At 42.0% G+C, this 72,089-nt stretch overlaps 2 protein-coding genes across 3 annotated transcripts; both read right to left on the minus strand.

The window, feature by feature from the left end:
• Positions 1-24,028: 24,028 nt before the first annotated feature.
• Positions 24,029-25,006, minus strand: LOC137046038 (putative nuclease HARBI1). The gene is made up of 2 exons (XM_067423091.1): positions 24,457-25,006; positions 24,029-24,381 (listed from the first exon to the last, which is right to left on the minus strand). The coding sequence occupies exons 1-2, from the start codon at positions 25,004-25,006 to the stop codon at positions 24,029-24,031; spliced, it is 903 nt and encodes a 300-aa protein (XP_067279192.1).
• Positions 25,007-52,059: 27,053 nt separating this feature from the next.
• Positions 52,060-59,611, minus strand: LOC137046194 (olfactory receptor 10H1-like). 2 transcript variants are annotated; one of them, XM_067423304.1, is made up of 2 exons: positions 58,699-59,611; positions 52,060-52,460 (listed from the first exon to the last, which is right to left on the minus strand). In XM_067423304.1, exons 1-2 carry the CDS (start codon positions 59,609-59,611, stop codon positions 52,357-52,359), a joined length of 1,017 nt encoding a protein of 338 aa, XP_067279405.1. In that variant the 3' UTR covers positions 52,060-52,356. The 2 variants fall into 2 exon arrangements, with proteins under 2 accessions (XP_067279405.1, XP_067279406.1); XM_067423305.1 differs by lacking the exon at positions 52,060-52,460 and having other exon boundaries at positions 58,673-59,611.
• Positions 59,612-72,089: the final 12,478 nt, after the last annotated feature.

The following is a 72,089-nucleotide window of genomic DNA, read 5'->3' on the forward strand; positions in this document are numbered from 1 at the left end:
TCCAGCACACCAGCGCAATGTTTGCCATTAAGTTTAGCAAAAGCATATTTGTGATATTTGAGGCTCGATGTGCTGCGGTGATACGCAAATTCCTTGTTGTATAGCTTGCACACAACCATGTTCTTGACGACGCTTCCATTCTTTCGTTTTTTATAACAAAATTTCCCATCCACGGGGCCAAGCAAAGCGGTCTCATCAGCTTCTTCGTTCATGTTCACTCATGGTTTGTTATTGTGGTTGTCGTGACTCCGGAGCTCCGGAGCGCTAGTTGGTGTTCCAGTATAATCGGTCCGTCGAAACTCATTCATTGAAAAACGTTCCGCGGTGCAAAAATAAGTGTGGTTAAATTATTTTTTTTTATTTTTTTTTTGCATAATTAATTAACGCGTTAAAGTCACATAATTAATTAATCTTAATTAACGCGTTAAAGTCCCGGCCCTATATAAAATATTATTTTATTTACTGACAACAATAGGAAACATGAATAAATGAGTAAAATAATTAATAAAAATAAACATCACAATAAATTAATAAAAGTCAACACATGAAACGTCTCGGTTATGTATGTAAACCTCGTTCCCTGAAGGAATTGGGATCTGACTTTAGAGATCAATCCTACTTCGAGTGTATAAAAACAAGCCAATGAAATCTGGCATGTGATCAACGCATTCCACCTCCGCAGCGCGGGTATAAATAGGAAGTGAAATGGTAGATCAGCGCTTTTTCTGCTGAGGAGCCGACTAGTGACTCGGACTCCTAGCGGAAGCATAGCGCCTGGCGACGGGACGTACGTCTCCATTCCCTCCTTCAGGGAACGAGGGTTACATACGTAACCGAGACATTCCCTTTCAGTCGGTCACATTCGACGTACGTCGGACTTAGACCGACGAATTGGGATCCCTATTGAAAATGCCAGGATGCTGGCCCTTCCAGCATCCTGCTTGAGCAAACTGTACCGTCTAGTATGGTATGGAAGTCAGGGCTCCAAGCAGGGAGAACAGTCACTGCTGTTTCTGCAAGACCCACTCAGTATGACTACTGGATAACGCTGGGAAAGGGTGCCCGTCTCGGGAGATGGAACGCTGCAGAGCCACGGCCCTTTGAGGGCATGGTGGTGGAGTACACATTAGGACTAACCTGCAGGGTAGTATAACCTATGGCAGTCTCTGAGGTGGTTCCAGCCTAATTGTAGGGGGGAAAGAACACGCTCAGAGACGACAGAGCGGGCTCTGTCCAGGGAAAGACACGGGGCTAGCCAGAATGGTAGCTGGTACCGTGGAGAAATACACATATGGGTAGGAACCCCTACATATGGAACCTAGCCTACAACCACATTTCAAAAGCATACGTGTGCAGGCCTGGCGTCAGACGGTCCGCAACGTCTGACACCACAGGGGTGACGGAGGAGCTCACAGGGTTAGCCGTTTCCGGGGAACACAACTGGAGACAATAGACGCATGTATCCGGCCCAGAGGGCGGGAGTGGTGTTTGCAAGCCGACACTTAGAACGGGCACTTAGGGCTGGGTCTGCCTCCTCCGAAGGCAGCGCTTGCAGGTTCAGTACCTGATCTCGGAAGGGAGTGTTAGGGAACCTTGGGCACATATCCGGGCCGGGGTCTCAGGACAACGTGAGAGTTACCGGGCCCGAACTCTAGGCACGATTCATTGACCGAAAGTGCATGCAGGTCCCCTACCCTCTTGATAGAGGCCAATGCAGTCAGGAGCACTGTCTTCATTGACAAGATTTTAAGCTTGCATAATGCCAAAGGCTTGAAGGGAGGGCTCTGAAGTGCTCTGAGCACTAGAGCTAAATCCCAAGAGGGTATCGAGTTTGGGTGAGGAGGATTTAGTCTCCTCACACCTCTGAGGAACCTGATGACTAGGTTGTGCTTCCCTACGGACTTACCTTCTACTGCATTGTGGTATGCTGCTATTGCGGCGGCCTATACTTTGAGGGTGGAGGGAGACAGCCTTCGCTCCAAACCATCTTGCAGAAAGGAAAGCACGACACCAATCGAACACCTTCGGGGGTCTTCCCGGCGGGAAACGCACCACTCAATGAACAGGTTCCCCTTCAGTGCATAGAGGCGCCTTGCAGAGGGGGCTCTAGCTAAAGAGATGGTATCAACGACTGCTTGTGTTAGTCCATCTAGAACCTCCATGTCCCGTCCAGGGACCAGACATGAAGATTCCAGAGGTCTGGACGTGGGTGACAGTGCCCCGTCCCTGATAAAGAAGGTCCTTCCTCAGGGGAATGGGCCAAGGAGGGGCTGTCGTGAGGAGAGTTAGTTCTGGGAACCAGGTCCGGTTGAAATAAAATGAAATTGAAATAAAATACAGCTTAAGATTTAAATAGATGTTGTATTATTTTCTGTAGTATACTTAATCAAATCCTCAGATGACAGCATTCCCTTATCAGCCGCTCTCCACCAGATAAACACGCACACACACACACCCTCTTCTGTCACTGTAACATCAGTCAAGATTAATATTACTTCTGTAATTTATGTTACATTTAAATGTTGAGGTAGTTGCTGATGTGTTAATGTTCCTCAGTTTATCGACAGTACTAATGGACAAATTGAATTGATTACTTATGTTTAGTTACTTTATGTAGATTTGAAAACACCCGCATCACTTTCCTCCGCCTGACGTATCCTTTTCCAGTGGCCTTATGGGAAGGCAGGGATAGAAAAGTATCCGAAGATGAGTGCTTCAAAATCTGGGCGGAACGCAGTAGGCCATCTGGGGATTTCTCGCCTACTCTTTTATGATTACCGAGGTTTCCAACATTCTACTCCTTTCACGCACTGTTTTCTCCTATTATATTGTAGGTTAGTAGGCATATTCGGACGCAACTTAAGTACACGCACGTCCGAATCTCGCGAGAGATAGTCCAAACCCCCGGTAGTTCTCGCCTACTCTTTTATGAAAACTAAGGATTCTGACATACTTTTCGCTCGCCTACTGCTTTTTCCATACTATATAGTAGGGAAGTATGCGGTTCGGAACGCAACCACAGTCTTTTGAAGACTGTAATTGGTTGGTTGTTGAAAAAGGGGAAAAAAGGAGCGCTTTTAAGTATAGGGTCTATTCTAAGCCTTCATTTTGAAATTACAAGCGCAAATTGTTCTAATTTACCATTCTCTCTCATTCATACACACACACACACACACACACACACACACACACACACACACACACACACACACACACACACACACACACATTATATATATATATATATATATATATATATATATATATATATATATATATATATATATATATATATATATATATATATATATACAGTATTGTTCAAAATAATAGCAGTACAATGTGACTAACCAGAATAATCAAGGTTTTTCGTATATTTTTTTATTGCTACGTGGCAAACAAGTTACCAGTAGGTTCAGTAGATTCTCAGAAAACAAATGAGACCCAGCATTCATGATATGCACGCTCTTAAGGCTGTGCAATTGGGCAATTAGTTGAATTAGTTGAAAGGGGTGTGTTAAAAAAATAGCAGTGTGGCATTCAATCACTGAGGTCATCAATTTTGTGAAGAAACAGGTGTGAATCAGGTGGCCCCTATTTAAGGATGAAGCCAACACTTGTTGAACATGCATTTGAAAGCTGAGGAAAATGGGTCGTTCAAGACATTGTTCAGAAGAACAGCGTACTTTGATTAAAAAGTTGATTAGAGAGGGGAAAACCTATAAAGAGGTGCAAAAAATGATAGGCTGTTCAGCTAAAATGATCTCCAATGCCTTAAAATGGAGAGCAAAACCAGAGAGACGTGGAAGAAAACGGAAGACAACCATCAAAATGGATAGAAGAATAACCAGAATGGCAAAGGCTCAGCCAATGATCACCTCCAGGACGATCAAAGACAGTCTGGAGTTACCTGTAAGTACTGTGACAGTTAGAAGACGTCTGTGTGAAGCTAATCTATTTTCAAGAATCCGCCGCAAAGTCCCTCTGTTAAAAAGAAAGGCATGTGCAGAAGAGGTTACAATTTGCCAAAGAACACATCAACTGGCCTAAAGAGAAATGGAGGAACATTTTGTGGACTGATGAGAGTAAAATTGTTCTTTTTGGGTCCAAGGGCCACAGGCAGTTTGTGAGACGACCCCCAAACTCTGAATTCAAGCCACAGTACACAGTGAAGACAGTGAAGCATGGAGGTGCAAGCATTATGATATGGGCATGTTTCTCCTACTATGGTGTTGGGCCTATTTATCGCATACCAGGGATCATGGATCAGTTTGCATATGTTAAAATACTTGAAGAGGTCATGTTGCCCTATGCTGAAGAGGACATGCCCTTGAAATGGTTGTTTCAACAAGACAATGACCCAAAACACACTAGTAAACGGGCAAAGTCTTGGTTCCAAACCAACAAAATTAATGTTATGGAGTGGCCAGCCCAATCTCCAGACCTTAATCCAATTGAGAACTTGAAGGGTGATATCAAAAATGCTGTCTCTGAAGCAAAACCAAGAAATGTGAATGAATTGTGGAATGTTGTTAAAGAATCATGGAGTGGAATAACAGCTGAGAGGTGCCACAAGTTGGTTGACTCCATGCCACACAGATGTCAAGCAGTTTTAAAAAACTGTGGTCATACAACTAAATATTAGTTTAGTGATTCACAGGATTGCTAAATGCTAAATTGCACAAAAAAATGTTTGTACAAAATAGTTTTGAGTTTGTACAGTCAAAGGTAGACACTGCTATTTTTTTGAACACACCCCTTTCAACTAATTGCCCAATTGCACAGCCTTAAGAGCGTGCATATCATGAATGCTGGGTCTTGTTTGTTTTCTGACAATCTACTGAACCTACTGGTAACTTGTTTGCCACGTAGCAATAAAAAATATACTAAAAACCTTGATTATTCTGGTTAGTCACATTGTACTGCTATTATTTTGAACAATACTGTATATATATATATATATATATATATATATATATATATATATATATATATATATATATATATATATATATATATATATACTTTTATTATTTACCATGCTGTTAATTTACAGTTTTTGCCTGTTGCTTGAATACTATAGACCCATGCTTAGACTAAAGTAACACAACTTGAAGCTTTTGTTACCATACCCCAAACACTTGAACCCATTCCTTAAACAAAAGCGATGCTTTGCACTCAAGTTGCAATTCTGCAACACACTTGGTCCTGCATACTACACTCTATTTCATACATAAGACACTTAATTCAAAAATGAAATCTCAGGCTGCCATTTGGAAAACACATGTATCCAAAATACAATACACATTGTGCAATTGCAACTACTCAAATACAGACTTTTAAACACACCTTTATTTATATTTACACTATAAGACATTCCTCATAAGAAAAACTTTTGTTTCATTAGGTACATTGGTAAATACATACATATATCCATTCTGAGAAACCATACAATCACATAGTCAAAAGTAAAAATTACAAATTCTCATTTTTTTTTTTTTTTTTTTTAAATACACAGTCACATAACCTCATAGATTTAAAACCAGCTCATTTTCATAATCCACAGAGCACAAAACATCATTCAAAGCCCAAATTTCAATAAATATGTCCACATTATTCATTAGTTTAAAATATGCAAACTCTGCCTTGATTCTGGTTGCTACAAGAGCCTTTAAGACCACCTCAGGACCTATCTCCCCCTCTCCTTTAATTTTTCTCTTCCGGGTTAACCAGATTGCCATCTTTGCTCCTCCAATCACAAAATTAATTAACGAGATCTTTTTTTCTGTCTGATGCAACATATTTTGGTCCAAAAATAAAAAAATTCGTTATTAAAACCTACATCCCAATCTCTAAACCACCTATCTAAGACCTGAAACAATTCTCTTAACCTTAAACAATATAAAAAACAAATTATCTACGATTCTTCATCGTCACAAAAAAGACATTCTTTCCCTACAGTGGGGTCAATGTGTGCCACGTGTCTGTTTGTTGCTACCGCCCAGTGTACAACCCTCCATTGGAGATCCACAGTGCGTTTCTCTATAGGAGGTTTGTACAGGGACCTCCAGCATCCCCTAGGGGACGAGTCTGGCCCAAACACATCTGACCACTTAGTCTCTTTGCAGTCTTTGAGCACGTTATAATGGGACACCTTCATGCAAATATTATACAGGGCCTTTTTTGAAACAGTCTCAAAACCTTCCAGCAAAGGAGTCCTGAAATATAGGAGAGAACCTTCCTTTGGCTCTCCATCCATCGCCGCTGAAACTTCCACTTGGGGAAAAAGACTCGCTCTGTTCTTTTCAGGAACCTCATTTTCTTCTGAGCTTTGTCTGAAAACAGAGGGTAATTGAAACAGTTCCATCCATTATTCTCTTTATTATCCTTGCAGACTTGATTCCTGTCTCGTTGCACATCTCCTCTGGACTTTTCCAGTTTTCACCAGTCTTTAGGTCAGCAATTCTTGTACACCCCACTCTTGCCATTACATTCTAAATGCTTCTGGACTCCAGTGCCGGTGCTGGTATCAGCGTGTTGTTAAAAAGAGGTTCATTCTCTGTCCAGAGTCCAATGTTTGTGAGAACCCTCTTGACCTTAAAAACTGATGTCCATGCTTTGAAAACTGCCTTGTAAAAAGGGGAAACATTCCTCAAGTCCATGTTGGCCAAATTGATCAAAAACAATTGTACATCATACTTGAAGATATTCATTTTCCTCAACACAGCACACGCTGTATCAGCACGGCTCCGCATACAGCAATCTTTGTGCTGCTTGAAGTCGGAAAGTCTTTATTCTGTTTTTGACGTCCATCAGGCTTTGTCCTCCCTCCTGAGTGGGTAGAAAAAGTACAGCAAATTTTTTCCAATGCTGCCCATCCCAGAAAAAGTCAACTAGCTTTCTTTGTAGCTCTTCAACCACACATTCCGCGGGATCCAGCACATTCATTTTGTGCCATAATGCTGCTGCAGCCAGATTATTTGTGACCAATACCCTGCCCCTATACGATAGCTATATTTCTCCACCATACCCTCCCAGTTCTTCTGCCTGTATTGATCTGTTCCTAAGAATACTCCCAAAAACTTCAAACCCTCTCTTCCCCATTTAACTCCACCTGGAAGCACTGGAGGGGTCCTTCCTTGCCAAACTCCTAACAAATATCCTTCGCTTTTACCTCAATTAACTTTGGCTGATGAGGCCTTTTCGTAAATATTTAAAGCATTTGTTAGATTCATGATATCTGTATCACTTCTTATAAAAACAGTGATGTCATCGGCATAAGCCGAAAAGATAATTGGCCTGTTTTCACAACCTTTCACTATAAACCCTTGCAACTTCTCCCTAAGTTTATATAGTAGCGGTTCAATTGCTAGAGAGTACAGCTGTCCTGACAAAGGACAGCCTTGTCTTATGCCCCTATGTACAAAAGCTGGACAACTTAGCCCACCTCCAACCTTTAACAATGCAGAAGCTCCAGTATATAAAAGTTTGATCCAAGAGATAAAAATCTCACCAAAACCAAAACCTTTAAGAGTTTTAAATAAATACAGATGATCAACTTTATCAAAAGCTTTCTCCTGGTCAATTGACAGAAAACCCACATCCTCGTTATCAGCATTTGCTAGATTCATAACATCACGCACAAGAAAAAGATTGTCCATTATTGTTCTTTTCGGCACACAATATGTTTGAAAATCATTAATAACATACTCTAAAAAAAGTTTTAATCTATTTGCAAGACATTTTGCTAGAATTTTGTAATCCGTGCACAGCAAAGCCACTGGTCTCCAGTTCTTCAACAGTCCAAGGTCACCTTTTTTTGGCAATAACGAAAGAACCGCTCTTCTACAACTAGTTGGAAGTTCATTTTTTTTTTTATAAGAAACTCTAAAAACATCAAGTATATCATCTTTCAAAAGAGTCCAGAATTGCTTATAAAACTCAAAAGGAAGTCCATCAATGCCAGGGGACCGGCCATTAGAAAGTTTCTTTACCGCCTCTGATAGTTCATCCAATTGAACATCCGCATCAAGCCATTGTCTCTGATCATCGGTAAGCTTTGGCTCTTAGTAGGTCATCCATGCAATGAATGTCACAGTCTTTTGCTTCAAATAAATCAGTATAAAAGTTCTTTGCATGGTTTCTCATTTCTTTCGGGTTAGTTGTTAGAGTCCCATCTGGTAATTTCAAATGTAACATGAGTTTTCTTTCTCCTTCTTTTCGCTCCAAGTTAAAGAAGTATGAGCTCTGAGCATCTATTTCTCTTATTGCGGAAAAACGGGCTCTGATCAGAGCACCTTTTGCTCTTCATTGAACAGGGATGCTAAAACAGTCCTTTTTTCTATTAATTGATCCCCTTCTTCTAAGTTTCCTTCAATAATTCCTTCTTCAATTTCAGTTATTTCTCTCTCAAGTGTTTTAATAGTATTCTTTACAAGTCTGTTTGAGTGGACTGTGTAGTTCTGGCAAAAAAATATTATTTGTGCTTTTCCAACTTCCCACCATTGTACTAAATCTTCATAATCACTTTTTTGCTCTTGTCATTTAGACCAAAATAGCCCAAACTTTTCACAAAATATAGATTAATGTAATAATTTCAAATTAAAATGCCAATAGTAACTAGAAGGCTGTGACTTTTTTAAACTCATTTCAATCATGCAGAAGTGATGATCAGTAAAACCATTTGGAAAAATGTTGGCTTTTAAAACTCTATTAGAATTATTTTTACTTACATAAAACCTATCTAACCTTGTAGCACTAATATAATCATGAGAAGCTTTAACCCATGTATACTGTTTTACTGTTGGGTGTTTTTCCCTCCAAACATCAGATACGTCATATTTCCTTATTAAACTGCTTAATGAATTAGCAGACTGGAGATACGGTTCTTCGCCATTTCGGTCTAGTGTGAAATCTAAGGTGCAATTCCAGTCACCCCTAAGAACCATACATGCATTATCATAATTTTTTAATTCACTACATAATTTTAAAAAAAAAATCTACTCTTTCTGCTCCATTATTAGGGGAGTAAACATTTATAAAACGAAAGGGAAATCCCATTAACTCCACCTGTACAATCAATATTCTGCCCTTGTCTATCTCATAGGAAGATATATTAGTTAAATTAAGCTTCTTTGAAAATAGAATCACAACACCTCCACTTAGATTTGAGCCGTGACTTAGAAAGATTTTACCCTCCCACCACATTTTCCATTCTACTTCATTACCCAAGTCGCTATGGGTTTCTTGCAAAAAAATTATATCTATGTGTTTGTTTTGAATAAATTCATACTTGCGGCTCTTTTACTATAATTCCTTCCTCCATTGATATTTATTGTCCCTATTTTTATACTCTCCATGAAAAGAGAAAAAAGAGAAAGACAAGCAATTAGAAGAAAACAGACAGAAAGAGAAAAAAGTAACCTTTGTGACTTAACCATTATGTATACTGCTTTTTAACCCTATCTTTCCTTTTTTTGAATTTCGTCACAATTTTTTTCAGTCTAAATCTTTTCCTCCGACTCAATTCTTCTAATCCAACAGTCTTCTGTATTTTAACTGCTGATCTCACAAATCTATCAACATCAGGAAAAAAACTCTTGACATCAAAAGTCTTTCCAAAAGTTTTATCCAAGAAGTCATTAATTTCATTCACTGTGTATAACTGATCATCACCACTCTGAGAAATGATATCAGACATTTCTGAAAGACTGTCGTCCTCAGCTATCTCCTCCATTTCATCATCCCTATTATCGACCTCACTTGCACCTGTATAATTATTCCTGTGTCCAGTTTCATCTTCACATTGAGAAACAGTTACCTCCTCGCTTACCTCAACTCTCTCACCACCAGTATCACGATTTTTTTACAATTCTTACTTCACAACTTACATCCTGATTATTCTGTGTTTCGTTCATTTCTAATTCATCGCCCTTTTTTTTCTGTTTCATCTAAGCTCCTTGCTACACTATCCTTCTCTTTTGAACCACTCGGTCCTGCTATTTCATTTAACCCACTCGGTCCTGCTTTTTCATTTGACCCACTCGGTCCTGCTTTTTCATTTGACCCAATCGGTCCTGCTTTTTCATTTAACCCACTCGGTCCTGTTTTTTCATTTAACCCACTCGGTCCTGCTTTTTCATTATCCACCTCATTATTTTTAGTGTTCGTTTTATGAGGGCACACATCTTTTTTGTGTCATAACATTTTAAACTCCCGGTACTTGCATAAAGCATGAAGGACTTGCCTTCATACAAAACTCGAAAGGAAATGTCAAGAGCTGTTGAATCTAAAAACATGAACACTTGCCGTCTAAAGGACATGACATGTTTCAGTGACTCATTTTTACATCCTAGTGGAACCATTTTAATTCCACTAGCTATTTTTCCATATCTCAACAATTCCTTCTCAATGTCATGATTTGGTATAAAAAGGGGGACAGTTCGAGATCGTTATACGGCTCGATTGAGACACCAGCGGAGAAATGACAGTATAAACGCCACTCACCCAAATGCCGCTCTCAACCAGCCGATTGGTTAAGTTCTGTTCCTTCAGAAAGACCACAATGGCCCTATTCATCCGTGAGGCCGACACAACATTGTCATACCCCACCTGTTCGCCTATCGCCACGAGCACTTCTTCCACCGAGATGCCGGTCTCAGGTACACATCTAACTCCATGGCGGAGTGAGAGAGAGGAGTCACACCCTGCCGAGTGAGTCTCCATCACAAACACCCGCCGAAAAACTAACAATTCACCAAATACTAACTTTGTGAAAAGAGGAAAAAAAGGAAACGTAAAGAAACAAACTTCACAGTCGCTCTCACAGCCACGCTTCTGTCACTCCACAAACGCCCACGCATGCGCACGAGAGAGAGAGAGAGAGAGAGAGAGAGAGAGAGAGAGAGAGAGAGAGAGAGAGAGTTTGAGTTTTCAACACACTTTATTATATCATTACAACATTCAGTAAAACATCCAATTACACATTATCAGAAAAACAAAAAAAACAAAAAAAAAAACAAGAAAACTGTGCAACAACCCGGACTTATTGTAACATGGGAGTAAAGACCAACATTTCTTCTTCAACTGTACAAATAGCACCATTAAAACACCATTTATGCAAAAAACTTTGTAAATCACTCATCAGTTTATAGAATTTGAAATCAAACATAACGTCCCCGGTTACGTATGTAACCTTAGTTCCCTGAGAACAGGGAACGAGACGCTGCGTCAGATGACGCTACGGGGAACGCCTTCAGCGTGACAGGTGTCTGAAATCGCTATCAAATCACAATCCTACTGACCGTCGGCAGCTGGTGATGTCATCACTGTGCGACCAGGAAGTATAAAAAGGCACCGTGCCAACATGACAACATCCGCTTCGTCTGAAGGGACTGTGGGCAGGCACACCTTGAAGCATGGCCATGTGACACAGCGTCTCATTCCCTGTTCTCAGGGAACTAAGGTTACATACGTAACCGGGGACGTTCCCTTTCGAAAGGGAACTCGCGCTGCGTCAGCTGACGCTACGGGGAACGATATACCCATGCCGCCATGCTGAGGGGAGTGCACGCCCCTTACTGGCAGTGAGAACTGCCTGGACGAGTGTTCGCGGAAAGTCTGAACCACTCCCCCTCTAGCCACACAGGCTGCCAGTGACATCATTCCCTACGGTCATAGCCCAAGCTATATGCTTAAGAGAGAACCTAACCAAGTTTTAACTGAGGTTTCCTACTCTCGGCTTGCTCGAGGGCCTGGGACTTACTACTTTCGAAGGAAGGAGTCCCTTAAGGGAATGTGGCTAGGGGACCCGAGGGCGCCACCAGCCGTCACTAATTCGGGAAAAACCTTCACCAAATGCCACCAGGGAGGCCTCACCTGGCATCACTTCTGTGGGACACCCCAGCTTGGCCAACCCTGTCTGTCAAAACAGAGCCTCCGGACATCGCTCTACTTATGAGCATCCAGACTGAGGGACTGCAAAGTGGCAGTGTCCTCCTCAGACCGGAACTCGGAGACGGGAATCCTGGAGAGCAGTACTCAGCTTAGTGCTTCTTACCCTTGCCATCGAGGGGAGTCTCTTCTACTCGATCCCAGGATCTACTGAGCACATTTATTACAGGGGTGCTCAGGAGGCCTAAAAAAGGCCTATGGACTGATCTACCCGGGAGGCCCCGAGGGGGGCCTGCCCGTCTGATCAGGCTCAAGCGGCCGTAAGCTCGCAGATGACCCTCAATGAGGGGAGCTCTTAAGCCAGCTTGGTAGGTAACCCATGCTGTAGGCTAGCCAGTCCCTGTCCTGAAGGGACTGCGCAGCAGAAACGGAGTCTCGTTGTGCTAGGGCATAAGCCCGCCCTTGAGTTATACCGGCGCAGGCCGGGACCCACCGGCGGGCAGCCGCTAGCTGTCAGCCCAAAGCCAGTTATACATTCCTGTTCCAAGGAACCGTTTCCCCTCCAGGGAGGCCATGAGGTTCCTCCAACCAGCACCGTTAGTGTTAGCTGTTTGCTGTTAAAAGCCGCAGGAAGGTGGCTTTACTGGTTCCTCAGGGGGCTCTTGAGGCTATAGCGCCAGAAGCCACCCATGCTAATAGCTAGCTTGTCACCGAGACCTGGTCCGGGAATCCCTCCCAAAAAGGCCAAAAGAGGCCTGACAGCATAACACACTGGCCTACCGAGCGTCCCAGCTCGGGGGCTCACCCTCAGGCGGCCTAGAGCGGCCTACTTCCTGTCAGCCAACGTGCAAACTGTTGGGAGCTGTTGTGTTCCCGGGGCTCGCCTCCAGGGAGGCCTGTTTGATGCCTACGTACAGTCCGGTCTTTTTAGGGCGGCCCGGAGAGGCCTATTGCCGAATGGCAGTTCCCTATTAGATTGGTGACATACGGTGCTTATCCGATGGCAAATCCCACCGGAAACCCCGCAGGGCCGGGAAACGACCATAGGACGGCCTGAAGCGGCCCGTCCCTGATAGCAGACTATGCTAGCCGCCTGGCTAGCACCCGCACACACTGTTGCAAGACCTGGGAACTGGGGCTCACCCTACAGGCGGCCTCAAGCGGCCTAGATCCTGTCAACCAATGGTCGGAACCCTAGGTCACCCCCTCAGGGGACGCCATGTGAGGCGTGCTGAAACTCAGCGAGCCCTTAAAGTCGGGCTGACAGTGGCTGTCTGCTGGCTGATGAGGACTGGGTATCCAGTCACTACCTGGGGACTCATCCCCAGGGAGGCCGTTAGGGGCCTACTTATGACGAGGTTTCTACTGCAACCGACATCGTTGGGGAGAACCCTCCCCGCTCACATGGGCCACGACGTCGGAACTCACCCGCAGGGAGGCCTACTGAGGCCTACCACCTGACCCAGAGTAAACTGCCCGGACTGCCTCGGCTGGCGTCTCCCGCCAGCCAGCCTTCTATAGTCGGTCCGCCCCAGCGGCCCATAGTAGCCTTCTGCGACGGCGCAGTCTCTCAGGCAGCGCCTACCAGCGTGGACCTAAAACACAATGCCCACAGCAGTGCACTCAGCATAAAGCGCCTTGAACCCTCTAAAGCGAGGGGAGTACAACTTACGCCACCTGCCACCAGGGCGGCCGTCTGGTCGTCCAGCGGTCCGCCGTCCGCGCAAGGGCATCAGCCGTGACAGTGTTTCGACTCCAGGGGAGCATCCTACCAACCGATGCTTTCAGATGGTTGCGAAGTACAGCTCGACCCGAGCCTAAAAGGTGAAGCAGAAGACACAGACAAAAAGTGAAAGATATTGAACACACACACACCTAACCGGCCATTTCCTGAACCAAGCCGGGGGGCCGCCCAGAAGTGGCGGCCGCACTAGCTCTGGGGGGCGGGGCTAGCAAAACCAGTCTAACTGCGCACCGCGAAGAGACGCCTACCCCGTCCCCACGACCACTGGCTGAGTCCCGATTCATTCTGCTAAACACCTTTATGCATTAATAATAACCCCCAAATGCAGAAGGGGGGGGCATTGGCCGGACTACCCTACTGCGGTGAGGCCGGGTAGGGATATAAAGCTCCTGCGGGACTACCGACAGGAGCCCGGGGCAACTGCCAGGGCGATATGCCACCGCGAGATGCCACCGTCATCCCATCAACAGCCTAGGCCAACTTGATGCACTAGCATCGGTCTGATAATCCCACACACAACGGCCCTAAACAGGGCTGGGACAGACCTTACTGTAGTTCATGCGCTAGCCTAACCTCACAAATTCATCTAGATATTTCACTAGCAGAGGTGCCAACGCTACCCAGAGGTGGCTACAGCTAAAAAACGTTCGCCAGGAGAACATACGTCAGTTTATATCGCCGCTACATGCCCGCGGCATGTGCGGTGGCCTCAACTGCTCATATTACACATATCCAGAAGAGAAACAGCCTTATAAACTACTGTTGCTACACTAGCAAACGTACAGCCTACATAAACACACTGTGTTTATACAAAACATCGTTCTAACCACCTTTACCGGGGAACTACAGGCCCACTGTTACACTTTTCTTCATCTTTTGTAGACAAAATATCCCTCAGGGAAGCATAGAGTCCAAACATACGGCATTAAAAAGAAGAATGTTTGCCCTAAAAGGGGACTCACCCGCTGTCTTCCGTGCCTCATCGCTTCATGTAACATGCATGCTTCGGCGCACTAACCTGAGGGTGGGGCGCTTCATTCTCAAGCAAGGCCGATTTTGGAGGCGGCCGCGAAATCCCGCTATTCCCAGAGACGATGCACTGTGTGCGGGCAGAGCACACACCGGCCTGGCAGGCCATCAGAGTCTCACATCCGCTCATCATCGGCCCGCGCGGCCTGGTGTGAAGCGCGCCCGGGGAAAGAAAAGAAACACAACAGAAAAACAAAGGAGAGGACACATTCACATCACTTCCGCGCCCTCGGGGGCGGAGACTCACCACCCCGCTTCCGGCGCTGGAAGCGGCTCTTCTCCCCGATGTCCCTCCTCCTGTTGCGGGTGTCCCGCCTCTTCTGCGTCCTACTCCTCCACGGAGGGGGCGCCCGAGAGGCTACGCTGCTGCGTTGGCCCAATCGATGATCCTCGGACCTCGAAGGGACAGGGACACCCTCCTGCCTGGGCGCCGCCCCGGACCTCAGCGGAATACACGTTCTATATGCCGCTGAGCGCGCCCTCGCCTCTCTGAACCTTCCCACCACCGCCTCGACGGAGGTGCCGAAAAGCTCAGAGGGCGAGACCGGGGCATCAAGGAGAAAAGCCTTTTCTTTCCCCCCGATGTCCGCCAGGTTCAGCCACAGACGCCTCTCCGTGGCGACCATAGCCGCCATCGACCGTCCGATGGCGACTGCTGTGTGTTTGGCCGCCCGGAGAGAGAGATCCGTGGTGCGGCGCAACTCAGCCATCGCATCAGGGGGTAGGCCCTCCCCCTGATCGAGGTCCCTCAGCAGATCGGCCTGATAGGCCTGCAACACTGCCATTGTGTGCAAGGCCGCCGCCGCCTGACCCGCCGACGTGTATGCCCTGCCGTTAAGACGCGAGGTCGTCTTTAATGGTCTAGACGGCAGGGCAGGAGCTCTTAGTGTCGATGGCCGCCCAGACGCGAGATAGTTCGCGAACGTCTCGTCGATGGGCGGCATCGACACATACCCTGCCTCGGCCAATCCCTCGACATCAGCGAAGTTAAACCGCTGATGCCGATGGATTCGCGCCGAGTAGGGTTTCTTCCATGCCCCCACGACCTGCTCGTGAAGGTCGGGGAGGAATGGAAGGCTCCCGGGAGCTGGGCGGCTATGGTCGGGGAGAAACCGATCGCCCAATCTGTCTGGGCGGGCGGCCTCTTCCCTGGCTCTCTGCCACGGCAGCTGAAGTCTCAGCGCCGCGCGCCCCATTACATCATACAGCTCCCCATACACGGGGCAGGATGGCTGGGAGGATTCAGCCTCAGCTTCATTTTCCCCCTCATCCACAGCCATCCTCTGATCGACCGGAAGAGCATGGGCTGACGACGAGGAGGAGTCTCCATCCGACTCCTCCTCCGTCAGCCTGCTCTCGCGACCTCGCTGATCATCCGCGAGAACTGTACTCTCCAGACGATGAGCCAGGTCCATCTGGGAGCCCCAGGACAGACGGCGCCGCTCAGCCTCGGCTTGAGCGGGACCGCTCCCAGATGCTGGCTCTTCTTCCCTCGAGAAGAAGGCCAGGCGAGAGCGGAGCGTCCTCAACGGAAAACGCTCGCAGTTCGCGCAGGAGGCCCCCTCGAGAACCTCCCGCGCGTGCTCTTCCCCCAGGCAGAGCACACAAAGGATGTGTGTGTCCTCAGGCGTAAGAAACCTGGGACACGGATCAGCGCACTTCCTGTACGCTCCCTTAACCTTGCGTGTGCACTTCATTTTACGACTTTCCAGCGAACCAGACAAAACAGTCGCTGAAAACGAAAGGATGTTGTCATGTTGGCACGGTGCCTTTTTATACTTCCTGGTCGCACGGTGATGACATCACCAGCTGCCGACGGTCAGTAGGATTGTGATTTGATAGCGATTTCAGACACCTGTCACGCTGAAGGTGTTCCCCGTAGCGTCAGCTGACGCAGCGCGAGTTCCCTTTCGAAAGGGAACCCTTGCTTTCACCATATTCTTAAAAACAATAACCACACGTTGTCCTTCTCTACCTTCCATTTTATTTTTCCTGGTCATGTAAACCGATAGTTTAGCTTGGCCAATTAAAAAATTTAACAACTGACTTTTCATTCTTTGCGCCACACTATACTTGGGACCAAGAATAAAAATCTTAGAAGAAAAAATCTCCCCAAAATTCACGAAAAGAGCCTCAAGAAACCAAAACAAATCATTCAGTCTTGAATATTCTAAAAAACAATGAAAAATAGTCTCCCTCATTTTACAAAACGGACAATCACTTGAAACATTAGGATTAATTACGCTCACAAATGCGTTTACAGCAACTGCGCCGTGCAGAACTCTCCATTGAATGTCACCTGTGCGTTTCTCAATTGGTGGTTTATATAGAACTCTCCAAACAGGTTTTGTTTCATCATCTAGTCCCAATTTCTCCCTCCACAGTGTATCACTGCGTTCTTTTAATTTTGCTTTATTTAAAACTTTTACAAGACATTTATACAAAACTTTACTCTGAACATTCTGCAAACTTAACTCTTGTAGCTCCGTCAGGTTCAGAAAGGGTCCTGACAGTCCTTTGAGATTGGGGCTAAGAGAAATACTTGGAAAAGGATCCGTAATATCAGGAACCAGTTTCTCATTACCAAATTCAGTTAACAGATTATTTTCTTCCAATGTGAGTTTCTGTTTAAAAGAGTCCAGAATCTTTCCAACACGCCGTACCGACTGCACTCCTAGATGTGCGGCCACAGACTGAGCTTTATTTAAAGCAGAACCAGCAATGTCCAACAAATGGTGCAGTTTCAGTGTCTTGGTGGTCACTAAGCGATGAAGCAGTCCAGGTGTACCTTCGCACGTAACATCAAACTGAGCTCCATGTACAAGAGGCTCCTCCAAAAGCCAGTACAATGAGGAAGTCGCCTCCAACCTCCGTTTTTCAAATAAGTCCCAAACTTTAAAAAGTCCCTTATAGAAAGGAGTCAGTCCGTTACACTGGAGCTTACTCGAGTCCATCAAAAATAAAGCAGAGTTCAATCCCAGTCTGCCAGCTTGGTTAAAAATAACATCAGCCACTTTCCTCCAGACTAGATCCTTAGGTCCTGTAAGGTACCTTTGAATAAAAAGGAGACGAAAAGCTGCCCCCCTGCTGGGCAAATGGATAAGTCCTTGTCCTCCTTCATCTCTGGGTAGAAAAAGTATGCTCTGTGGTATCCAGTGATAAGTGCTCCAAAAAAAGTCCACTATGTTTGCTTGAATTTTACTCAAGAGTCCATTTGGAGGATCAATGCAGGCCAAATGATGCCACAACATGGAAGCTACCAAATTATTGATTATTATAACCCTCCCTCTAAAAGACATTTTTGGCAAAAGCCATTTCCATTTTTCCAATCGCCCCTTTACTTTTTCTAAAACTCCTTCCCAATTTTTGCTTACCATTGATTCATTTCCAACATATACTCCTAAATATTTTAACCCATCCCTTTTCCAGGACAAACCACCTGGTAATTTGGGAAGACCATGGGACCATTTACCGCTTACTATGGCCTCACTTTTGGACCAATTAATTTTGGCAGAGGAAATTATACCAAAATTGTCAAAAATGTCTTTAAGAAGATCAACATCTTTTTGCCCCTTCACCAAAACAATAATATCATCTGCATATGCAGACACCTTAAAATTTGCTCCAGAGCTAGGTATAGTCCAACCTTCAATACTTTCTCTAACCTTAACCAATAAAGGTTCAATGGCAAGGGCATACAACATTCCCGAAAGTGCACAACCTTGTCTAATACCCCTGTTAATTTTAAAAAGAGCACTAAGACCACCATTAATCTTCAGTACACTCTCAACATCCTGGTACAAGACCCTAATCATGGCAATAAAACCAGAGCTGAACCCGAACTCCTCTAGCGTGCGCCAGAGATAGTTGTGCTCAACCCGGTCAAATGCCTTTTCCTGATCTAGAGAAATGAGACCAGTGTCTATGTCCAATAGCCTAGAGACGTCCAAAATGTCCCGAATTAAACAAACATTATCAAAAATAGACCTGTTAGGCACACAGTAAGTTTGATCATGATGAATGACATGCCCAACTGCCTCCCTCAACCTAATGGCCAAGGCTTTAGAAAAGAGCTTTAAATCTGAGCACAAAAGTGAGACTGGGCGCCAGTTCTTTATTTCTTTTAAATCACCTTTTTTGGGTAACAGGGTAATAACTGCCCTCCTGCAGCTCAAAGGTAGCAACCCTCCGGCCAGACTATCATTGAGCACAGATAGCAAGTAGCCCCCCATCACTGATCAAAACGTTTTATAAAAGTCAATTGGTAGACCATCAATTCCCGGGGCCTTACCGCAATCCATGCTCCGCAGAGCAACATGCAGTTCAGATGCTGAAAGCGGCCTCTCAAGCAAAGAGTTAGTCTCATCTGGAACTTTAGGCAAACCCATATAAAAAGAGCTATCCAGCTCATCATCCTCTGTATGTTCACTTTTGTACAGCTCAGAATAAAACGATACAGCTCTTTTTCTAATGTCCTTAGGCTCCACCAATTTCCTACCCTCCAATGAGTATAAAGAATGTATAAGTCTGCTTTGACCATTCTTCTTCTCCAAACCAAAGAAGAATTTAGTTGGACCATCCATCTCTACTGCACTTTGAAAACGTGAGCGGATCAAAGCTCCCTGTGCTCTGATGCCCAACAGGTCATCCAAAGACCTTTTTTTTAACTTTGAGGAGCTCAATATGTCCTCGATTTCCTGTGGACTCTACTAAATTCTGAAGTTCCACTATTTCAATCTCTAAGGTTTTCATTGATTGGGAAATGTCCTTGGATACATTGAGAGTGTACTGACGGCACAGTTGCTGTATTTCTTTTTTCCCATGGTCCCACCATTGTGGTAGGGAAGAAAAATCTTTTTTTCCTGGAACTAAACTGTTTCTAAAAATAAACAAAAACTTCTTTAAAAAATGTATCTTGTAGCAAAGAAGTATTAAAGTGCCAATAGGCACTCTTAGACTTTATATTGTTAATGAACACACTACAGATTACTAGACTGTGATCAGAAAATCCACAAGGCAAAATCTCACATTTCTTAACAACATTAAGATGTTGTTTAAAACAATAGAACCTATCCAGTCTAGCCATAGAAATATAATTTTCTCTTGCTTGCGCCCATGTATATTGTCTTTGTTCTTTATATAAAGTCCTCCATATATCACACAAATCATGCTCTTCTATAAGCTTTCTCATAGCATATTGAGAAGCTAAATGTGGCTCTCTATGATTCCTATCCATACCATCATTTGCTGTACAATTAAAATCCCCTCCAACAAATATGAACTCTTCCGCTGTACTGTTTGACAAAATATTACTTAATTTATCAAAAAGAACAACCCTTTCAGGACCAACAACAGGAGCATACACATTTATAAAAACTAAAACCATTTTTTTCAAATTTTGCTGTTATTTTCATTAGATGTCCCTCAACAACATGTTCTACCTCATATGAAATTGGTTTAAAGTTTTTCATAAAAAGCACAGCTAAGCCACCACTACAGTGATTTTTGTGGCTTAAAATAATTAACCCATCCCATTCCATTTGCCAGTCATTCTCATTAGAAACATCACTATGTGTTTCCTGGACCAGCATTACATCAATTTTCTTTTGTTTAGTCAGTTCATAAAGCATGGCTCTTTTCTTGCTATCTCGTGCACCATTTAAATTGTAAGTGCCCAATCTTATTCTACTCATAAAAATGTAAAATGAGCACATAAGCAACAAACACTTCAAGAAAAAGGAAAAAAAACTAGACTGATTCAAATTCATCATTCAATAAATTTAGTTTTAACTTCTGGACAATTTTCTTCAGCCTAAAGACCTCTTGTTCAGTAAAAGCTCCTGCCTCCTTCATTAAAGCCCTTGTTGAATCTATAAACAGCTCACGATCTGGAAAGTAATCCTCTACATTTACACCTTTCATACCTTTCGTTACCTGGAGAAACTTTTTAATTTTGTCTGATGTGTAATCGCTGCGAAAAGATCGCTTCTGTGAAACTGAGCTCACAGATTCTGACGATTCACCACCATCACTATCAATAGCAGAGTCCTCAATATTACTCAACTCTGAGTCCACCTCCCTTGCACTACCAACAACTATTCCAGTAGCTTTTTTACTCGCCCTTTTTCCTTTTCCTTTGGACTTAGTTTTCCTTTAATGTCGGTGTTTTAAAAAAACTCTGATCTTCTGTCATGTCAACATCCTCTTCTAAAATGCCCTGCTCACTGACCTTAGAAACTACTTTCATGCACATTTTCGTTTATGGCCACCCTCTCACTTTTATTACTTTCACAATCGTCAGTTCCATTTTTTTCACCACGAGATACTGTATCACTCGTTTCTACGTGATCTGCATTACTAGGCGTTTCATCTGTGTTATGATTCTGAACGGCGCTCTTCTCGGGGCATACGCGTATCACGTGACCCTCTTGTCCACAACCAAAACACTTCATCGAATCTGAAGTAGCAAAAATAACATACTGAAAGTCCTCAATCTTAAACTTCATGGCTAAATTAAGCTCTTCATTCTGGTTATTTAGGATCATGTGCACTTGCCTCCTAAATGAAACAACGTGCTTCAACTGTGGCGATTTGCAACCAAGTGATATCTTTTTCATTTTTGACACCAACTTTCCATGTCTGGACAATTCTCTTTCAATCACATCATTTTTAATAAACGGCGGGACATTTGACAATATTACTCTCTTCGCTGGTTGTACTAAAGGCATGACTGGAGTAAGAGAATCATTCACAACAATCCCGGTTTCTACAACATCATTCACTTTGTCAACATTGTTCAAAAACATCACTATTGCGCTATTCATTCTTGACGCGGAAAGAATGCACTCATGACCAACAACAGCGGCAACAGCGAGAGCACAATCCTCCACCGAACAACGCTCGGCAGGTACGACCTTAATGCCGTGCCGCCGCGTTAAACTTTCCAAACTCGCGTGCTGAGATGCCGCCATCACAATCAGTGACCGACGACGCTCCTCACAAACACCTTAAACTGTCCTCTGTTTACCTAACAACACCACAAGAGATAGATAAAAGATAGAAAACTCACTCACACTGTAGAGCTCACTCCAACCCACACTCACGCACCGTCCACAAACTCCCAGCATGCACTCAGAGAGAGAGAGAGAGAGAGAGAGAGAGAGAGAGAGAGAGAGAGAGAGAGAGAGAGAGAGAGAGAAGAAAAAAACTAAACCTGACCTGAAAGAAGACACAGGGAAAAATAGAAAAATAGAATCCGAAATATATTCTTATAGAAAAAAGGAAAATAACTAAATAAAGAGGCTAAAAGAGGTCAAAGAGGCTATGCACAGAACAATATTTCAGATGATATTAGAGCATCTGATATGGTGGTTCATATGGTAAGTCATGGCCTGACAGTGAGGGAAACTGGGCAGAGAGTCCTCCACATCTAAGCCGTTTCACAGATTAATCCTTCATAAAGACATTCAGACTGGAAAACAGCAACTCTCCATTCCAGACTGTATCTATCTACATACTGTACCGTATCACATTACTGTATTGCAGGTTGGCTAGTGCTCCTTTAGTAACAAAAAGTTGTATTTTTGTGTAACATATAGTACAGCACATAGCACTCTACCATTGAGATTGTACTGTAGTGTGAAGTATAGTACTGTGATTTACAGTTATATGTCATTTGTAACATTTCAGTACTTTCATTTTTGGTTGTTGTGAAAACCTTTGTTGTAAAAAAAAAGAACAGAAACTGTAAGTGTTGCATTGCTTCACAGAATGCTAACTGATGAACTGAATAAAAACAGTTAAAATGAGACTAGTGTGTTCCCCCTGATCTGAATGTGTATTCATATGATGCAAGTGTGTATCATTTTGCCATCAGAGTTACATTTTGACAAAGGAATGTTAGGTTTTGATAGCAGAGTTAAGGTTTTGATAGAAGAGTTTCAATCTGACACAGATGTGAATGGTATATTTCCCAGTGTTGTGTCATGTTTACTTGTGTGTAGAGTTCTGGCACAATGAGGGAAGTTTTGCAAAATGTGTTCAAGCAATGGGCAAAAACTGTAATGTAAGCTATTTGATTGGCTTCGAATTATAAACATTGTTTCACTCTTTCTATTAACATAAACGTCCTCGTCTTCCGACGGTGCAATAATTAGGATGTGGGTTCCATCGATTCCTCCGACAACACCAGGGAAGCCTGCTATATTCATAAATGCAGTTTTTCGAGCCTGCAAGGTGGAAATGTCCAGTGGAAATGAAATGAACTGTGACACAGTGGCCCTCATTTATCAATCTTGCGTGGAAATGGGCGTATATGTTGGCGTAAGATTATGCTTACACTCCTCTCACCGCCTGATTTATGAAACTGTGCGCACCTCTGCAATTCAGGTGTACGCAATACTTGCCCTTGATAAATGCGGCGGCTGAAAACGATCGTCATTAGAATAACACGCCCCTATATATTCAAGTCTCCGCCTCCCCCACGCCCTCATTTTACGCCATCGACACACGGAAGACGGCAAAGAAGTGAAACTTCTCCGATGTGGAGACTGAGACCATCACCAGGGAAGTGAAAAACAAAACAAAATCGTTTTATTTGGGAGTTTAAAGAGTGGGATTAAAGGCGCCCACAAAAATAAAATATGGACCCAAATTATGAGTACTGTTAATAGTGTGGGGGTTGAAAAGCGCACTCCAGCAGAGGTAAACAATGTTTTATTGCTTAATATAGACCAGTAGTGATCAAGTTAAGTATGAGTGTTCATGTTTATTGTAGGTGAAAAAAGTGGTCAGATATAAAGATCGCTACAAAGAGTCGTGTCTCAGCACTGAAGAGGAGCCAGAGTCAGACTGGGGAGGCCCACCGAATCCAAGCCTCCAGCTGACACCGAACGAGGAGCGGGTGGCAGCCCTCATCGGAACGGCGTCTTTAGAAGGTATCACCGGTGGTGGAGATACTGACGACATTCATGGTAAGTAAACTTTAATTTGATAGGCCAATAAAAAAAAAGACACGTCCATAGTTAACCAATTTTATTTAAATATTGTTTTGCAGATGATGGCACTGCAGGCCCAAGCGCCTTCGAGGCATCTCCCCCTCAGCCCATCCAGGAGCCTGAGCACATCCTTGCGCCCCACCCAGAGCCTGAGCAGGTGCAAGCGGGGGAAGCCGAGGCCCGTCCACCAGCCTCTCGTGCGCCACGGCCAAGGGTCCTGACGGATGAGATCTTGGAGGGACAGACAGAAATTTGTAGACTACTGGTTGAAATTAACCATTCATTAGTATCAATAAATACGACATTAAATAAAATAAATGAAAACTTAAAAAAATAAAAACGAAGTCTGTGTTATTTTAACTTACCCTTAAAACTGCTGAACAAGGTCCCGTCTGAGCTGAACAGCTCCTAAAGCCGGTGGTGCTGCCCACTGCTCCGCTGGCACTTCTGGGTCTGGGGCCAGCGCGTCAAATGGCACACGGTTTTGCTGAGCAATGTTGTGCAAGACGGCACATGCCAAAATTATGTTGCACACCTTCTGTGGCGAATAGAGCAAGGTTCCCCCCGCGTGTGCCAGGCAGAGCCATCTACCTTTTAGGAGCCCCACACAGCGCTCCACAAAGCGCTCCACAGTGGCTCGTGTTCGTGTATGCGCGTGGTTGAAGTTGCGCTCCTGAAGCGTCACAGGGGTGATCAAAAAAGTCCAAAAGAGGATAACCCCTGTCACCTAAATGGGGAAAAGAGAAGTTATGAAACGAATATATTTTGCAAAAGAAATGTACTCTTATTACTCACCTAAAAGATAACCATGACCCCTCAATGCGCCGTCTTGCAGCCGTCTGCGCACGCTGCTGTGCTCGAAAATGAAGGCATCATGGGTGCCTCCAGGCCATCGTGCCCCAACATTTAATAGGCAGAGTGTGGCATCACAAATAATTTGCACATTTACTGAATGATAATTTTTGCGGTTGATGTATGGGTAATCATTAACCAATGGTGGTTTCAGACGCACGTGGGTAAAGTCAATAGCACCAATGACATTTGGAATCCCAGCAATCTCATAAAACCCCCTTTTAATCATTGCTTGCTGGGCATTGTCGTATGGGAATTGGATATAGTGTGGGATGAGAGTCCTGATGGCAGCCAGCACGGATGGCAGAATGCGGCTCATGGTGGGTTGGGATATGCCAGACCTGTCAACAATCTCCCGTTGAAAGGTTCCAGTGGCCAAGAACCCCAGTGTGGAGAAAACCTGGACTGGAACAGGTAAGGCCCTTGACCGCCGGGTCTCACGTTGGAGGTAGGGCTCCAGGTGAAGATGCCTTGGAAGACGGAATCTGCTCATCAGCCATTCATCTGATTCATTCAGAAGATCTCACCTATCTTGAAACACTCTTTCCCTTCTCAAGGGCGCATATGCGTCTTCTAAAAGCGCCAGGTCAGCCATCATTGACAATTTGTATACGGTGGAAATCCAGTTTAAATAGCTGTTTGGATGAGAAATTACCTATCACAATGCATTATTTTACAGCACCTGTTTTCAAACAATTAGCATTTAATTTCGTATCACGGCACATGTATTAGGGTGTACAATTAGGGATGATGATGTGATGTGGAGTACCATTCATTCACATTAATAATTGCATGACAATTTGTAAGATTCATATTATTATTATAACTTTTATTAGTAATGACGCGTATTGTTATTTAGAAGAAGAATGTCGTTATTATTTATTCTATTATTATTTTTTATTTAAAAGAAGAAGAATGTCATTTTTATTATTTTGTCAGTCTGAATTATTTTCAGTCCCAGTCCGTGCGCAGCTGCCGGGCCAGGCGGGCATGAACCGTAAGGTAAAGCGCACAGGCTCGCGACTGGAGGAATACATGCCTAATCAAATGCTTTGGTATAGTCACACAAATTAAGCATTGAAGTCCATGTTGCACAAAAATAAACACTAAAGTTTATAATTACTATGTTGTTGTTGTTGTTGTTGTTTTTACAGTGGGTCATAATATAGCATATATTTGTCAGTGCGTTTTGTGGTGTTAGGAATTGTTTTTCTGCGCATTTTCGCACTAACTCCAAACGTGCGTACACCACCTCCTGAGCTGGCGTAGGATTTGAGCGTGCCGTACGCCAAAGCCATATTGATAAATCTCAAAGTCACCGTGGGTTTGGGTGTACGCAAGGTGTACGCTGGAAATTTGGTGTACGCACTTTTGATAAATGAGGGCCATTATGAGGTTCTGAAAGTGCTGTAATTGTTTGTGTGATCACTCAGCTTACAGAAGGTTGTGACAGACCTAAATCATCAATGCTGCATTGTACATTTTCCCAGTTGCCAAATATCGTAATGTAGCGATTACTTTATCTTCTGGCGCTATGGCATTCCTGCCCTGTGTCGGAGATGTTAGCGTGTGTCTAATAAGATCCGTCACAAACATGATCCCTGCACGATCTAATCTATAGCGTCTTACTATATTTCTCTTCTCAATACATATTTCTTCTCCCTCTTTGTCTTTCTGCAATTTTCTCCTCTGCTAAAGAAACTCTTAAGCCTCTAAAAAGTCCTCGTCCGTGCTCCTAACAAATTTGACCTTAAGACCTATTTTAAGGGTTAAGATGCTTTCTGAATAACTTTTTTCTTTATTAGGATGTTTTAGTTAATTTTGTGAGTAAATGCCCACATTTCTAAGAAATTTCTTAGAATTTTGTCACTAGGAGCTACTCTTTGCATTAAGATTATTTATGAATACGGGCCCAGGTGGCTCAAATTAACAGTGGCAAACTGGACAAATCAGCAAGCATAGATATCCATAATAAAGGCTAGATGTCTCGTGCGCGCTGTTGACCAATGGAGGTCGCCGTTCGCAACTTGCGTCCATCTTGTCACAGGCAGCTCACTCACTCGTAACAGTGTGTTTTAATGGTGCATGTACTTTTAAGTAACCATAACTTGCTCAAATTTCAACCTATTCTAAAACTGTTTCTTTTGTTATAAACGTCAGAGATGTAGTTATGTCACTACATACTTATGAATAGTTATAACCATGGACTTCAATATGAAAGTAACATTGAACCGAACAGATAGGTACAATGAATACACACACACAAGGTATTTATGTTAAATATATAGGCTACTAAAACTGTGCACAAATATATATATATATCCTTCTCAAAAAATTAACATATTGTGATAAAGTTCATTATTTTTCATAACGTAATGATAAAAAAATAAACGTTCATATATTTTAGATTCATTGCACACCAACTGAAAAATTTCAGGTCTTTTATTGTTTTAATACTGATGATTTTGGCATACAGCTCATGAAAACCCAAAATTCCTCTCTCAAAAAATTAGCATATTTCAATCCAGAGTGTTGGGTCTTGCGTCTCTCAACTTTCTCTTCACAATATCCCACAGGTTCTCTATGGGGTTCAGGTCAGGAGAGTTGGCAGGCCAATTGAGCACAGTAATACCATGATCAGTAAACCAATTACCAGTGGTTTTGGCACTGTGAACAGGTGCCAGGTCATGCTGAAAAAACAAATCTTCATCTCCATAAAGCTTTTCAGCAGATGAAAGCATGAAGTGCTCCAAAATCTCCTGATAGCTAGCTGCATTGACCCTGCCCTTGATAAAACACAGTGAAACAACATCAGCAGCTGACATGGCACCCCAGACCATCACTGACTGTGGGTACTTGACACTGGACTTCAGGCATTTTGGCATTTCCTTCTCCCCAGTCTTCCTCCAGACCCTGGCACCTTGATTTCCGAATGACATGCAAAATTTGAGCAACAGTCCAGTGCTGCTTCTCTGTAGCCCAGGTCAGGCGCTTCTGCCGCTGTTTCTAGTTCAAAAGTGACTTGACCTGGGGAATGCGGCATCTGTAGCCCATTTCCTGCACACGCCTGTGCACGGTGGCTCTGGATGTTTCTACTCCAGACTCAGTCCACTGCTTCCGCAGGTCCCCCAAGGTATGGAATCGGTCCTTCTCCACAATCTTCCTCAGGGTCCAGTCACCTCTTCTCGTTGTGCAGCGTTTTTGCCACACTTTTTCCTTCACACAGACTTCCAACTGAGTTGCCTTGATACAGCACTCTGGGAACAGCCTATTCATTCAGAAATTTATTTCTGTGTCTTACCCTCTCGCTTGAGGGTGTCAGTAGGCGCGTTTCCATTACCCTTCAAATTGCGCATATTGAAATTGCGAATTGAAAACACGCCTAATGGAAACGCAGCAATTTCGCAAAAACTCCCATATATCGCAAAAAAGTTTTTACGCTCTCATGAGGTGGTTTTTCAGGCAATTCGAAAAAGGACATTTTCGCAAAACTGCAATGGAAACGTTTTTTTCGCATAAATATATATTATATTTTCCACTCAATTGTGTCGTAATAACAAGATAATGTAGTTAAAAGGACATATATTTTCTCCTAATAAGGACTACAGGCTATATATACTGTAATTAAGACATCTATTCAAGAAATGTATAAAGAGCTAGTCTGTATTTTCAGCCTTACTCAAAGGCAGAGGAAACAGGCCAGTTACGCACGTCAATCCATTCCAGACGATCTTAGTTTGCTTCTTATTTAATAAACAGGCAATTAATTGATGAAACATCGATAAAAATAAAAATACAATTTATACAAAACGGAAAAAAAAAATTTAAGAAAGACTTTCTAGAAAATAAAACTCGAAGTGATCAAAATCATGTGACTCCCCAGGTCTCAAACATATTGCGATTCTTACTCATGCTGCTCACTTTTCATAATCAACATATAAATTAAAATAATAATATTACAGGCTAATGTTTAGGCCTAAACGTAGCCTATTTAGTTTCGTAGTTAGGCTGTTTTATTTAACCCACGGCCGATAAAAGCGCAGACGTTTTCTCATTTTTTTCCTTCTTCCTTTAAGAGAGATGAAACTATTCACAATACTCTGTCATTTTTAGCTATACAGATGAGTTCAAGACATAATTATAAACTATAAACTGTCTATTTTTATTTGTGGACTCAGGGAACTAATTATTGTGCATGCACTCACTCCAAACGCGGTCTTCATTTAAAAAAAAAAAAAATTGTTTATTAAATGCCATTTTTTTCTTTTCCAAAGCATTTCTAAATTCAATTCACATGCCCATCAAACGAAATATCTAGCCAAAATAACGAAAGTGGTAAAAAAAAAAAAAACAACATTTGAGTTTCCATGCAAATTCAAACATTTCGCTCTACTCTATATGCGTCAACCTGGCGCGCGTAAAAGTCGATCATTGTTTACAGATGATGGTTCGGTTTGTTTGGAGAGAAGACGAGACGGAGTTTTTTTTTATTAAACTCATAAAAGACAATAGGATTACAGTAATACTGGATGCTAAACACAGAAATGCAACATTATCATGAAGACCTTGAAGCAGATCTGACACACACACACACACACACACACACACACACCCCCCTCATATCCGTGCCGCTTAAGTAGCCTAAGGGGCTTTCCTTGTCATTAATGCTTGGATAACACGTATGTCTCCTTCCAATATATAATAATGGCTAGTGTGGTGGATGGTATATACAAACCTACCAAGTGCCATCATTTTGGAATGACCTATTGCGAGAGGAAAGTAATATGTTTTAGTCGCATAACTGCAGCTATGGAAACGCTGTCATTTCGCAACAGTTTTTTATCAACATTTAAGAAATATCGCAAAAGTTTTCCGCAAATCTGTCATGGAAACGCAGCTAATGATGGCCTTCTGGACAGCAGTCAGGTCGGCAGGCTTACCCATGATTGCGGTTTTGAGTAATGAACCAGGCTGGGAGTTTTTAAAAGCCTCAGGAATCTTTTGCAGGTGTTTAGAGTTATTAGTTGATTCAGATGATTAGGTTAATAGCTCGTTTAGAGAAGATATGCTAATTTTCATGATATGCTAATTTTTTGAGATAGGAATTTTGGGTTTTCATGAACTGTATGCCAAAATCATCAGTATTAAAATAATAAAAGACCTGAAATATTTCAGTTGGTGTGCAATGAATCTAAAATATATGAAAGTTTAATTTATATCATTGCATTATGGAAAATAATGAACTTTATCACAATATGCAAATTTTTGAGAAGGACCTGTGTGTGTGTGTATATATATATATATATATATATATATATATATATATATATATATATATATATATATATATATATATATACATACACACACACACATATACACACACACTTTATAATAAGAATATCACTATTATAATAAAATAATTTGTATTTAAAAAAATAAACAAAAAAAAACATGCAAACTAAGTTTATTTTCACTTCAAAAATGCAATTTACTAGGATTTCCCCCCATACATTTCACTGTGCCTACTTCAGAGATCACTTTTCCCACCTAATTTTGCCTACCATCAAATGCCTTACCTCTTTAAAAAGCCGAGACCCTGTAGTTTCTTAGAAAACAAGCAGAATAATTGTGTGAAGTAGTGGCACAGAATTATAGCGGCTAGAATATTGTTTTTTTTTTTACACAAGCTGCACGATTAAGTCGTTTATCGAAGCGAAAAGCTGCAATTTCAACGTGTTAAAGCATCCAGATTTGTAGCCATGTCAATAATGTTTGTAAGAAACCAAACCATTTGTAAATCCGTCACGATTTCAGCGAGATAACAGTATTTATGTTCGTATAGATCACTCATCTTACATCAGGTTCCACAGAGCCCGACAGAAAGCTTGCCTGTGACAAGATGGCCGCCGGTGATGATGATGGTGACTCCACCGTAAGACATCTAGCCTTTATTATTGATATCTATGTCAGCAAGGGCATGAAATAACACCCTACAAAAAAAAAAAAAAAAAAAAAAAAAAGTACTTGAAGAGTTTTGGAAGTATGGCCGTAGACACTATTGTATATTGCAGATCAGTAAGTAAGACTGCTATGCCACCATGGTTATTCTGTTTTCCAAAAGTAAATATCAAAACAAAAGAAATTGTAAAATCTAGAGCCATACATCAAAATAACCACCAGCATATGGAAATCAGGTATGATGACTGAATACAAATATATACAGATTCACCCAAAGATCCAATAACTGGCTAAACAGGTGCATCCCCAGACAGCATGGTAACACTGACACAATGTTGAGTTTTGATCCAAACCATCCTTTTGGTTGAGATTGAAATTTCAATGTTTAAAATATGTTGGATCAGCATTGAAACTTTGATGAAAGTCAACAGCACACATGGGTGGAGTCAGTGACATTGAACTAACAGTAGGTGTGTTCGACATCGGCTGGATGCATGCAATTGGCGAGAGTAGCCGAGTGCAGGTGGGGAAGAGCTGCAAACGGAGACGTGAAGTCGGACACTTTCTACCTCCCGCAGTGACGCTTGCGCTGTGTTTGCAAACTTTATCACAGCTGAGGTTAAATAAATGCAATATGTCTCAAATACAGAGGTTTCAAATTACATTTGCATTCAGTACTTTATGTACTGCTTAAAAAAGCATCTATTTGGACAAGATTAATGTTCAACATATAAACCTACACTATCAATGAAGTGTTGTCAACGATTTTTATCAGTCTTAGTTTGATAAACATGACGATATAACATCGCGATTACATGAAACAAGGTTTTACTGTTATAAAAAAGTGATTTGTGAGCATTACCATAACATAAGGTTTTAGAATAAACACGTCGCTGTCATGCGATGAATCCGGCCAATCGTGGATCAGCTGTGTCTTGTAACGTCTACCAGAGGGCTTCGGCGTCTGCCCAGGTGGAAAACAGAAGAAAACAGGAGGCAAGAAGAAAATCACGGGTCAAATGAATTGGTAGTCCCATGAGTCTTTATAGGAGTTCGAACAAAAGCACACACTCTTCCCATACATGTAAAAGAGTGAGAGGGGAAAAGGAAAAGAAAACACTTATAAACGTTACAAATAAAAGGGGAAAAGTAACAACGTTAAGCTGAAACATCAGTCAGCCGAAGAGCAGTCATCTCTCGTCACACTTACACTCAAAATGCGTGCGCGCTCACATGAGAACAGCGTGCACCATAGAAGACGCTAGCTATCTTAAAGACATAGCAACATCAACATCATGAACAGTATTCAACATACTTTAGATGGCCGTTAGTCTTCATCAGAGCTCTTGCATCCTCCTGCAGTCCCCCTTGAGAATCTGCACCGGCTGCATCAGTTGGCTGCTCTCTAATCACTCTTGCGGTACTTTGTTGACAATACGTCACAGTCAAGTGCAGTTAGCGCTGTCTCAAGTCTGACAAAATTTTCTAACCAGCATGCACTGCTTTAAGTCTGCCGCCGATCGGTCTGCACATCGCTGGGTGAAGTCGAACAAGCCTAAAGATGTGTAGTTGATGAGCACATGATCATCCAGGTGTGTGTCTCTGCAAAACACTAGTGGGTGTTTCCCAATCAGTGGGCGTTTTCAAACCACAATCAGCATTTGAATCGCTTTCCCTGATTTGCTCTAATCTAATGGGGGCTTGGTTTATGGATGGGCCTTCATGAATTTAGGAAGTCTGTTGAAAAATGGTTGAAAAACATCTATTGTAGTTTGAAATTGGCCACTGATTGGTAAACGGTTTAGCATGTGTACTTCTCAGTAGTTCATTGATGCTTCTTCATTAGAGAAAACACAGGTGCATCCTATACTGTCTAGTGTGTTGAATCACTTGACATACATTACTTCTCTTGTGCAATTTCAAACAATGCTGCATCTACTTTATAATTTCTGTTCCTTTATTTTATGTGATTTGTTATTTGCATTTGATATATTACCGATTGTAATTAGAAATACTGTATTTGTCTAAATTCTTAAAAAATGCATCATGCTTTAGTAATGTTCATTGGGGAATTCCTGAAAGAAGTTCTAACATCATTTAACAGAAGTGTAAGAGACACGAACATGAGCAGAAATGTCACTGCACACACAGCTTGCAGAGCACATTTCTCTTTTAGTAAGAGAGAAGGAAGATGAAGATGGACAATAAAAAAATGAGAAGCACCCTCATGATAATGCTGACATTGATTATACATTGAGTTATTGTCTACAGCCTCATCTTATCGCCTGCTCCCTTAAGCCTAGTTCACACTGCCCGATTTTTGCCCCGATTTTGAGTCGCCGACAGGTTTTGTGAAATCACCGACAAATGCCCGAGATCATAGGCAAATCGGTGCTCGTGCACGCGAGTGACAGTCATGCAGTGTGAATAATCAAAGACGCGATCAGAGAGAATCGCCGATGAGTCGCCGACGCCGGTGAGTTCCCTTTTCGAGAGTTCTCTCGTATTGCGTTTGCTAACGCTATGGGGAATTCCTTTCCTCTAGATATTGAAGCAAAATTTTTATCCTAAAAATTACCTTATAACACGCAGTGCAGCTGCACAGCTCTCAGCAGGAAGCTGCTGCGTGCTGATTGGCTGTGCCGCTGCAACTGCAGAAACCTAAGGCAAGGCCGCTGGGCGGGATGGACCAATCAGGTCTTACTAAATTCCCACCACAAGGGGCAACAGAATTAGCATAGCTAAGGGTATATAACCCCCTGTCTCGCCAGGTTAGTCAGATTAATTCTTCTTCAGCGACTCACTTCGCTGAGCTCTGGATCGAAGCTTGCCGTCGTCACGCACCTAGCGGAACTGCAGCCTGAGGACGTCGGTCTCGTCGGTCTGAGACCCTTCGGGCTCCGCTCGCCAGTTTCGACCCGAATCGCGTCCCTTGCTCTCAGCCTCTTGAGCCACGGAAAAAGAAACGTCGCGACCAGAGACCCCCGGAGCGCTCTGGCGAGCACACGCCGGCCATTTCTCCACGTGCCTCGCCATCGCCCGTCATGTTCACCGAGGAACAGCACAGCTCCCCTCGCTTGGCGGCCGCTGCTGTCTCCTTCGGCGGACTGGAGGAGGAGGAGGATGACAGCCTCTCGCTTGCTGCATCTGAAAGCGGCTGGTCGGATACCGTCTCGGAGCACGCTACTTCGGCACGGATTGCTAGCGGTGGCAAGACCTCAGTGGACGCTGAGCTCATACGCCTGCTAACAAAGGCCTTGAAGGCATTGACTGGTCGCAACCCGAGGAGCCCACGAGAAGCAGAGTTGATGAGTGATTTTTCGAAAACCATCGTCAACCGACCGCTCAAAAGCCCGCCCCCTTCTTCCCAGAAGTCCACGAGGAACTTGTTAAGTCGTGGAAGGCGCCGTTTTCATCTCGCGCCAAATCCTCCTTTTCTCCAGCGCTCTCGGTGGTCGATGGCACCGAGAAAAAAGGATATAAAGGCCTTCCTCCCCTCGAGGAAGCCGTCGCTGCGCACCTTTGCCCGCCCGCCGCCAAAGGATGGCAGTCAAAGGCTGTGCTCCCGTCCAAGGCCTGCCGCACCACTTCCAACCTCGCCGGTCGAGCTTACGCTTACGCCGACCAGGCGGCCTCAGCGCTACACTCCATGGCGGTGCTTCAGGTCTTCCAGGCCAAACACCTCCGCTCGCTGGATGAATCTGTCCCTGATAACGAGGCTCTGAGGGATCTGCGCGGCGCCACTGACTTGGCTCTGCGCGCCACCAAAGCCAGATGCATGCCAGATACATCGGCAGATGTATGGCCAACTTGATGGTGTTGGAGCGCCATTTGTGGCTCAACTTAACAGACATGAAGAACGCGGACAAGACCGCTTTCCCGGACGCGCCCATGTCGCCTTCAGGGCTATTCAGTCCCTCCGTGGTTGGGTTCACGGAACGCTTCGCTGAGGCGCAAAAGGCGTCGCAAGCAATGCGACATTTCCTGCTCAAATGTTCCAGCTCCTCCGCTAGCCGTCACGCTAAGGCTGGACCAGCCCAGCCCACCAGCCTCGTGCTGGTTTCAAGCCCGGACAACGCTCCCGCTCTATGAGCCACTATATGAGCCAGTCTATGAGAAAAGAGCATTTTCTCTGTAGGCAGTGTGCCAGCATTAAAGCATGTACCCCTACACTCAATCACTCCCCCATGTTCCCCAGCTCCCTGCACTCAGGTGGCTGGAAACACTATCCTCACAGTCAACGAGCCCGTGCTCAAACGCGCTCGCCTGTACACAAGCACCAATATATATTCCCCGGCCCCCTGTGCTCAGGCGGTGGGAAACAATTCCCTCATAAGCGCCACTCTAACGCAACATTATCGGGCCACCGAGTCCCTGTTACTCAGCGACTCGACCCACAAATTAATTCAGCCCCTGGCTTTGAAGGCCGAGGCCTAGCAGGCCATCCCCGGCATTTCAAAATGGGTGTTGAACATAATAAAACAAGGTTACTCGGTACAGTTTGCTCCCAGACCACCGCGCTTTCGCGCCGTGGAAGAGACAGCGGTGAGAAGCGACACAAGTCAAGTGCTTCGAACCAAGATATCAAAACTATTAGTGAAAGGGGCGGTGGAAGCCGTACAACTCTCACAGAGCGAGTCAGGCTTTTACAGTCGTTACTTCCTTGTACCGAAAAAGGACGGTGGTCTCAGACCCATCCTAGACCTCAGACATTTGAACAAAGCCCTTATGAGGTGCCCGTTCAGAATGTTGAGAACAAAACAAATCCTTGCGCACATTCACTGTGGATCTATAGGATGCCTATTTCCACATACAGATAGCTCATCACAGGCCATTCTTGAGATTCGCCTTCGAGGGGAAAGTATACCAATACAAGGTGCTACCCTTGGTCTATCTCTAGCTCCCCGCACGTTTACGAAGTGCATGGAAGCGGCGCTAACACCGCTGAGGCTTCGGGGAATGAGAATCCTCAACTATCTCGACGACTGGCTCATAATAGCTTAGTCAGAGATACAATTATTAAACCACAGATCTTGGCTTCTCAACCATTTACAATGTTTGGGCCTCAAAATCAACATGGCAAAGAGCTCATTGTCTCCCACACAAAACATTTCGTTTCTGGTGTAGCGACTCAGGCGAATCAAACACACAATCGCCAGTTACATTTAACAAATATGTTTTGAATGCTTTGTGCTTAGTAACAGACCTTCCCCCAACACAACAGAGAAAGATTCTCCGTTACCCTGGAAATCATCTGATAAGACGTTTTACGGCCCAAAAGAATTTGGCCACATGAAAGTCCAGAGTTAAAGCTTGTAAAACACACGCTTTTGCCTCAAATTATAGACAACCATCTATAAATGAACATGCACCCCAGGACATTGTATGTAAACACATAACTGTCTTGTAAAATGTTTCGTCTGTATGGTATTTTGCATATTTTTATCTTTGTCTTAACAACTTACTAATTCAGGTAACCTCATATATGTCATGTCTCCTATCAAATTAATGCTCACTTCACGACTTACACTTCCATGTATATCACTTCTTCAGAAAATGCAGTGTGTGTTTGTTGCATTAATTAGAGTATGAATGGTCAGAGACCCACTGATTCAAGCTTGAAACAAAGAGCCATAAAATCTCCAGAGGAATTTCCCACTTGGAAATCCCAACAATCTCATTGGTTGAGTCTACCCCGGGAGGGCGTGACTACTCCCAGACCTTAAAAAGAGGTGCTCGGATGCCCTCCCTCTCTCTCTCTTCCTCCTCTTCCCTCCTCGCTTCGCTTTTGCATCCCATCAAATTCCTAGCCCCGAGGGCATTTCTTCAGGGAGAACACAGAGCATCTCTAGAGCAACCAGCCGCTCCACCCCGACCTCGGAAAGAACCGCCGGACACGCAGGACATTTGAACTCGGAACACACGCATACACGCGAGAAGCCAAAACTAAAGCAAGTATTCTTATTTCCAAATTCAAACTGCTGTTAAGAGGGTGTGTTATTTTCCCGTTGGGACAAGTTAACTTCTTGAGGCCTCTGTGTTTGATGAACTAAAGGAAAGCTGTTTCTCATCCCTAATTCTGTTTCTCATCCCAAATTCTGTTTCTCATCCCTATCTCTCTTTATCTCTCTAATTTTAGTCTATTCATTATTCTCGTTTATGTATTCTTTCGTTACTATCCATATTTCTACTCTCTTGATGCATATTTAGTGTACTTTCTGTGTGAATCGTAGTGTTATTTTTAGTCTGTGTTTATTAAACTTCCAAAAGACATTTAATGAGTTGAATCTGTTATTCTTCCACATACACAAAGTCAATGAAACTTACGATCTAACGTTACCTAACTGCTTATGCTACTATTTTAGTAAAGTAAACTGTACGACCATTTGAAATATTGACTTTGTCCTGATCAATAAAGTTAATGATTCTTATGCGCTCGTAAAGCAGTAATCCCTTATTGAGAATTGATTTGAAAGTCTATAACTAATTTGCAGGACAAACTTAGTAAGATAATTTCAAGCAATTCCGTAAAGGGTTACTTGTATTTAATTAAACATTTTTCCCTATCGGGAAATTTTAATACGTAATGAACGACTAGCAAATTATATTCATAAATTCATGAATATTGAATATTAAATCCCTTTTGAGTTAATTATTCCCCGAGACATTAAACTCACAGTCGTTGTTGTTACACTGGGAACAGTGTTGGACTCACTGCAGATGAACGCGCGGCTGACGTCACAGCACGCACTCTCTGTTCAGAACCGAGTGGGTTCCCTCAGGTCCGGTGCACTCACTCCTCTTAAACACTTTCAGAGGATGTTGGGTCTCATGGCCTCGGCGGCACCAGTTCTCAGACTAGGTCTGTTACATATGCGCCCTCTACAGCGCTGGCTGAATCGCCGCGTTCCAGTTCACACATGGCTCTCGGGCCAATTACAAGTCAAGGTAGATCACAGTTGTATGTTGGCTCTGACTCCTTGGAAAGATCCCGTCTGGTATCAAACGGGCGTGAGCTTGGGCACTGTTAAAGTGGAAAGTTATCTCGACAGATGCATCCAACCTAGGTTGGGGAGCCCTTCACGAGGGCAGGCCAGTCTCCGGTCTCTGGTCAGACTCGGAGAAGAGCCTTCACATAAACTGTCTAGAGATGAAAGCGGTCACGTTATCGCTAAGAGCTTTCCTCCCGTACATAAAGCACCACCATGTCCTAGTCCGAACGGACAGCAGGTCGGTGGTAGCCTATATAAATCGTCAGGGCGGTCTAAGATCGATCGATCTGCACGCAATGGCGGAGGAAGTCCTAATATGGGCAGAGCGCAACCTGAGCTCGCTGAGAGCGACTCACGTGCCAGGCATTCTGAATTTGGGTCCAGACATGCTGTCCAGAGACAAAGTGTCCCCAGCAGAGTAGTCTCTCCACCCACTTACAATTCAGACAATTTGGGGCAGGTTTAAAGAGAGGCAAAAGTGGATCTTTTCGCCTCAAAAGACAACGCTTCAATGCCTAACATATTTCTCCAAACACAAGGATGCCTTGGCCCACGAATGGCCCAACCTCCCTCTGTATGCTTTTCCCCCAGTCTCAATGTCACCTCAGGTCATAGAGAGAATCAGGGAGAACAAGTGCGCTGTGCTTTTAATAGCCCCGCTTTGGAGGAATCAACCATTGTTCTCACTGCTGAGTCAGATGTCAGATACAGCTCCGTGGCCTATTCCACTGAGGAGAGACCTCCTCATGCAGGTGAAACGGCAGATCTGGCATCCCCGTCCCGATCTATGGGCACTTCATGTCTGGCCCATCAACGGGTACATGAGAACCTCTCTGAAAATGTATTAAACACTATTACTGAAGCTAGAGCCCCCGCAACCAGACGGCTCTATTCAGGCAAATGGTCAGTTTTTTCGGGCTGGTGTAAAACACGAAGCCTGACCCCACATAATTGTGACGTGTCAGAAGTGCTCACTTTTTTACAAGAGCTACTGAACGCGGGTTGTTCCCCCTCCACGTTCAAAGTCTATGTGGCCGCTATAGCAGCGCACCATATTCAAGTGAATGGACTGTCACTAGGAAAGAACGATTTTATCGTTAGGCATCAAAGCCCATTCTACTAGAGGCATGGCCTCTTTGTGGGCGTGGTCTACTGGTATTTCCCTGAATGATATCTGTGCGGTGGCAGGCTGGGCCTCGCCGTCCATCTTTATCAGATTTTATAATTTATATACATATATATATATATATATATATATATATATATATATATATATATATATATATATATATATATATATATATATATATATATATATATATATATATATATATTACTACACACATCTTTTTTGTTATTCTCATTAAACGGCCCGACTCAGGTCTGGCTCATATTGGGACTTCATGATATCATGTTACGGGCTCACTTAGGTCAGCTTGGATATGGTGTCTCCGGGCTTCAGAGCCTTTAAGCAAGCACAGCGTTTTGCATTGGTTCCCCATAGCGTTAGCAAACGCAATACGAGAGAACTCTCGAAAGGGAACGCTTCGGTTACTAACGTAACCTCGGTTCCCTGAGAAGAGGGAATGAGTATTGCGTTGCTTGTCGTGCTTTGCTTCTCAGGAGTCGCTTCAGTCGATTAACCTGACTAACCTGGCGAGACAGGGGGTTATATAACCTTAGCTATGCTAATTCTGTTGCCCCTTGTGGCGGGAATTTAGTAGGACCTGATTGGTCCATCCCGCCCAGCAACCTCGCCTTAGGTTGCTGCAGTTGCAGCTGCACTGCATGTTATAAGGTAATTTTTAGGATAAAATTTTTGCTTCAATATCTTGAGGAAAGGAATTCCCCATAGCGTTAGCAAACGCAATACTCGTTCCCTCTTCTCAGGGAACCGAGGTTACGTTAGTAACCGAAGCGGTATCTGGCATGCTAAATATCTGGAGCTGTCAGCGACTGAAACTCGTGCTGTGTGAATTGCGTTCTGACTGAAAATTACATCGGTGATGACCGACAGCCAATAAAAGAGTGAGATACAGGGCACCAGGATGTTCAGGGAGGAGTTATAGAGCAGAATATAAGTATTTTAATAGATATATTTACAATTCTATCAAACAGAAACAAAGGCCAAACATTTGCACATCCAGCCACAGCAGCAGCACATTACAAAATTGTTTATTTACCTCAAACTTTCTTTGCAGAACACAATCCTGGCTCCCTCTGTCTCTCCAACAATTTCTTTCGCCATCATTTTTTCTTTTTCTCCAAAAATCAGCGCACATACAATTTGATGCAAACTTTGTGCAGTTTATCATTTTTAATAACAATTCAAAGTCTCGCACGAGATCTCTGGTCTGACGCACGTGTGATCTCGCGTTGTTTACTTGTCACATCGCACGTGTAGTTTGGGAAACGTAGTTTGCGCACCAGAGAAAGAGAGTTGTCAGCGATTGGCGATTCTCCTCTTGTTCAGTCATGCAGTGTGAACTCCTCTGTTGTCAAACCATCGTGCAGTGTGAACACAGCAGTGACTGAATGATACTCCAGATAGTCATGCAGTGTGAATAGAGCAGTGACCCGACAAGTTTGAAAATCATGCAGTCTGAGCTAGGCTTTAGTTACTGATCAGGTAATTATTCATATCCCTGAATCGCTATTAAATTTAGGGAATGTAACTGATCTCCATTCAGTATCCACTGAAACACAAATGATAAAAAACATCTTGTGTTTATTGAGAAAGTGACTGGCATGCCAACTGTCTGGTTACCAATCTTAATTAAAATATATTCTTTTGTGTTCAGCAGAAAAAAAGACACTCGTACAGGTTTGGAAAAACTTGAGGGTGAGTAAATATGTCATTTTGATTTCAGGGTGAATTTAAATAATGTTTTGTTGAAAATCTTAGCACTTTTATTCTTCAAGTTTAACTTGTTATTTGAATGCTATGTAGTTTCACAGAAAATGACCTGAGATAAACCTGTAATGGTTTATGGTCATAGCTCAGAGGTTCCTCTGCATGTTTAGCTCAACACACCAGCCTGAAGTTTTCATTGATCGGAATGACCATGATCAGCTGCTTCAGGTGTGTTTAATTAGGGCTGGAGATAAACTCGGTGGGAAAAATCTCACACACATTTTTTTTGATCCTGAGATTTTAGAAAATTAAAATAAATATACAGAGTTTAACAGTACTATAATCTTAGTTTGATTATTTTGTGTTGAGCATTTTTTTTTAAGTGAATCATATTTTGATTAGTATATTAACATTCTTAAATGTGACAATATGATTTAAATCTGAATTGACTTGCTCTTCAGTAATATAATGTTTTCTTTTGTCAGATTTCAGAGTACCCAAAGGAAAAGAGGCAGTCATCTGATGCGAGCCATATTTTTAAAACCTGAACTGTTGAACCACCTGTAGTTATAATGACATCAGACTTCTGAAATTAATTTTATTTTTAAAGGTTGTAATGCTTTTGTCCTATTGTTCCCCTCTCCCCCCTTTTTTAAAGAAGGATCTTTTATATCTTTTGTACAGATTTTGGTAAACTGTTAAATAAATTAAATTGACTCAACTGCTGAGGTGATGTCATTTATATTTTAAAAGGTTTTCTCCAAATTTGAAACGGTTATTTGTGATCATACCAATGTTGATTTGACATCAGTGAAGTAGAATCAACATCGTAGTGTAACCTTGATTCAACAATATTACCATTAATTATTATTGTTAAGTTCAATATTGATTCAACATCAGTGATGTAGAATCAATAGCGTTTACATGGAGCACTGTAATCGGTTTAAAAGTCCAACCCGAATGAAAATGATCCATAAACACCTCAATCAGAATAAAAATGTCCAAACCGAATGAAATTGTAATCGGTTTGAGAGGGGTGGGATACACCTTTTCATGAACCGATCAAACGGAAAATTTAACCATGTAAACGACCTGACCCTATTACTTTTCAGTGTGCGTCCTTATATGAAGTGATACACAGCACCTTCACCACTAACCACGCAACACGCTCACAAGCAGGCTATAATGTTGAGAGGAAAGTTAATTTTTTCTGATGAGTAAACTTTTTATTTCGTTAGAAGTTATGAAGATGATGTTGGCATAATGACACAGACACAGCCCGGCTACATCCTCTCATCTTGACAGCATTTGTCCCAGGCACTTTTTACTTCATCTGCACCTGACAAAAGAATTTGTTTTATTCTGAGATGATTAGCTACATTTTACAACAAATAAATAGCCTGTATAAGTCCTGGTGGCCATTGAGAGTTTGCTATGGCATCCGTGAACACATTCCAGCTGCTGGAGAGGACAGAGTCGACATTTCTGACGCGGCAGACAAACACTCTGTGATGATTGTGATTGAAAGTTAACACATGTTAACCCCAGATAATGTCACATGTAAACAGTCCACTAAATCTTTCAATCGGAATTATTTTAATCGGAATGACAAAAAAGTGTGCATGTAAACGTGGCTAAACATACTGTAATGTTGATTCAATAGCATTACCATAACCATTTTTATTTCACCATTGATTCAACATTTAATGCAGGTGCAAATGCATGATATTGAACTAACATCAGTTCATAATGTTGATTCAATGATATTACAATAGATTTTTTGTTGAAATATCAGTATTGTTTCAACATTAACTGAGGGTGCAAGAGTGATGCTAAAGCAACATCACTTTGTAACGTTATTTCAATGTAATTAGCGTTGACACATCAACACTGAATCAACATTGTTTCAAGGGTTACATGCTATCTGGGGCTGTATTCATCCCAAATATATATTTTTAACATCCAAAAAAACATCAGAATGCCCCTCAGTTTTCTCAGTTGACTCAATAATGGTCATTATTTTAGCACTGCAATGTTCAGATTATATTTCTTCTTAGCAAAATAAGCCCTGAAAGGACATGTGTATATACAAGTTCCACTTAGAAAACTGGATATTAAAATTATCATTAAATATAATATTAATGAAATGTGGCAGGATACATAGGATCAGGAGGAGAAAGGAAGACATTTAAACAACATTCAGAAAGAAGTAATTATAGCATATAGTAATTACAGCTTATTGATTCATGATTCGTATTGCTAATGTCACGTGATTTCAGCAGTTTGGCATTTTGACACGTGATACAAATCATGAATCAATAAGCTGATTCATGACCATTTGACTCTTTATTTGAGGTTTGAAAACAAACACGGAAGAGAAGACAATGCTGAATAAAGCCGTAGTTTTTTGTTATTTTTGGACCGAAATGTATTTCCGATGCTTCAAGAGATTCTAACTAACTAACTGATGTCACATATGGACTACTTTGATGATGTTTTTATTCCCTTTTTGAAAATGGACAGTATAGTGTGCATACACTTAGATATGCTGTTGGACTAAATATAAAATATCTTAAACTGTGTTCTGAAGATGAACAGAGGTCTTACTGGTGTGGAACAACATTAGAGTGAGTCATTAATGACATCAATTAATTTTTGGGTGAACTAAACCTTTAAGGATGTCATGATCTTTCGGAAAGAATCTGAGCATGCAAACAGGAATTCAACTTTTTTATTTTATTGTATTTTAATTTTTTACATACAGTTTATAAAAATGGCATCCCAATGAGTCCACACCTTAGTCCAGAAGATGGTGTTAATGCACCTTGTGTACAAACTGCTAATAAAAACCACTGAAAAAGAAGAACTGTGATGTCATGTCTGACTCCTCCCTTTGCTGTTGTTGACAGTTGCTGCAGGTATGTGCCATTAGCATGTAGCAGTTTAGCCTCTAGTTGTTGTGCGTGTGGCATTAATGATTAATTGTTGCAGTCTAGCTTGTCATTTCATCTCCTTGTATTTCCTTCAGCTTGCTTCATTAATGGATTCTAAGACTGCTCATCTCTCAGGTATGTGCATTAATTGTTGCAGATTTTTTAGCTTCGCTAGAGGCTTAGGGATTAGCCAATGTTTTGAGTTATGTGCAGTTCCCTGTATCCCAGTTCAGTGGTGTTTTTTTTTAAATTGTGTGTGCCAGTGCCTGTGAAGGGATAATAGCTCTTGTCCTTTTTTGAATGTAAGTGTTATCTTGCATGTAGTTACTAGGGCTGGGAACCAATTTCAAAAATAATCAATTCCATCAAGGGGAATTGACACCTCTTTAAAAGTCCTTTTCAGTTCACCAGAGTTTATCATTCTTGTCTCACTCACTAATAATGATTCAGTTAGTTTCAATGAACCAGTTAAAAATAAAACAATTCAGCGGTTCTTTTGCATTATTGCGTAATGACGTCACTTGTATGTAATGCTAACAATTACATTTTACAGTATGCGATTCTGAAACATTCAAATAAAGCCATATGTGAACCCATATCACTGATTAATATCCTACCTTTCTTTAACTTTTTTTGTTTATTTCATTGTTTCCTGATGTAATCATGCATAGTGGACAAGTTTACTGCATTTTGCACCCAAAAACTCCATAATTATATTATCGTGTAAATTTTGAAACTGTTATGTTGTCCACAATGGTAGGTTTTGTGCACTGCTTGGTCGACGATAACAGATGTGAGTGTTCTTTCTATAGACGGTTTCATCGGACGCATGCACATTGTCACGGTTTCCATGGTATGACTGAATACAAGAACAGTGTCTAGTTTTATTGAATTAATCTAATGTAATTTACTTTTTATTTATTTTGTTAGTTATCAGAAATAGTACTTTAGAGGTAAATTATTCTGGCTTCATTAACACTTGGCATTAACATCCAATAACGCTTTGTCCTCTATTAATGGCAGCGACAGTTGGGATCGACATGAGGGAGAGTAATTAATAAAATGATCTTCAGTTTTGGGTGGACTAATGCCTAGCTCACACTACAGGAGTTTTAGGCCGATTTATGCCCGATTTTCCCCTCCCAAGACTCTTGAGAATTTTTTTTTTTTTTCAGGACTCGATCGGTTCCGATGTTCGGCGCAGATTATTTGGTAATGTGAGAAACAGATCAAATCTTGCACCTCCCAATCTGCTCTCATGCAAATCGGGCTCGCCCCAATCATATCAAACATGTTTGATATTTATCGGGATGAGCAAGATTGTAATAACGTCAGTACTGTCACAATAACCAATAGGAAACAAGTCTACGAAGAAACGGATATTTCGAAATGGTGACCGCGAGTTGAGTTGTGGTAGTTTGCTGTAACGTTAGCTCTGAGAGAGAGAGAGAGAGAGAGAGAGAGAGAGAGAGAGAGAGAGAGAGAGAGAGAGAGAGAGAGAGAGAGAGGAAGAAAGAGAGAATATCAGCATTTCTTGCTTTTCATTTGACAGCACAAATCTACATTGTAACAGGTGAAGATCGCTTTTGAACTGGGCAGTGGTAAACATTCTAGCACACTAGTGTGACCTAGCATTCGTGCAGGGTTCGCCTCAAATACTCAGAAATAAGAAAACAATAAATGACAGTTGTCTGAACGTTTCTTCACTTCAGTCACACGCGTAAAAGTAGGAAGAGACCGAACTTCTACATGTAGGCTACTGATCAAATGTCAATGGAAGAAATAGGAAAAGCAAAACATAGTAGTAGGCTGATGGATGATTGATGCCTATACCACACTGGCTTCATCATCACTGGCTTCATCATCATCATCATCATTAGCGGAGTAGTGCTAGTCTACAGCACACAATCATTTTGACCATCAGAAGCTCACATCTGTGCCATCTGATCCGACCCCTACCAAGCAACAGAAAACGATCATAGCCTTTTTAGTTAGATAACAGGGAAATAGACCATCTACGATAGCCTTACATATTGTATAGTCAAACAGCAACAGTCACTAAAATAACTACTCAATGGTAGGCTTCGGCTCATTTAAAAATTATGGTATTAGACTAGCGCCACATCTACTGGAGCAAGGTTAGGCATTTCATGTATTGCTATCTCCTAAGTTAGTCAATCAGTCCTTCAATAATAATGTTAACTTTGTCTAAATCCCAAGCAATTCACTAGCTTTGTCATAGGAACGCTTCGGCTTTTTCCACCCGGATGAACGTTTATTGCTGTTGTGACGTCATGGTGAATTGTCGTATAGCAAACACTAAATAGATGATCCAGAGCAATGAGGTTTTTCAACATTAATATGAGTTACCCTAGCCTGAATATTGTGCCCAATTGGCTAGAAACCGTGATTGGTGTAAACCGAGTTCTGCCTGTCTTTCTCTGCCTTTGAGAGAATGAGAGCCCAGATGAGCTGATCTTGAATTCTCCTGTTATGACGTCATTCCCTGGAAAGGTTTCCTCCCCTTCCTCTGCTTTGCCCGGCTTTAGCATATGGATTCAACAGCACCGCCACAAAAAAGTGTTCATTAATGCCTGATCTGGGATCAGTGAGTTCTGATGTGTAGCTAATCATTCAAGTTCACACAGACTTTCTTTCTAAATCGTTTAAAACTGTCAGTCTCTCCGCTGGCCGTATTGATGCATCAGTGAATCAAACCAGTGACTAAAACGATCAACTCACATAATTTCTGTTAGTAGCATGAAACTAATCTGTTATTTAAATTATTAAACTACAGAGAGCAATCAAAGAACACTCTTTATAATGTTTGAATCTGTCCCAAACTGCCGGTTGAATGATGCTGCTCTAGTAATTATACTCAACAGAAGCTCTTACTGTATTCATGTCGTGTGTTTGCTGTTAGCTGCGGTTAAAGCATTTTGTGAGAGAATGTTGCAAAGTTCACTCGTGTTTATTCAGAGCTCTCAGATACAAACAAAATAAACTTGCGCTCTCAACAACTCGGTACAATAACGCTTTCTCAGCATTCTTTCCCCAGCTCCGTCTCTCTCCATCTGTCTCTCTGGACTGGCAGTGTGCTGCTGTCTGCTTGTGCCTGATAAACCACGCCCCCTCCACACGAAATCTCATTTCAAAAGCAAAGATGTCAGCCAATCACAACAGTGGGTGTTTTCACTAAAGACTCGCAGCAGACACGCCTCTTGAAACAGAGCATTCCAGCCAGAGGGCTAATATCAGTATAGAAAAATGCCTTTTATTTCTAAATTGCGACATTTTTTGATGTAAAAACCATACCAACAATATAAGTACACCTCAGGAAACATTATAAAATAATAAAAGAATCCATGCCATGGGACCTTTAAGTTTGGGCCACAAAAGTGTACATGCACATAATGTTTGTTTATGTTGTTGTCATTAAAACCGTCTATAATCTACTGAAAGAAAATCACCTAGATCACAGATGAATGGCCAAGAGCCTACTGTTACCTACTGAATGCAACTTTCTTGCTCATCTTATAAACTGAATAACTGCACACTCTTATATCGTGGATGTAAGTATTGTGGTTCCCTTTCGAGAGGAGTATCTTCAACTCTGCGTAAACGTTGCAGGAAAATCCCTTTCCTTATAATTTCCTGAAAACTTATAGGCTAATGCCAGTTAAAACACGAGCGGTGTGGCAATTACCTCAGAATCTCTTCCTACACGCTCATCATTGAAGTTGCACCTGAGGATTTACTTCTTCACATCCGATGGCAAATATCTGCAGCATCTTCGTGGGCCCTATTGACCCACCCTTACTACTTGGCTTGCCTGGGTGTGGCCTTCCTGGATTTCCGGCTACACCCACTGTGCGGAAACAGGAGGGACCAAGCATGTTCCATTGCATGAACAAGGCCCACCACCACCAACAAGCCACCCTTTTCAAGGAGATGATGAAGTCGGTGATGACGCATGCCCCCTTAGACCTCTGAAAGAGGAGCTCATGAGGGTGTTGGAGAAATCAGTCAGGGAGTTGGACCTCTCTTGGAACACTCCTGATGAACCAGCCAGGAGTAGGCTTGATTCCTTGTATTTTCCAGGCCGTTGATCGAACGTCCACAAGCATGTGGTTAAATCATGGTCTGCACCCAAATCGGCGTGTCTATGCTTCCGACCACACTTTCTTCTCCCATGTAGACAGGGCGAAGACCCACGGATATGTGTGCATACCCCCGTTGACGACACCGTCACCACGCACCTGTGCCATTCCGCTACCTCCTTAGAGTCAGAGCTCAACCTGCCTTCCAAACCATGGAGGTTCACAGCCCATTAGGCCAAGTGGGCACCTGAGTGGGCATCCGGACAGTCGATCGGTAAGCATGAGGTTACATCCACCATGGCTGCCATCTGTGCAACTGTGGGACCTGGCATTAGTTCTAAAAGTCCTCCCTCTACCTCCGTTTTAACCTCTGGAATATATCGCAGTAAAAGAGGTTTCTCTCAAAACCGCTTTCCTCCTGGCCCTTGCTTCTGCTAAACACAGGATTTACATGCTTTCTCTGTGAATGGTGATGTGTTTTGGTCCCGGCGAATGTAATGTCACTCTACAGCCATGTAGACATGGCTACTTGCCAAAATTGCTATCCATGCCCTTTATAGAGCAGGTTGTATTTCTATCTGCCTTATCAGCTGAACCAGGGACCTTGCTGACTCTCTGCCACTGAGTGCTATTTGCCAGGTTAGAGCACTCAAAGTATATGTTAATAGAACTGCCTTGTTTCGTCTGTTAGCTCTTTGTATGTTAGTACCATACTTAATTTTCATCATAGGTACACTTCAACTATGAGTGACAGAATGAGAGAGAAAAAAAAATCACATTGTCTGATTTTAAAGAATTTATTTAAAAATTATGGTGGAAAATAAGTACTTTGTCACCTACAAAAAAGCTAGATTTGCCTTGCCTTGCCTTGCTTAAAAGGGGCTCCTCTGTCTGCCACTCGTTACCTGTAATAATAGCAACTGATTGAACTCTTATTTGAACTGTTATTAGAATAAAATATACCTGTCCACAACCTCAAACAGTCAGACTCCAAACTCCACTATGGCCAAGACCAAAGAGCTGTCAAAGGGCACCAGAAACAAAATTGTAGACCTGCACCAGGCTGGGAAGGTGTGTGAATCTGTGAATCTGCAACAGGTAAGCAGCTTGGTGTAAAGAAATCCGCTGTGGGAGCAATTATTAGGAAATGCAAAACATATAATACCACTGATAATCTCCCTCGATCTGGGGCTCTACGTAAGATCTCATCCTGTGGGGTCAAAATGATCACAAGTACAGTGAACAAAAAAAAAAACACATGGGGGGACCTAGTTAATGACCTGCAGAGAGCTGGAACTAAAGCAACAAAGGCTACCATCAGTAACACTATGCCGCCAGGGACTCAAATCCTGCAGTGCCAGACGTGTGCCCTTACTTAAGCCAGTACATGTCCGTGCCAGTCTGAAGTTTGCTAGAGAGCATTTGGAAGATCCAGAAGAGGATTGGGAGAATGTCAGATGAAACTAAAATATATTTTTTGGTAAAAACTCAATGTGTCGTGTTTGGAGGAGGAGGAATGCTGAGTTGCATCCAAAGAACACCATACACTGTAAAAAATTATTTGTTGACTTAACTTAATATATTTTGTTATCTTTTTGCATTGGTTTTTTTAAGTTTCTCTTACTTATTTGAATAAGTTATCTGAACTAATTCCATTTAGTAATAAAAACTTCCGCTTTAGTTTTCTGAACTTAAATGTTCTAGTCATCATAAATTCACTTCAGTTTTCTGAACTTAAATGTTCTAGTCATCATAACTTCACTTCAGTTTTCTGAACTTAAATGTTCTAGTCATGATAACTTCACTTTAGTTTTCTGAACTTAAATGTTCTAGTCATCATAACTTCACTTTAGTTGGTTGCAAAGCTGCTTTAATAAGTATTAATTGCATTACTATATTGATTTGTAAATTACATTTGATTTAGAATAAAACCTATAGCAAATTAAAATCACAGCAACACATATCAGTACACATTTATATTTATTGCAAAAACAAACACCAAAAACAACCACACAAAAGGTCTGAAATGTCCTTTCTTCAGAAAATTGCAAAAAGAAACGGCACAGACTGTTAAACACCTCTGATTTGGCTTTATACCATTTTAATTTAAATTTAATTTAAGTTCATTTTAATTAACAATGTGTAAGCTCTCAAGCTTCAGTACATTTATCAATGAGCATAAACAGCACATATGCACCAGTGTTACCTCACTGCATTTTTTTCAGCTTTGCAGCTCTCCCCAACCATTAAACCTAGATTAAAAATAAAAATAAAATAAAAAGTTGGATAACCTTACAGCTCGAGCCCAAACAGTGTGGCAAAGGCATTTAGGGCATCTTCTAGATCCATGACCACAATCTCTGTCTAGTATGACATCCACATCCACAACATCATCTGGGAAGGCACTATCATGTCTGATGTCCTCACTCATGGTCAAGATGCCCTACATTAACCCCATGAACAATGTCTCTCTCATCATCATCTGGCTGGAAAAAAATGAGACACAGATACAAATTTGAAGTGGTGCTGTCATAAAATATTTATTCAAACATACATTAAATACTAAAGAACAGCAATACAATAACTATGCAATATAGTAAATATACTTTTTCTAGCTGACAGAATATTTTTTCTGAGGTAAATGTGACATGACATTGCTTAAAAGCTATTTATTGACGTTTATTAACGTTTGCGCAGTTGAAACACTGCGATTACATGAGACAATACAGATTTCATACATTGTACTGTATCTTTAAACATATTCTCTGATGTTCATACATGTTTATTTCATGCTGTATCTACTAGTAAAGTGCAATATTCAAATGCAAAAAAGCAACAAAAACAACATTTAAAACCACTGTCATATTAAAGGGTTAGTTCACCCAAAAGTGAGAATTAGCCCATGATTTACTCACCCTCAAGCCATCCTAGGTGTATTACATTCTTGTTTCAGACGAATACAATCACAGGGCTTGACATTAAGCATGTTCACGTGCTTGTCCTTCAGACAAGTAAATCGTTCATTCACTTGGCCAAATAAAAAATGTGCTTGTCCGGAAAAAAGTTCGATATTTTTTTGTTTTTCCGTGCGTGTGTGCGTTGTAAATATAATTTATTTTGAAGCAATATTCTCCCCAGTGTTCAATCAGCTTCGACATATTTAAATATGCATATTTGTGATTTTAAAAAAAATTATTGAATCATTTGAAATGTATGATATTTTTACCTTTTATAAAGTGGATTTTCCCCCTAATCTTATTAAATAAAGGCTCTGCTTCAGGTTTCATTCTATATTGTTAAATTTGATCAATACATTAAATTAAAATAAGACAATATAAGGGCTGTTACCAATCAAATAAAATAATTTACACTGAAAAATCACATTAAATAATGTTTTGAGATTTGTAGTTTTGAATAGACAAATACAAATGTTAGAAAGTATGTTTAAACATGAAACTAAACCTCCAGTAGGTGGCAGCAGGTGGCCCTCTTAATGAGTGAGCCATTGAGTCGTTCATTCAAACGATTCATTCAAACACTGAATCGTTCAGTTGCTGTGAGACGCGTTACGGTTCTGCTGTGAACGATTTTCGCTGCTGAAATAGAACAAACACACTCAATATTGCATCTAAAATGTAAGTGACTAAGTGAATGTTAATGTAATGTTTATGGAACCGTCATGAAATCAGAGTCACTTTCAGTCGTGAATGTATTCAGGAAACAGCTTAAATGGCTCTAGTGTTGTAATTTCTCCTCGAGAGGCTGCACGAGTGTCAACAGCGCAAACTTGTTATCGGCATTTCATCATATATTACTATCCACTATCGATCGCCACTTACACTAAATTAATGCACAATCATTCTTGCATTTTGGTGATTCGCTAACGTTAGTTTATTTTTTGTTTTAATCAGGCCCTTGTCCATCGGGCAAGTAAAATTCTCTTTCACTTGTCCCTGACAAGCGTTAATGTCGAGCCCTGAATCAGTTATATTAAAAAAAGTTCTGGCTATTCCAAAAATTATAAATGGCAGTGAATGGCTGCCCAAATTTTGAAGCCCAGAAAAAAAGTGCATCTATCCCAGGGCTCGACATTAACGCTTGTGGATTTTTCGAAGGGACAAGTGAAAGAGAATTTTACTTGCCCGATGGACCTGATTAAAACAAATAATAGCTAGCGAATCACCAAAATGCAAGAATGATTGCATTAATTTAGTGTAAGTGGCGATTGATAGTGGATAATAATATATAATGAACTGACGATAACAAGGTCGCGCTGTTGACACTTGTGCAGCCTCTAGAGAAGACATTACAACACTTGCCCCGTTTTCCTGAATACCACCACGACTGAAAATGACACTGACTTCATATGACAGTTCATTGCAAAACAATTAATTAACATTCACTTAAATTAACATTCCCTTAAAGTCACTTACATTTAAGAAGCAATATTTAATGTTTTGTTCTATTTCAGCAGTGAAAATCATTCACAGCAGAACCGCAACACGTCACAGCAACATGTGTGTTACTGAACGATTCAGCGTTTGAATGAATCGTTTGAATGAACGACTCAATGACTCACTCATTAAAACGGCCACCTGCTACCACCTACTGGAGGTTTGGTTTGATGTTTAAACATTATTGGTCTATCCAAAAATACAAATTTCAAAACATTATTTAATGCAAATTAAATTTTTCAGAGTAAATTATTTAGGCCATCCTTAAAAATATTTTGGTTTGCAGTAACAGTAAAAAAATTTAAAAAAAGGTTCGGTAGGTAGGTCTATTTTTTTTTCTTTCAAATTTTAATACAAAAAAAAAAGTAAATTTTTGGTGATGGTGATTATGTAGGTATGAATTTAAACAAATTGGCATATCGTGACATCACTGACTGGGTCTTCAAGCCGTGCCTTCGGGCGTGTAGGCTAATTTCAGGCTATATAGACCACAAAAAAATTGAAATATTTGTCAAAAACATGTTTATTGCATAAATTTCAGGTGCATTCTTAAAGAAAAGGGTCCAACCACCAGCTAGCTGTCATTGACTCAAAGCTGTCAACCCTCCCTTTTTTTCCGGGTTTCTCACGTATTTTAGCTCTTTTCCCGCTGTCTTCCCGTTTTAGTATTTTCCCGTGATATGTTTCTTATTTTTACGCTCGATTGTGTTAACTCAGAACACGCAACTATCTGTCTCTGAAGTGGCTTGCACTTCTTGCCAGACCAACGCATCTGGTGATATAGACTAGTGCATTTGAATATTAAAAAGCAAAAAGTTGTTTTTATGAATTCAATTAATTAAGTAGCTATAACCAGCTATTCAATCAAGAGCAGTGAGTGAGTCCTTATCTTTTGTTTGACAGACAGCAGTAAAGGCTACTGCCCCTTTAAGACCTAATACAGAGATATGCATCGTCTTTCTCAACTGTATAAAGTTCTCTTAAGGCATATACAGACTGTCTGATGGATACTCATCAAGATCGACATGTTGACATACTTTTTGTGTGAGTTTATCCGTTCAAACGCAAGACTTGAAAGAACTCAATATTTGCGCGCTGTGAGACGAGCGCGCGCTGCGCACAGAGACAGATCTTCTCTCACTGCAGAGGGTTCTCATTCGCGTCTTCTGGCGAATATACTGGGTGATGACGGCGAAAATGACTGGTCATACGGCAGCACTCGCATGCATTGAACACAGTTTACAAAGATAGACCGTTTTGCCCACGTTTTTCTTTTATTATCGCTGTTGTAGTGCACGTGTATCCATCGACAGAACCATACATAAAGCATTATTTTTAACGTTACAACCAGTGCCGCCGCTCCCACCACGCGCTGGGTTCGAGCAGAACACACGCTACCCATAGCAACGCGTTATGACAACGACATTTCAGACTGACAGGGACAAGATAAACGGCTTTTCCGCCATTTGTTACTGTTTTGTACACGTTGTTATATTAATTATAATTCAAATTCTGTTTTATTCGCCCCAATATAGTAATGATAAATGTTGAGAGGGGCACTTTTGATTAATTTTCAAAAAGGGCAGTGGCTCAAAGCCCTCCCCTCTGCAGTGCACTTGCCTGGTGTGTGTACCGTGTCCATGGTCCTGACTCCTGTCACACAATGCGGCGAAATCTCCGACAGGGCTTTAACCTGGCTTTAACAGTCTAACGTTACAGTGAATGAGAGTATGAGCCGAGCCGAAACGAACGCACGTGCAGGCCATAGTGTGACATCCGTTAACCATAGTGTTAACATAGATGACGTCACGGGTTTTTCTATAAACGAAAGAACGTAGCCTTAGTTTGTATGGCCCAGGCAATTTATACATTTATAATACTTACTAAAATATAATTCATATTATTTTATTACTGTTGTATTAGTTGTTTGAAAAGTAAAAAAAGAAATTGGTCGGTCTTAAAGCCAATTTACAACCGGCAAGTCGGTCGGACTAAAAGGGGAAAAAAATTAAAAAATTGAGTCGGCCCTAAATTGACAGGGTCGGTCGGGTTACGGCAAAAAATAATATTTTTAAGGATGGCCTTAATGTGATTGGTAACAGCCCTTATAGTGTCTTATTTTAAATTAATGTATAGATCAAATTTTACAATATAAAATGAAACCTGAAGCATAGCCTATATTTAATAAAATTAGAGGGGAAATGCCCTTTATATAAGGTAAAAAATAATAATTAAAAAATTCACAAATATGCAGATTTAAATATGTCAAAGCTGATTGAATACTGGTCAGTATATTGCTTCAGAATAAATTATATTTAAAACACACACACACACACACACACACAAAATATCAAACTTTTTTCCGGACAAGCACATGAACATGCTTAATGTCAAGCCCTGTATCCATTATAAAAATAATCCAGAAGGCTCCGGGGGGTTAATAAAGGCTTCTGGCGGACCGCCTTCAACTTACGAAATAAGTGTAATGCCTCTCGAAGTTCAAAAGGTTTACGCCACGTTCCGACGTCATCGTCGCGGCAATTACGTTTTTTTTTACACCATGTCCGATGCCGTCGCTGCGCCAGTTGCGTTTTTCTTCCCCTCTACATCCGACGACATCGCCGTGCCAGTTACACTTTTTCCGTAACTTTAATACGGATGGCCGTCGCGCCAGAAGCTACATATTTTACATTATAACTTGTTAAATATGGATTTTGTTTTTTACACAAACCCATCGATTCACATCAGAATGTCTTTATTAACCCCCCTGGAGCCATGTGGATTACTTTTACAATGGATGGATGCACTTTTTTCTGGGCTTAAAAATTTGGACTGCCATTCACTGCCATTTATAATGCTTTAGATTTTTTTTTAAATATAACTCCGATTGTATTCGTCTGGAATACACCTAGTATGGCTTGAGGGTGAGTAAATCATGAGGTAATTTTCCTTTTTGGGTGAACTTACCCTTTAATAGTTATTTATTTTACCTGTATCGATTCAAAATCACATTTAATAATTTTCAAGGAGTTTCATGAAACTTATCTGTATCTGATGGCGATCTGAGAGAGAGACCATGCAGTGAAGCGAGATGTAGTTTCATCCGATCCGTAAACCAGTTCAGTTTCTTGTCAAGGAGCAATAGATAAAAAAATAAAATAAAATAAAAAACATTTTACAGGCTTATTGACAACATGTTGCAATGTTTACACTGTACAATGACTCAATGTGATTTAATTAGGGCTGAAAACTTCAAATTTCACAATTTGATATTATTTAAATTCATAAAGTTAATATTTACCAGAAATTGCAGCAAATATAGTGAAACTGCTGTCCACCTCCAACCATTTGAACAAATAGACGGCGCGAGTTGTTGAGAGCTCCATGAACCCCGCGAGGTAAAAGCGTGTTAGGAACTCTGTATTTCAACGGCTCTGGGAGCACAACACACACACGCACACACACACAAATATAATTATAAAACAATATAATGTCATAAATACACTTTGTAGATGAGGTTAAACACATAACTTACTTTGTGTTATCTTGGTTAAAAGTAAACTCCATGTCTGCACTGCACGGTGAGTCATGTCCCCTGAGTGAAAATTTTTGGCTCGTTTAAACCATAGACTGTGGTTTAAACACGCACAGCATATAAGTTACATATTGGTATAAATCAATAAATTATGAAAAACAAATGGTAAATGAGATAAAACACTTACTTTATAATATTTCCCTGTAAAAAAGTTCTCTCGCCTCAGTCGCCTGTTTCTATCCTCCGCTCTGCACCGCGAGTCAAAGAAGATATCTCTAAGTTTAGGTGCGCACGGACGGACACACACACACACACACAATCCTACCACAATATAATGTTATAAACTTCATACTGTTAATGAGATAAAACACTATGCCGGTGTAAACACTACTCATTTGCTCAGCATTGCGATTGAAGGGAAATGGCGTCTGGTCTGTCAGTCGGTGGGGGAGGGGATACGGGGGCGCGCGCATACAGCACGTGCATTTCCTGGATGTACATAATTATCCTCTCCGCCAGATGGCGCTGTTTTCACTAGCCGTGTTAATACAAAAACTCTTTACTCATTGACTCCTTGAATTAAGACTTGGTTTATATGGTGTGGAATGGTACGTATTAAATACGGTAAGTTAAATAAATGTGCTCATATCTATATAATTAGAGTGTTGTATATAAATCAGCTGCACATAGTAGATTAAGTTTAGTTTACTGTAGTTAAATAAATAGACTAAAGTATAATTGGAGTAAAATCCAGAACAGTTCAACTTATGTTTTTAAGTTAAAACAACAATTATACTTGTTCATTCAACAGAAAATCTAGTGAAGTTATTTCAACATATGTTTTTGAGTTTAAACAACAATTATACTTGTTCACTTAACTTTCAGTCTAGTTGAGCACAAGAAAACTTAAAATGCCTTGTTGTCTGGACAATCTAGTTATCTCTACTGAAATTTTTTTGTTGAAATAACAAAATCGCAAAAAACATTTTTACAGTGTACCTACTGTAAAGCATGGGGGTGGAAACATCATGCTTTGGGACTGTTTTTCTTCAAAGGGACCAGGTTGACTGATCTGCGTAAAGGAAAGAATGAATGGTGCCATGTATTGGGATTGAGTAAAAACCTCCTTCCATCAGCAAGGGCATTGAAGATGAAACGTGGTTAGGTCTTTCAGCATGACAATGATCCCAAACACACCACCCGGGCAACGAAAGGAGTGGCTTTGTAAGAAGCATTTCAAGGTCCTGGAGTGGCCTAGCCAGTCTCTAGAACTCATATCAAATCGTTGAAAATCCATGTTTCCCAGAGACAGCCCCAAAACATCACTGCTCTAGAGAAGATCTGCATGGAGGAATGGGCCAAACTACCAACAACAGTGTGTAAAAACCTTGTTGTGACTTACAGAAAACATTTGACCTCTGTCATTGCCAACAAACGGTATATAACAAAGCACTGAGATGAACTTTTGTTATTGGCCAAATACTTATTTTCCACCATAATTTGCAAATAAATTCTTTAAAAATCAGACCATTTTTATCATTCTATCTCTCATAGTTGGAGTGTACCTATAATGAAAATTACAGGCCTCTCTCATCTATTTAAGTGGGAGAAATTGCACATTTGGTGGCTGACTAAATTCTTTTTTGCTAAAGGTATATGTAATATATATTGTATAAATATATTGCATATTTAGCATATTTCTTAAGTGTACATTTGGTACATTTTAAATGTTAAATGTTTTTAAAATGTCTTACTTTTGAAAATATTTAAATGATAAATACGTAAATATTTAATATATTATATTATGTATGTATTATATATTACATAAATTATATTTTATGCAATAAATAATAAATACATAATGCAATATATTGTTTAGGATATTTCTTAAATATATATTACTAAAGCATTTCTAGTATAACTTTAAAAATATATTAAAATGCCATTCAATATATTTAATGCACTTCAAATAAGCATGTTGTGAATACAAATGTATTATACACACACTTGAATTTCCAGTATATTTTTGAAGCCACATCAGTTCAAAGAAAAAAAATATTACAATCACCACTCGACTGACACCATAATGTGATATTGGAGTAAAACATTTATAGTTACTTTAGTTATTTATATAAATTTTATATTGATGCTGTGTTAAGATAAGTATTTTTAGTTATAAAAGAAATCACATAGCATGGTCTTAAAATGTTTCATAAATCTCAATAATAATTTGATTTAATTAATTCTGAGGATACGACAACAAGCTTCCAAATATTTTCTTTCAAATTAGTCTACAGTCTTTGTCCAAGGCTTCATGAACTATGTATTTCAATTTGGGTATGCCATTTCTTGGATTTGAGGCCATGTCCACACTAATACATTTTCATTTGAAAACGTATAGTTTTCTCTCAGTTTTGGCCTTCCGTCCACACTGAGACAGTGTTTTAAGTCAATGAAAACGTATCGTTTTGAAAACGCTCTCCAAAGCAGATAAATTTGAAAATGCCGTCTTCGCGTAGTAGTGTGGACTGTGAAAACAGAGGCTTTTTAATACGATGACACATTTTTAGCCATGTGATGCAAACATATGACCAATTCAGCCAAGATGGTGAACGACATTGTACATCAGTTGGTTTGTATGCTTTCTGTTTTGACAGCCTTGTTAAATATTAATATCAGTTTGTACATACTGACATAAAAACCCGATTTATTGCACAGTAAATAAATGAGTAGCGGAAATTATGCAAGTTGAAGCGTCTTGGATTTGCTCATGCGCAGTACGGGGATGTAAGCGTTTTCAGACGTTTCAGTGTAGATGAACATTTTTTGGAAAACGACTGAAAATGAGCGTGTGGACGTGGAGCGTTTTTAGATGAAAACTCAGTTTTTAAATTTATCTGGATTAGTGTAGACATAGCCTGACATTCAAATGGGACCGCAAGTTAACAGGTTAATGTATTAGTTGTTTTGTTAAAGCTTATTTATAATACTGTTGGACTTGACAGCATTTTCTCTCTCCTGTTTATTACTTAGGCAGTGTCAAAGCAGCCAGAGAAAGCCAGGATCTCAATTTCTGTATCTGAAGTTGTAATTCATCAGCTAAAAAGAAATCATAACACAAAAAAAATAATGTAACGACATTGTTTTTTTTCAAGGTCAGATATTGCATTATAATGTTACTGTGTATTTTTATTTATTTATTTTTTTGCCATGATAAACGTGGTGTGAAAAATCTGATATCGTGACAGGCCTAATTTGCACTCAAAGACAATGTTCACATCATTACAGTGGCTGCTTTATTGCATAAATATATCTGTAAATGAACGTAAATCAGCTAGAATTAACTTTTTTACTGCAAAGTTTTAACATTCTTTGTCTTATTTCTTTGGCTTGTAAACCATATATTATGGGATTCAATCCTGGTGGTATAACATGAAACATTACATTCCCAAATTTCCTACTCTCAACATATGCAGGGAAACGATGGAGAAAAATTGGAACAAATCCACAGATCTGCATGATAACATAAACAGCCAAATGAGTGCTGCAGGTTTTAATGGCTTTGCTGTTGGTTGCTTTGTTTTTGCTTTTTATACACACCATTGCTATTCTTATATATGTCAATAACACCCATCCTAGTGAGGAGGTAAGTAAAACCACAGTAAAAGTTAATCCATATACATTATTAATCACAGTATTTTCACAGGACAGTTTAAACAGTGAAGGGTTGTCACAAGAGTGGTTTTGAATCACAGATCTGCAGTGAGACAGACGGACACTGAGGCCGATCAGAATTGACACCGGAACTACTGCAGCAATCCAAGCTCCTGCAGACAGTTTAACCATCATTTTATTGCTCATTATAGTTGGGTATCGCAGTGGGTTGCATATGGCCACATATCTGTCAAAAGCCATGATCATTAGAATAGTATTGGATGTTGTTCCATATAAATGTGTAAAAAAAGCTTGGAAAACACACTCCACATATGTGATGTAGCGTTCAGAGGGGTCTGTTAATAAGTCCTTCAGTAAACGCGGTATGAGGACAGTCGCTCCCATAATATCACTTACTGGCAAATGACAGAAAAGAATGTGCATAGGCTGGTGTAAACTTTTTTCTGCTGAGATCTGAATCAAAATCCCAATGTTAGACACCATTACAAAGACATAAGCCATCAACAGAAAAATGAATGTGAGCTGGCTGGACTGAGGTGTAACTTGCAGTCCCTCCACTAAGAGTACACTGTATCTGGATGTCAGGTTGTCCATTTGTGACCTAAAGAAAACAAAAAGAAGTGACACACACTTATATTACAGTTTTTCTCAGTCGCTTTGGTCCATTTCTCAAATCACTATTTACATTTGCACAACAGTTAATGCAGTTTTCAAAACAATTAGTACAAATTGCAAAACCTAGTTGATAAAAAGCGTGTCACTTGCACAAAATGGATAGCTCATTCCTCAAAAGCAAGTATTCATGTCAGTGAAAGTGTCATTGTTATCAAGATTAAAAAGTCCTGATACCATTGTTTATGAACAAGATAGTCAAATGGCTTTGTCATGTTTTCATTATGACAGTTTACTCTGTAAATGTTTTCCCATGCAAAAAATCAGATCTTGGTGAAACCTGAAAATGCTCAAGACAGCACTATATACTATTTACACACCAATTTAAAAATGTTTAGTGAGGCAACTGAGTACAAGACACTGAATGTGTTTCACATTTTTTTTTACTGCATATGCTCTTTGTAATTCTAATTTGTTCACAGCATTGTGTAAAATAAAAAAAATACACCCTTATTTGCAACAAACATAAATTCCCTTTGAGTGGAGCTTTTCAGAACTGTAAACAATACTGCAGTTCATATGAGAACTAAACACAGAACATATACAGAACTAATGCTTCACACACCCCTTCTCATCAGTGAAAATTGAATACATTTATCGATTTTGGAGACATTTTGGAGACATCAAAAAAATATATATATATAAAAATGTAAAATTAGCTTGACAGATTTTGACAACTAATTAAAATTGTTTTGTATGTAATAACTCAAGCAATGGAATGAGTAATATGTTTTATATGGAATGACTATTCAGCATTCACAAGTATAGATCATTTTGACTGACATGACAAGCAAATGATAGTCATAAAACAGCAGAGATTTGTATGAAAGCAACTGATGCATGTCCAAAAGCATTTGCAATTTTTTGGAAGGAATGAGAAACTGCTTCAATGATGTGCTTAAATGACTAAATGTTGTGGAGGTTGAACTAATGGTTGTGCAAATGTAAACAGTGATGTGAGAAATGCACCAAAGCGACTGAGAAAAACTGTAACAGCATATTATCTCAAAGTATTGGATATGCTTCCAGAGAGTCACACTAATGTTCAAAATATATTAAGGTCTTCTTAGTTATGTCAGTTATTTTACCAAGGGAATGTGACCTTTTTTTTCCTCACCACAGAACTCAAGAAATATTATTGATAACTGTGCAGTTATATAATATGACTAATATAATTTGAATACATCTAAAATAGTCTTTACTTACCAAGGAAAATGATCGATAGAAACACAGTTGTCACGTTACTACATATACACAGGTACCTAATCTATCAGTCAGTTTTTTTGAGTTATCATTAGTTATGAAAAGCACACCCTGCTTGTCTGAGTAGATTTAAGATGGCTTGACTATTTTATGTCACCAAGTATTGTCATCATACCCCAAGAGTGAAAATACACTTTAAGCTATCTCTTTTTTGTGATTGGTGCACTGCTCACCAGGGGTGTTTCCCCAAAAGCATTTTAGCCAACTATGATGGCAAACTGTTCAATGATTTTGTGTTTCCCAAAGCCATAATTCCTATATATTTGCAGTCCGCGTTGCAAATGTGTGGTTTGAAATTTACATACACTATTAGTTGCCACACATTCAAATACTATTTAAAAAAAAAAAAAAAAAAAAAAACTAAACCCTGAGGGAAAAAATGTTACATAGAACACCATTAACATGACTATATGCATTAAACCCTTCAAAAAAAAAAAAAAAACTGGGCACACATGGTTTAATGAAAAATGTTTAGGTAATTTTGTTCAGTTTTTCTGAAACCATATGTAGTTTAAATAAAAACCGTTGAGCTTGTTAATGGAATGTGTCTCGTCATTAGTTACGCTGTTAAATTACATTTATTTTAATGATCTTGAAATCAAATGCATTCTACATTGGGAAAATAAGTCAGTAAGTGATTCATTAAAATGCAGTTAAAAGGGTGATAAATTGAGAAATCAACTTTCCCTTGAGCTTTTGATATATAAAAGGTTATGGTGGTATAAGATTATCCTGTAAGTTTCAGAGCTGAAACTTTATTGTTAGTCAAAGACCGCTTTCAAAACAATCCCTTCCTCATGTAAACTGAATTGACGAGGAGGTGAAGCTCATTAAATATGTAAATCTTATCCAATCCTAGCTGTGGGCGTTTACTTCCAAGTCTCCAGTGCGGCACGGCCATCAAAACCCAGCGATCAGGAGAGACCCTCAAAACCAGTGTAGAAAATAGCCCATTACTTATTAGTTATGATGTTTTTGAATGTAAAACCACACAAACGTCCTTAGTTGAAATCAGACAACAGTATACAAAAATAAAAAAGCCAGAGTTTGCTTTTGTCCTAGTTGACCCAAAAACCCAACTGGCTGAGGTGACTGAGCACCAACTCCCTTTGTTCACACCAACTGCTGTCTCGACTGGGCAAGGATGAGCCAGTCATCAAGGTAGTTGAGAACACCTCACTCTCTCAGGGGAGCAATTGCCGCTCCGTTTCCTCCTTCAGGAAATGAGGGTTACATACGTAACTGAGAAGTTCCCATTCAGTAGGTCACTCTTGACGCCACGTCGGAGTACCGACAAATAGGAATCCCTACCAAACCGCCATGGACTCTCCCCTATTCCAGTGCCCTGTGTGAGCCTCCAGAGCTCTCTTACCTAATGAGACGAGGCTCACACAGAGAAGTCCATCACTGCTGTTCTGCATGGCCCGCTCAGTGACTATTGGATAATACTGGGAAAGTGTGCCCTGGTGGAAGGGGCCACTGCGGAACCAACATCATACCCTTAGGGAGTTACGTGGAGTACAGAGCAGAGCCATCCCTAAGAAGGGGGAGGGCTCTCCCAAGGGAAAGACATGGGCTTCCGAGAGGAGCAGCTGTGGAAAAATATGCGGGATCCTGCAAGGTAACTCACATGGCCAAATAACGGTTCTCAAGTATTCAGCGGCAAGAGGCCTGATGCCAGACGCTCTGCCACGCCTGGCACCAAGGGCGGTGGAGGACTCACACAGTTTCTCTCTGGAGAATGTAAGCACAGAGAACAAGTAAGCAAGACAACAAGAACCGGGCCTCTCAGTGCTTCTACCTGTTTGAGGTTAGAACACAGGAGGAGACCAGCTCTACACGTAGGCTTTAAAACCTAGCAAACATGTTGGGTGTTGCCCAGCCTGCAACTCTACAGATGTCTGACAGCGAGGCGCCACGTGCCAGCGCCCCCAGGAGGATGCAACACTTTTAGTAGAGTTTGCTCGCATCCTGAGCAGACAGGGCACACATTGTACTTGGTAAGCCAAGGTGATGGCTGTAATGAGGACTCAGGTGGATTGGGATCCATGTGCAGTTTATTGGAAACACACAAACTCACAGTAGTAACAGGCAGAGGTCGGTAGCCAAGAATTAACAGTAGTATCACAGGCAAGGTGTAAATCTTAATCATACCAGGCGAGGGTCAGGGCAGGCAGCAAACAGTCGAATAACCAGAGTCCAGGCAAACACAGGTCAAAATGGCAGGCAGCAAGAATCAGAGTCGATAAACAGGCAGGTTCGTAAACAGGCAGATCAGAAACAACAATGGGTAAAAGAAAGGTGGGAGAGATGCGGTAAGTGGCAGGTAATTCTAGACGATATGACACTGAGTTAATCTGTTTGACTATTTTGAATGGACCCACATACCTGGGACTGAGCTTCCTACATGGTAGCCGTAGTCGTAGATCCCGAGTGGATAACCACACCCACTGTCCTGGTGTATAGTCAGGATGAGGACAGCGATGACGATCCGCTTGTTCCTTGACCCTGTTTATTGCTCGTTGGAGATGTACATGAGTTTGGTTCCAGATGGTCTCGCTGCGTTGAATCCAGTCGTTTACTGCAGGAACCTTGGATGGCTCCCCGGACCATGGGAATAGTGGTGGTTGGTATCCTAGAATGCATTGGAATGGTGTTAACTTGGTAGCAGGTTTGAGGATAGAGTTTTGCGCATACTCCGCCCAGGGAAGGAAGCGACTCCAGTCTGTTTGGTTCTGCTGGCAGTACATTCTGAGGAATTTGGATATCTCCTGATTCAGGCGTTCAGTTTGTCCATTAGAATGTGGGTGGTAACCAGAGGTGAGGCTTATATTAACATTTAACAATTTGAAGAAAGCTGACCATACCCTTGACGTAAATTGAGGTCCTCGGTCCGAGACAATATCCTCTGGAAGACCATAGTATCTGAATACGTATTGGAGCAGGTGTTCAGCAGTTTCGAAGGCTGTGGGTAACTTAGGCAAAGGGATTAGTCGACATCCTTTGGAAAACCGATCAATCACAGTTAGTATGGTGGTGTTACCTTGAGATGGCGGTAGATCAGTAACGAAGTCGATAGCTATGTGAGACCATGGACGCTGAGGGATGGGTAGTGGTTGTAATAGACCTGCTGGGAGTTGTTTTGGGGTCTTTGCTGCGGCGCATGTGTGGCAAGCATTGACGAAGTCTGCAACATCTGCTTGTAACGAGTCCCACCTGAATCGGTTCCTTATTAGCCTGGTTATCGTGGTGATTCCCGGGTGACCGGAGCTTGTCGAGGAGTGTACCCATCGAATTACCTTCTCCCTGAGCCCTGGCGGTACAAAGGTACGATCGTTGGGACATGCAGCGGGAGGCGGGTTCTGCTCGTGTGTTTGTGCAATTTCTGACATGATGTCCCATTGAACTGGAGCGACGATGAGGGTGGTTGGGATGATTGGGTCTTGCAAGGTATTCTGTGGAGCGCTGTCAAATTGACGTGACAACGCATCTGCCTTGATGTTCTTGGAACCTGGAATGTAGGTGATAGAGAAGTCAAACCGGGTAAAGAAGAGTGCCCATCTAGCTTGCCTGGGGTTTAGTCTCTTGGCTGAGCGCAAGTACTCGAGGTTGCGATGATCCGTCAGCACCAGGAATGGATGTCTTGCTCCCTCAAGCCAATGACGCCACTCCTCAAAAGCTGCCTTCATGGCTAGAAGTTCGCGATTGCCCACGTCATAGTTTTGCTCCGTTGTAGACAGTTTTCTGGAATAAAAGGCACAGGGGAATAATTTAGGTGGGTTACCTTGCCGTTGTGAGAGAATGGCGCCAATTCCCGTGTTAGAGGCGTCCACCTCCACCACAAAATGTAGTTGAGGGTCCGGGTGGTGCAGGATGGGTGCTGATGTGAATCTATTCTTCAGGTTACTGAATGCTTGCAAGGCCTCGGCAGACCATCGTAGCTTGTTGCCTCCTCCTCTTGTCATGGAAGTGAGTGGTGCGGCGACTGAACTGTAACCTCTGATAAAGCGCCTGTAGAAGTTGGCGAACCCCAAAAATCTTTGCAGCTCTTTCAGAGTGGTGGGTTGAGGCCATTCCACGACTGCCCGAACCTTTCCTTCATCCATCGCCACTCCCTCTGGGCTAATGACATAACCAAGAAATGTTACTGAGGTTTGGTGGAACTCACATTTCTCTGACTTGGCGTACAGCTGGTGCTTGATGAGGCGCTGCAAGACCGTTCGTATGTGTTGAATGTGTTCTTCCATGGTGTTTGAACAGATGAGGATGTCGTCGATGTATACCACCAGACATTGATGCAATAGGTCTCGAAAGATGTCGTTGACGAATGATTGGAACACAGATGGACTATTGGACAGCCTGAAGGGCATGACTAGGTATTCATAGTGCCCATTACTAGTGGAGAATGCAGTTTCCCATTCAACACCCTCCCGGATGCGAATGAGGTTATAGGCAGACCGAAGGTCCAACTTGGTAAATACTTTGGCAGATCGAAGTTGTTCTAAGGCAGCGGGCACCAGTGGCAGAGGATATCTGAACTTGACCATTATATCGTTAAGCCCACGGTAGTCGATGCAAGGACGAAGGCCTCCATCCTTCTTCCCCACGAAGAAGAATCCCGCAGCAGCAGGTGAGGTAGATGATCGGATGAACCCCTTGGCCAGCTCCTCTTGAATGTATGTTTTCATTGCTAGATCCTCCGGTTCGGACAGAGGAAAGATGCAACCCCTAGGCGGAGTGGTACCAGGTAGCAGTTCGATGGCGCAGTCGGTGTTGCGATGAGGAGGTAGTTGTGAGGCTTTGGTCTTGCTGAAGGCTTCCAAGAGGTCCGCGTATGCCGAAGGAATACCTGGTGTGGAGTCCGTGGTGTGGTGCATGCTGGTAGATCGAATGGGTAGAAGCCTGACAGAACGGATGCAGCGGGAGTGACATGAAGGACCCCATTGGGTGATCTGCTTATCCTGCCAGGAGATCTGCGGGTTGTGGTCTTGTAGCCAGGGGAAGCCCAGAATGATCGGGTTGTGTGGAGAATGAATGACGTAGAACTGGATGGATTCAGTATGTAGAGCGCCCACTTGTAAGTGAAGTTCGGTGGTGGTGAACTGTACTTGTCCGGTCCCCAGGGGGCGCCCATCTAGCGCTGCCACTGCCAGAGGAAAGTTGCATGGGTTTAGCGGTATTTCATGTTGGCGAACCAGACCTTCATCAATGAAGTTGCCTGCAGCTCCAGAGTCTATTAATGCCTGGGTTGTAATTACTTTAGACTGGTAGGTTACTGTACTGGTAAATCTAGGCAGTTGTGGTGAGAAACAGTGGAAATGAGCAAACTCACCCGGCGGGGCTGTGGTTGCGACGGTCGGGTCGGGCACTCGGCTCTGCGATGTCCGGAAAGACCACAGTAGAGGCACAGATGATTTCGGATGCGGCGCTCTCGTTCCTCAGAAGAGATGTGTGTGCGACCGATTTGCATGGGTTCATCACTGCTATCGAGGGGCTGAGAGAACATCGGGTTGCCACCACTTCGTGGTCCTCGGCGAGAGCGGATGAGGTTGTCAATGCGGATCGCCAATTCGATGAATTGATCCAAACTCTTGTCCTCATCGCGGCATGCGAGTTCTGACTGCAGTTCCTCATTGAGGGCTTGGCGAAATAGGGTTTTCAAGGTGTCCTCTACCCACACGGTTTGTGCTGCTAGGGTGCGGAAAGTGAGAGCAAACTGCTGCTGTACATCTCCCTTGCCGGAGGGCAAGCAGCTGTTCGCCTGCGCTTCGTCCTCCCTCAGCATGGTCGAAAACTATGCGTAGGCGTTGAATGAAGTTTGCATATGTAGTGCTCTCGCGGGTTCGTTCGTCCCAGACTGCTGTTGCCCAGTCAAGTGCTTTCCCAGTGAGCAGTGAACAGATTAGTGAAATCTTACCAGAGTCTGTGAAATACAGGGTTGGTTGTTGGGCCAGAAAGATGGAGCACTGCATTAAAAATCCCTTGCATTTGGCCGGGGTGCCGTCAAACTTTTCAGGGAACGCCAGACGCGGGCTGCTCGTTGCCGTTGTAACAGGTGCGGTTGGTGGCTCTTGGCGTGGTAATGGTGCATCAGCCGTTGCTGGTGCAAGATGGAGGCTCTGCACGGCCTTAACCAGTTCCTCCGTCATGCTGGTCAATCATGTGAGTTGCTGGTGATGCATCATTAGCTGGCTGGCTTGTGCAGAGAGCTCTTGTGTGAAGCGAGAGAAGTCTGCTGGATCTGTGTTTGGCGAAGTCTTCTGTAATGAGGACTCAGGTGGATTGGGATCCATGTGCAGTTTATTGGAAACACACAAACTCACAGTAGTAACAGGCAGAGGTCGGTAGCCAAGAATTAACAGTAGTATCACAGGCAAGGCGTAAATCTTAATCATACCAGGCAAGGGTCAGGGCAGGCAGCAAACAGTCGAATAACCAGAGTCCAGGCAAACACAGGTCAAAATGGCAGGCAGCAAGAATCAGAGTCGATAAACAGGCAGGTTCGTAAACAGGCAGATCAGAAACAACAATGGGTAAACGCTCAGAAATGTCGCCGGGGCAGAACAAGACTTCGCAGTGTGTGTGTGTGTGTTCAGAGAATATATAGGCCAGCTGATGGGGAACAGGTGGATGGTAATCAGTCCCAGCATGTGGGATTATGGGAAATGAAGTCCATGAGTGAGTTAGTACTCTGGTGAGCGCGACCTCTGATGGCCGACGGTGGGATCTTCACCAGCGGTTGTGACAATGGCATTCACTATCCAGTGGGCCATCCTCTGCTTAGAGACGGCCTTTACCTTCTGCTGGCCTCCATGACAGACAGAGAGCTGATCTGAGGTCCTGAAACTTTGAGTTCTGTTCACGTAGATCCGCAGAGCGCGGATAAGACAGAGCAAAGCTAGGAATGGGTTTGGCTCCTCCAGGGGCATCGCTTGTAGGTTCACCACCTGTTCCCTGAAGGGAGTGGTGGGAACCTTGGTGTCTCAGTACCACGTGGGTGTCACCCGGCCTGAACTCCAGGCATGATTCATTGATCAAAAAATGCCCTCAGGTCAGTCCCCTACCCTCTTGATGAAGGCCAATGCAGCCAACAGCAAAGTCTTCATGGACAGAATCTTAAGCTCTGCTGACTGCAAAGGCACAAATGGGCCATTCTGAAGTGCTCAGAGCAGCAGAGCAAGATCCCAAGAGGGTAAGGAGGGAGGTTGAGGAGGATTCAACCGTCTTGCCCCCCTAAGGAACCTGATGACCAGGTTGTGTTTTTAAACTGACTTACCATATACATGGTCATGATAGGCAGAAATAGCAGCAACGTAAACATTGAGGGTGGAGGGTGAGAATCTACACTCCAACCCCTGCTGCAGGAAGGAAAGCACAGAAGCGATCGAATATCTTCGGGGGTCTTCTCGACAGGAAGAACACTAATCAACGAAAAGGTTCCACTTCAAACCATAGGCCTGTCTTGTAGACGATGCACTAGACGAAGTGATGGTATTAACTACAGGTAACTTGGGGTAAGTCACCTAGAACCTCCGCTGCCAGAGAATGCCCTGTCTCTGAGTTAGAAGGTCCTTCCTCAGAGGAATTGACCAAGGAGGGGCTGTAGCAAGGAGGAAGAGTTCCAGGAACCAAGTCCAGTGGGGCCAATACGGGGCCACCAACAGGACCTGCTCCTCATCCCTATGCTCACTGGGGAAAATGCATATTTGCACAGGCCTCGGGGCCAGCTGTGCGCAAGTGCATCCATGCCGAATGTGCCCTCGGTCAGCGAATAAAACCACTGGCAGTGGGAAGTTTCTGGGGAGGCAAACAGGTCGACTTGTGCCACCCTAAACTGAACCCAGATCAGCTGGACCAACTAAGGGTTGAGGAGCACTCTCCTGGGAGCGCAGCTCGTGACAGCTCGTCGGTCACACAGTGGTGCACACCAGGGCCCATCAATGCCCCGAAGTGACCTCAGACACTTCTGACTCCAGAGGAGAAGATGGCGGGCGAGTTACAACATGCAACGAGAGTAGACCACCTTGATGTTTGATGTCTGTGGTTTGATGCCACTCTGGCCCGGAAAAACGAGGGGGTCCAACCGTGGACTGAAGGTTTGGCAGCAGGCCGGTGTGATGCTCACCCGGTGAGTGCCGCATTGCCACGCCCATCTCGGTACTCGGCCGTGAAGCCAATGCTGAAGCGGTCTCATATGAAGCAAGCAGTGTTACTGCCGCAACGGCCGCCATATGCCCCAGAAACCTCTGAAATAGTTTCAGTTGAACCAGAATCCTGCCTCGAAATGTGTTCAGGTAGTTCAGCATCGACTGGACACCCTCCTCCGTGAGGTGCGCCGTCCACTCGACCAAATCCAACACCATACCAAGAAAATAGATCCTCTGCGTGTGGCGAGTTTGCTCTTTTCCTAGTTGACCAAAGACTCAGGAGGTGTCTGAGCACCAGTGTTCCCAGGTCCCTGTGTTCACACAACTGCTCCCGGGACTGTGCTAGGATGAGCCAGTTGTCGAGATAGGGCATTCGCATTGTCAACTGTTATCTCATGGGCACAAGGGATCTCTCAATGACCTCCGTAAAGACACGGGGGCACAGGGCCAGCCCGAAGGATAGGACTTTGTACAGATAAGCTTGCCCCTCGAACACAAAGCGCAGGAACGGCCTGTGTTGGGGGAGAATCGAGACATGAACGAACGCATCCTTCAGGTTGATCGCTGCAAACCAATCTTGGAGACGGATGCACTCAAAAATGCGTTTCTGCATGAGCATCTTGAACCTGTGAAGGCTCTGAGTACTGCCAGAAGTAACCCTTTGTGGAGGGTTAGATCGTGGCAGAGGCACAAAGACTCTACCTTTTACAAGACAAAGTTTAGACCGCAACTCTGAGATGGTCATGTTTCCGCAGTAAGAACATGAGTCATCCCCCAGCACTGCTTCAGCGTGCTGAATGCCCAAACATGAAATACAGCACTGATGACCATCCTGTGGTGAAAGGTAACCACTGCACTCAAAAACCCACAGATAGAATGCCATCTTTAAAAAGATCCAAGCACTATCTGTTGCTCTTTTAGAAGGAAGCTCTCCTCGGTGCTTAAACATGCAGGGGGTGGGGCCACGGCGACACAGTCAGGGAAGTAGTGCAGCCTGACGTGCATGCTGTCTCTCACGAAGGCGCTCTCTTACCAGCCGTAAGAGCAGCTTTTTAGCACTCTCCACCTAGCGCACCAAACCAGCTGTGAGAACAGCCTTTGTGGTACCTCTTACAAATAACAAAGATAGATGAACTGTGTAAATAATAATAATTTGTTACATTTACATAGCGCTTTTCTAGGCACTCAAAGCACTTTTTCATAGAAGGGGGACTTTCATCAACCACCACCAATGTGCAGCACCCACCTGGATGATGCGACAGCAGCCATATTGCGCCAGAACGTTCACCACACACCAGCTTATGGTTTAGAGGAGACTGAGTGATGAAGCCAATCAGGATAGGGGGAAGATTAGGAGGCCATGATGGACTGGGGCCAATGGGCAAATTTGGCCAGAATGCCGGGGTTGCACCCTTACTCTTTATCGAAGGACGTCCTGGGATTTTTAACGACCACAGAGAGTCGGGACCTCGGTTTAACGTCTCATCCGAAAGACGGTGCTCTTTGGCAGTACAGTGTCCCAATCACTATACAGGGTTGTTAGGACCCACACAGACCACAGGGTGAGCACCCCCTGCTGGCCTCACTAACATGTAGTACTAACTCATCATGTAGTAAGCTAAATTACTGTCTAACACTCGATGGCTGCTCTGTCAAGTCTTAATCAATAGTTAGGAACCTGGGTGTGCTTTTTGATACCAATCTTTCATTTGATATCCAAGTTCCTTCTATCTAAAAAATATATCTAAATTAAGACATATGCTATCAGGCAAGATCACAATTCATCAATTCATAGGGTACAATGGGGCTAAAGGCACCTTGAGAAAAATGTGCTTTAATTTTAATAAGTAAAAAATTGGAAAGCATTAAAGTAGATCCCATAATAATTTAATATAGATTTACAGTACAATAAATTATATTGTCTTATATGATATGATTAATATCATACTTTGAAATATGATGGTTTCATTATAAAATATGGTGATGATCTCTAAGGTGGATACAACCTTACTATATGAAACAGCAGCAGCCCCAAATAGCATACTTTTTTAAACATATTTTTCTGTTGTTGAAAAACTGTTACTTTAATTACCTTGAATACAACTGAAAATTAAGACCTTTTTCTCAAAATATATTCAATAATTTTAGAGACTCTAACAAACAAGATTCCAAAAAAGTTGGGACTCTGTACAAAGTGTAAATAAAAACAGAATGCAATGATGTGGAAGTTTCAAAAGATCGTGGGCATCATTTGGTTTTCCAGCCTTGACCCTTATGCACAGAGATTGTTCCAGATTTTCTAAATCTTTAGATGATATTATGTACTGTAGATGGTGATGACTTCAAACTCTTTGCAATTTTTTATCTGAGTGACTCCTTTCTGTTATTGCTCCACTATTTTTCGCTGCAGCATTAGGGGAATTGGTGTTTCTCTGCCCATCTTGACTTCTGAGAAACACTGCCACACTGAAAGGCTCTTTTTGTTGCCAATTGACCTAATAAGTTGCAAATTGATCCTCCAGCTGTCCCTTATATGTACATTTAACTTTTCCGGCCTCTTATTGCTACCTGTCCCAACTTTTTTGGAATGTGTAGCTCCCATGAAATCCAAAATGAGCCAATATTTGGCATGACATTTCAAAATGTCTCACTTTCAACATTTGATATTTTCTTTATATTCTATTGTGAATAAAATATAAGTGTATTCGATTTGTAAATTGTTGCATTCCTTTTTTATTACAGTGTTTATTACAGCATATCCTTGTTTTATTATTCCAGTGTCCCAACTTTTTTTGGAATCAGGTTTGTATTTGCTACATAAATCTAAAAAAAAAAAAAAACCTAATCTAATTAAAAAATCAAATTAGTTAAAAATCTAATTAGTGATCCAACTTTGCGCTGCCTCCCACACATATTGAAAAACAGATCATTTGGAACGTTTTTGTGCCATCTAGTGGTTAAGAGGAAAATAAAATCAAAGGACCCTTTTA

This window comes from Pseudorasbora parva, chromosome 18 (genome assembly GCF_024679245.1).
Source record: "Pseudorasbora parva isolate DD20220531a chromosome 18, ASM2467924v1, whole genome shotgun sequence".
NCBI lineage: Eukaryota > Metazoa > Chordata > Actinopteri > Cypriniformes > Gobionidae > Pseudorasbora > Pseudorasbora parva.

Coding starts and splice junctions, on each gene's coding strand:
- LOC137046038 (XM_067423091.1), bottom strand. CDS start 25,006: ATGAGCAGATTCCGTCTTCCAAGGCATCTTCACCTGGAGCCCTACCTC. Junction 24,382..24,456: donor GGGTCATGGTTATCTTTTAG/GTGAGTAATAAG, acceptor TTTAGGTGACAG/GGGTTATCCTCTTTTGGACT.
- LOC137046194 (XM_067423304.1), bottom strand. CDS start 59,611: ATGGACAACCTGACATCCAGATACAGTGTACTCTTAGTGGAGGGACTG. Junction 52,461..58,698: donor ACAAAGAATGTTAAAACTTT/GCAGTAAAAAAG, acceptor TAAAACGGGAAG/ACAGCGGGAAAAGAGCTAAA.